Source organism: Theobroma cacao, chromosome 3, assembly GCF_053813885.1.
Source record: "Theobroma cacao isolate CCN51 chromosome 3, ASM5381388v1, whole genome shotgun sequence".
NCBI lineage: Eukaryota > Viridiplantae > Streptophyta > Magnoliopsida > Malvales > Malvaceae > Theobroma > Theobroma cacao.
Window position 1 is genome coordinate 14171272 of NC_142641.1, and position 72089 is coordinate 14243360.

Sequence of the window (72089 nt, forward strand, 5' to 3'; positions counted from 1 at the left end):
GTGTTGATGGTGGAGTTGATTTTATTTCAAGTGATTTGGTTAGAAATTAATGATTTATGGTGTAAAAATCAAGTGGGAAAAACCATAGTGTTCATGCACCCACCATGGTCGAAATTCCCAAGAAGAAATGTGGAGATGATCTTGCTAAATTTTATGTTACTTGACTTGAGTTTGATGATTTGGAGTATTGGGAGGGAAATGGAGTTATTTGGAGTTAAATTGGACATATTGGCCAATTAATCGGGTGATAGATTGAATTAGGCCAAAACTGTTTTATTTAGGTACACAATTAAATTTATGTAGAACACCGTGTTTAGACGATGATCCAAACAATTTGCATTCCATTTCATGCATTCATATAGAGCCTAGATTAGTTTTATAACGGTTTAGCACCAATGTGGTAAATTGCTTGATTATGCATTATGTCTAGGTGGTGAATCCTCCGGTAAGGGCAAAGAAGTTGTACCCGAAGACCTAGACTAGGAGTACTTCCACTCCTAATATTGTGGGTAACCTTATTATCATTTTAATTATCTAAAATATGTTTTTATCTGATTTTGTAATTTTATGGAAAATGTGTTTAAATGAAATGATTTTATAAATTGTTTTGAAATTTAATGATGACTTGGAAATGGAGTAATTCGAGACTACTTGCTGTATTGTAAATTATGTTTTTAATTGAATGGCTTATGATAATGTGGGCATGAATGGCTGGATGGGTATTTGTGTTGAAAATGTATAAACTGTTGTTTGCCTTGATAGGCTGGATAATGATAAAATTGCCATGTCATGCTGTTGAATTTTTATTGAATTGGTGGGTTATGGATTGGTCACTACAATAGTGGGTTCTGTGGGCCAGCGTATTAGAGGGGCACGAAATCCGGTTATATTCTTACCTCAATTAGAGAGGCGCGTAGGGTATCTCCTGGGGTAAAGTTTAGAGTTCAATTCACGTCGAACCACCACGTGAAAGTGAATTCAGCCAACGCCAAGGAACGGTCGTGCTTTTAAATGTAAAAATGTGTTTTGTGCATATATGACTTTTTAACAACCTTGACGAACTCGGTTAGATGCCTCGACCAAGGTATCCCCGAGAATGAGTTTTGGCATGAGCCAAGTTTTTAAGAGATTCATAAGCCTCGTTGTATATTTTGGATGAAATGTAACTGGCTTAGATGATTTGAAATGCGTTTTGATGTTATGAACCATTTCATGATGATCTATTTTAATCGTCTCCATTTACTTGGCTTTAGATATTTTAGATGATATTTGTTTACTCACTGGGATTATATAATCTCATCACCCTCCTTTCCACCCATTTCAGACTCAGGATAGTTTGTAGATAGCTGATATCGTCGAAGGCTACAATTGGCTTTACTTCCTTAAAAATCGTAGGTTCACAACCTTCGTTCACTTTTGTCATTTAGGGGCCCACATGTCATTGTACATTTAATTACATACCTTGACTATCTGTATTATAGTATGTATGAATTTATTTCGCTTTTACACTACAAAAATTCCTTACAGATTACTCTATAAAAATTATTTTATAAGAAAATAGAATATTTTATTAAATATTTTTATTACATTCAAATAGTCATAATTTCACTTTAAATGAATGTTTTAGACATCTAAACTTACTTTTGATTATGAAATATGTGTTTTGCACTCGCATACTACATTATTAGCTGGTTTCAAAATTTTCAAGAAAAATGACCAAAATACCCCCGAGAGACGAAAATTATTTTTTTATTATTTTAGTTTGAAAATAACTTATAATCTTTTAAAAAATGATGTTAGCAACTGTTGCTCACAAGGGAGGTGAGAAAACTGATATTAAAGCCTTGCGAGGTTTCGTTTGGCATTTCGGGTAATGAATGTTTATCAGGACATCGTTGTGGTTGTCACGAGCTCAAGGAAAGTACCGGGTCGTGACACCTCTAGTTCTCAAGGTCAAGATGACTGACAACAGTTTGAGACAATAAGGAGTAGATTGGATATTTCTTTGTCAAATTTCTTGAGGTTGAAACCTTTTTCTTTCATGGAGTATAATGTGTTGGAAAAGCCCTAGGCATTTCTAGATCGTATAGATAAGATTTGTGTTGTGGTATAATGTTTTGGTGCTTGAGCTATGGTGTTTGATGGGATTCGATTAGAGGATACGACCTAGGAGTGGTATGCATCTTTACGTAGGGGTAGGCCAGTTGTGCTACTCCACTTACTTGGGATGAGTTTAGTATTGCATTTCTAAATTATTTTCTACCCCTTAGTGTACGGCATGCTAGAGCTCGAAAGTTTGAGTTGTTAGTGCAAACTTCAGGGATGATAGTGGTAGAGTATGAAGTTAAGTTTACTGAATTGACTCAATATGCATCATATCTTGTCTCCACGAAGGAGATGAAGATTAGGAGATTTGCTGATGCGTTTGATTTTTATGCCTTAGCCATAGACTATGCTTAAAGGATAGAGATGAGGATTGCTAAGACTAGAGTAACTAATATAGATCTAAAAGGGCCAAGATTAAGAGTCACAAGGATTTTAAAGGTAATGGGGGATCCTCTTCCACAAGACAGCCTAGAGATGCTCAATCTTCCCACTAGGGGAATAGTTTTGGTAATGGTGATGGAAGACGTGATAAGAGGGATGGAAGGCCACCCAAACAGCAAAGTTCGGGTTAGGATCATAAGTCTCTTCTATTGTGCTCTACTTATAGTAGAAGGCACCGAGGTCAACGTCGGATGGGTACCTTATCTTGTTATGGTTGTGGTTTGCTTGAACATGTGATAAGGAACTATCTTGAGGGTTGATTGTCAAAGAGATATGCTCAACTAGCTATAGCGCCTGCTCCTATTGTCGCATAGCCAATCAAAGAGGCTGGAGGAGTTAGGGTAGGGGTACTGGTTACACCATTTAGGGTAGAGCATCTGGACCTAGAGCTAAGGGTAAGCCGGTCAAGGATGAGCTAGAGTTTATGCATAGAACCCATAGGATGCATAGGCATCCAGTGCAGCATGGCTTGGATACATGAGACATGGATGCCAAGGATGGCCACCACAAAAGGGTCAAGTTTAAGTAACTTGGAAAAACACTGTTCTATATTTAAGGAGATCGCAACATGGCTTCGAGTAATGTGGTGTCGGCCAGGAGCACCAATAGATTCATGAGACATGGATGCCAAGGATTTTTGGCAACAGTCTTGATACCTAGGTGTATGTGGGTAGTATGGTAGATGTGCCAATTGTATGAGTGTATGTTGATGGGTTCCCAAAGGAGTTACCTGGATTACCTTCAGAAAGAGATAGAATTTTGTATAAATTTGGAGCAAGACACCAATCTGATATTTATACCACCATACTCAATGGCCCAAACAAAGCTTATGGAGCTCAAGGACCAGTTAGAGGACTTGTTGGACAAGGGTTTCATATGCCCTAGTGTTTCACCATGGGGTGCACTAATATTTTTGTAAAGAAAAAAAGATGCATTAATGAAATTTTGTATCGACTATAGGCAATTAAATGAAGTGACCATCAAGAATAAGTACCATTTCCCACGTATTGATGACTTGTTTGATCAGTTGCAAGGGGCCAAGTGTTTTTTAAAAATTATGATCTATTTTAATCAAAAATGAGAAAAAATTCAATTTAAAATCATTTATAAGACTGTAAACCATTTAAAGTGAGTAACTAGACTTTCAAACCAATAAGTAACTATAAATTGACTTTTCTTGTCAATGGGTGGCTTTCGAATCACAATTCCCAATGCAAACATTAAATAACTAGGCTTTCGAAGCTATGAGGGACTATAAATGGATTTTTCTTGTCAATTGTTGGCTTTCGCTTCATGTTTCCCGATGGAAACATGAAATTATGATTTGTTTTAACCAAAACCGAAAACAAAATTCAATTTAAAATCATTAATAAGATTATAAATCCATTCAAAGTGAGTATTTAGGCTTTCGAAGGCATGAATGATTATAAATGGATTTCTTTGTGAAGGGTTGGCTTTTGCTTCACGTTTCCCAATGCAAACATGAAATTAAGATCTGTTTTAACTAAAAATGAAAAGAAAATTCAATTTAAACTCATTTATATGATTACAAAATCATTTAAAATAAGTAACTAGGCTTTCAAAGCTATGAGTGACTGTAAATGGACTTTTCTTGTCAATGGTTGGCTTTTGCTTTACGTTTCCCAATGAAAACATTAAATTATGATATGTTTTAATCTAAAATAAAAAAAATTCAATTTAAAATCATTTATAAGATTACAAAACCATTTAAAAAGAGTAGCTAGCCTTTCGAATGCATGAGTGAATATAAATGGACTTTTCCCGTCAATGGTTGGCTTTCACTTCATGTTTCCAAATGCAAACATTAAATTACGATCTATTTTAACTAAAAATAAGAAAAGAATTCAACTTAAAATTATTTATAAGATTATAAAACCATTTAAAGTGAGTAACTAGGCTTTCGAAGCTATGAGTGACTATAAATGGACTTTTCTTGTCAATGGTTATGTTCCACTTCATGTTTGCCAATCGAAACATGAAATTATGATCTGTTTTAACCAAAAATAAAAAGAAAATTCATTTGAATATCATTTATAACATTATAAAAGCATTTAAAGCGAGTAACTAGGCTTTTGAAGGCTTGAGTGACTGTAAATAGACTTTTTTTGCTAATGGTTGGCTTTCGCTTCATGTTTTCTAGTGAAAACATGAAATTGTGATCTTTTTAACAAAAAAAAAAAAGAAAATTCAATCTAAAATCATTTATAAGCTTATAAAATCATTTAAAGCAAGTGACTAGGCTTTCGAAGGCAAAAGTGACTATAAATGAACTTTTCCTACCAATGGTTAGCTTTCACTTCACGTTTGCCAATGCAAACATTAAATTATGATCTGTTTTAAACAAAAATGAGAGTAAAATTCAATTTAAAATCATTTATAAGATTATAAAACCATTTAAACCAATTAAGGGTTAAAGGTGGTGACATACCGAAAACTACTTTTCGCACGAGGTATGATCATTTGAATGTTTGCTTATGTCATTTGGCTTAACTAATGCCCCTGCAGCTTTTATGGACATGATGAACCTAGTGTTCAAGCCATACCTTGATAAGTTTATGGTGGTATTTATGTAAAACCTGACTCTATAAATACATGTCATGACATACATGCACTGAGTAGCATGTTATTATGCTAGAAAAGTCTTAAGAATAGACGAAACCTGGTATTGTACCCAATGGCACACTTGAGTTGATTTAACCTCGAACTAGTTCAAATAGGAATCGTAGGATGAAATTTAATATTTTACAGTCCAGGAATGACTAAAAATGATTATTCGGAGTTCGAGGGTTCAATTGGGAAAAAATTGGAAATTTTGATGTTTAGGGGCAAAATCGTCATTTTACCACCTAAGATAATAATTTGATCATGGAGTGAAATTTTTGATCAAGATTAACTATTTGGAGTATTATTTAATGATAGGAATTGAAAATTTTCAATTCTGGCAATTTTCGGAACATAAGGGCAAAACGGTAATTTTATCGTCCTAGGGTAAAAATCGTAATTTTCACCACCCAAAACTTGTCAAAATTATAGGATTTATTTATTTTTGGTATGAATAACTATGGTATTTCAAGTGGTGAAAAATAGAAGTTTAATGGATGAAATTTTAAAAACAGGCCAATGGGAAAGTGGCACATGGCACTTTTTAATGATTTAATATTATTTTAATGAAAAGTCAGCCCATTTAAACGCCATATTAAGTGATGGCCGGCCATAAGGAGAGAACAAGAGAGAAAGTAGAGAGGAAAGGAAGAAAAGGGAAAAACTAAAGGAAAACTAGAAAATTCAAAGGGGAAATCGCGTTTTTTGTCCGTTTACGAGTCTAACGGTAAGATTTTTCGACTTTAGCTTGATTTCTACCTTTCTTATGCCTTTGTTTCCAGTTAGCATTCTTGAGGAGAGATATCAAAAAGTGATATCAAGGGCTGGACGAAATTCAAGGGGGAGGAATTTGAAATTTTTATGTTTTGATTTTTGGTTAAATTGATAGTTTTAGTTAGTTAAATGTGTATAGAAATCAAATTGGGCAAGAAAGCATGAAATTTTCACAATACCCACCCTTGGCTGAATGTACAATGATGTACAATGATGATGAACTGATTTTCATTCTAAGAGAAATGAAGAGAAAATGATGAAAAATGGTTAAATGTGATAGAAAAACAAAGTGGAATATTTACCGAATTAATGTCCCATTTTTGGCCGAATTTTCCAAGGAGGAAAGTGAGCTGATTTTTGTGATTTTAGTGAGTTATTGGCTGATATTTAATGGTTAGAAATGTTGGAGAGAAAATGGGACAATTTAGAGGTAAAATGGAGCGCGTTAGCAATTTATCGAGTAAAGTGCCAAAAATAGGTTAATACCGCGTTTAAACCGTTTTAGCTATTGCATTTCATACGATGCATTAGTATAGGATTTTAGTCAATTATATAGTGATTTAGCATCAATGTGGTGAATTGGGTAAATTTTACAATGTGTTTAGAAGGAGAGCCTTCCGATTAAGGCAAGGAAGTCGTACCCGACGAACAATGATCGGGGCACCTAAAAAGTAATTAGTTTGTACAAACGGTGAGTAAACCTATTATTATTGTAAATTATCTAGAGTTTATTTTTAAATGCTCTTCATGGATTTTATGAAATGAAAATGAGATTAAAATGAGATTTTTGATGTTTTAGAAATAAATGTGACAAATAAAAATATATTGTGTTGATTATGAAATTGAGTAATTGGAGGCTGCTAATTATTTTGAAATATATATTTTCCTATGAATGGCTTATGATATATGAGTATATGTGGCTATATGTTATAATTGCCTTGAGAATTTATGTAAGCTGTCTTTTACTATGCAGGTTGGGTAAATAAATGAAAGCCACGTTATACTGTCGAAATTTTATTAAAATTGGTGGGCTTAGTCACTACAGTGACGGGTTTTTGTGGATTGCCTATTAGAGGGGCACGGTAAACCCGGTTACATAGTTACTCTGGTTGTAGAGGCGAGGAGGGTAACTCTTGGGGTAGTGTTAGAGCTCACATCACGTCAAAGCCCCACGTGAATATGTAACTCGGCCAACGCCAAGGAACAACTTGTTTTGAAAATAAAAATGTGTTTCACATGTAAATATCTTAACAACCTTTGCGAACTCGGTTAGATTCCTGGGCCAAGGTATCCCTGAGGATTAGTTTTGGCTTGAGCCTTGTTTTTAATAAAAGTCAGAAGCCTTAACAATTGTTTTGGTAAATTACAAATATTTTATGGTTTAAGAAATAAATTGAAAACCTTATGAAATGGTTTGTAATTGGTTGTTTAAACTTGCCTCTATTTTACTCGCCTTTAGATATTTATGACAATGTCTGTTTACTCATTGGGATTGTAAAATCTCACCCACCTCATTTCCAAATATTTTAGGCCTGTGGTAGCTTGTAGATACTCGATTTTACCGAGGATTCCAGTTGACCCCTCAATCTCATAAACAGTAGGTTACTATCACCAACACTTGGTGTATTTAGGGGCCACTTGTCATTGTAATTATTATTGTACATTATAACTTTGTAAATTATTGTATGTATGAATTTATTTTACTTCTAAGTTACAAAAGATTACTTACACGTGTTTCTATAAATATTGTTTTATATAAAAATGCTATATTTTTGTCTTTGATTTACTTGAGCTAGAAACGACTGAAAATTGTTTAAAACTGATATGTAAGCCTTGTGGGGTTTCGATGGGTATTTCGGGTAATGAGTATCAATCGGGACGTCGTGGCGGTTGTCATGGGCCCGAGGGAGGTTCTGGGTTGTGACAATTTATTTATGATATATTGATATACTTGAGGAATAGAGAAAAACACGAATAACTTTTAAGGATAGTGCTTCAAACTTTTGGAGAGCACGAGTTATCGGCAAAGTTCTCCAAGTGTGAGTTTTGGCTCAATACTATTAGCTTCTTGGGCCACATAGTATCTAAATAAGGTGTGATGGTGGACTTGAAAAAGATTGAGGTCGTAGAGAAATGGTCAAGGCCTACCTCAGTAACTAAGTTATGGAGTTTCCTAGGGTTGGTCGGATATTATAGGAGATTCGTTAAAGATTTCTCTAAGATAGCAACTCTTATGACTAAGTTGATATAAAAAGGTGTCAAGTTTATATGGATAGATGCATCTGAGAAGAGCTTTGGGAAGCTTAAGACTTGTCTTACCACAACTCCAGTGTTGAGTCTACCTTGTGGTACAAGGGGTTATATAGTTTATTGCAAAGCATCACTAGTAAGACTTAGGTGTGTATTAATGCAACATGGTAAGGTGATTGTGTATGCATCGAGACATCTCCAGAGGCATGAGTAAAATTACCCCACTCATTATTTAGAGATGGCTGCTATAGTGTTTGCCTTGAAAATTTTGAGGCACCACTTGTATGGTGAGACTTGTGAGATTTACATGGATCAAAAGAGTCTCAAGTATACATATGAGCAGAGAGATCTCAACCTTAGGTAGCGTCGATGGTTGGAGTTGCTTAAGGATTATGACTGTACTATACTGTACCATCCCAACAAAGCCAATATGGTAGCGGATGCTTTAAGCTAGAAGCCTATGGGGAGTTTAGCCCGTATCTCAATTGAAAGGAGATCGCTAGTACAGTATATGCATGAGTTAGGCGACATGGGCATTCTATTTAAGGTTGATGATACTGATGCATTATTAGCCCATTTTAGAGTGAGACTGAAGTTCATGGATCGCATGAAGGAAGCCTAAGGCAAGGATGATTTTGTGACTAGAGCTTTACAAGATCCTCAATGAAAAAAGGGACAAATGTTTAGTAAAGGCATTGATGGATTACTCTACTATGGATCTAGAGTATATGTGCCAGATATTGAAGATTTGAGGTGAGATATTCTAGAGGAAGCTCATATGGGTGCATATGTAGTTCACCAGGCACCATCAAGATGTACCATGATTTGAAAGAGATGTACTGGTGGGAAGGCCTCAAAAGAGATGTGGTCGAGTTTGTAGCTAAGTCTGTAGTGTGCCAACAAGTTAAGGTAGAGCAAGAAAGGCCTGTCAGATTACTACAGCCATTATCGGTCCTTGAATGGAAGTGGGAGCATATCTTTATGGATTTTGTGATTGGGTTACCCCGCACGAGTAAGAGGTATGATTCCATATCGGTGATTGTGGATGGATTGACTAAGTTTGTTCATTTTTAATGTGAGGAACACCTATGGAGCGGCACGATATGCTAGGTTGTATATTGATCAGATAATGTGCGATTGGACGAAGACCTTGTCACTATAGTGTCAGATAGAGGCACATAGTTTACTAGTTGATTTTAAGGGAAAGTATAGGAGGCTTTGGGAACTAAGTTGAATTTTAGCACTACTTCCCACCCATAGTCAGATGGACAGTTTGAGAGTACCATTCAAACACTAGAGGATATGTTAAGGGCATGTGTTGTGAACTTTAGAGTTTCTTGGGATCAACACTTGCCATTGATTGAGTTTGCCTACAATAACAGCTTTTAGCCTAGCATTCAAATGGCACTTTATGAGGCATTATACAGACAAAGATGTAGATTACCCATAAGCTAGTTTGAGGTCAGTGAAAGGAAATTACTTAGACCGAAGATATTTCAAGAGACCACCAACAAGATTCAGTTGATTAGAGAGAGCATGTTGGCGGCACAAAGTCATCAAAAGCAGATGCAAACAATAGAAGTCGAGAATTGGAGTTTGAGTTTGGTGACCTTGTGTTCTTGAAGGTCTCGCCAACCAAAGGTATTATGAGGTTTGGCAAGAAGGGCAAATTAAGCCCAATATATATTGGATCATTTGAGATTTTGGAAAGGGTTGGCACTGTAGCATATTGGTTAGCACTTCTGCCAGATCTTGCTAGTGTTCATTTCGTATTTCATGTTTCGATACTACGAAAGTACCAACCAAATCAATCATACATGATACAACATGAGTCCCTACAGTTGGGAGACGATTTGAGTTATGAGGAGGTACCAGTAGCCATACTAGATACGTAAGTCAAAAAGTTATGCTCCAAAGATATAGCTTCAGTTACAGTACAATGGCGTAGTCACTTGAGCAAGGAGGTGACTTGAGAAGCTAAGGATGACATACGAACAAAGTATCCACACTTATTCTGTGAAGGTTACTGCATCAATTAAATTCAAGGACGAATTCTCATAAGAGGGAATGAATGTGAAATTCCATCTTGAGTAAGAGGATAAGTTAGGAAAATCCTTAGGTAAGCATATAGAATATCTATTTTCAACATCAAACTTAGTTTTAACCTTCAAAATAATTCATTGACACTTTTGGTGGTCTGTCATTTTTAAATCAAAAAATTTTCTAACTTTGGGAGGAGTAAAAATATGTGATTTTTATAGAATGATCTTTTGAAAAAAAAAATCACAGTAATGATTCCCTTGAATTTTAGATGATCAAAAATGATTTTTTCAGAATTTTTGAAATACATTAGCTATGGTATATGGGAGTCGTAAATTTAAATTTAGTCAAACTTTTTTGATTTCGTTCTTGAAAGCAAAATTTAGATTTTGATTCTTATGGATTTTGATTTTTTTTTTATATTTTTATTGAATCCAAATGGGGGGTTATTTGCTTATTTACATTAAATATCTTAAGTAAATGGAGAGTAAAAAGTAAAGAGGACATTTACCTAAATGGTATTTAATGTAAATAAGTCGGCCAAATCTTATAGGCAATCGGTCTCAGAAACTACATTCTGTCTCAAATGCATCGATACATTTAGCCTAGAAAGGGTTTTCGATGAATATGTATCAATACATGTTCAAAATGTGTCGATATTGTAATACTCCGTACTTTGATATAGTGACTAATAAAGCTTATCGGATGCCAATTAAGGCATAATAAGGTATTTTGGGTACCAAGGAGACAAGAGAAAATTTTTAGAATAAAATAATATTAAAATATTAATATTTTATTCAGTGTCAAAATTTTTCATAAAGAAAGAGTATATGGTCAATCTAAGTGAGGGAGAAGAAGAATGAGAAAATTTCAGAGAAAAATGACGTTAATGGGGCCTTGTGTCTTTATTAAGTAAAGATAGTGTGGGTAAATAAATATTTAAATATTATCGGGACACCGCGTTGAAGTACAAACTTTATAATTCATTTGTACATGTGTAGAAGAAGGTAATAGAAGGAAATTGGAGTTTAAAAAATGTTGGAAGGAACCAATTGTAAAAGATGAAAGTTGGAGGAGTCACATGGTAAAAAGGAAAAGTTTAAGGTCTCAATTGCAATTTAGATATTTGAAGTTAAAAAGGAGAATTTTCTAATTAAGGAAGGCTAGGTTATGAGTAATATGAGGTGTACATGTAGGTTGAATGGGACAAGAAATGAACAAATAAACCATAAAGTAAAAAAATTATTATAAAGAATAAAAATATGAGTGGTTGGTGGAAGGTGATAAAGTCTTTGTCATGTGATTTTGATACATAAAATGAGTGGAGAAAATAAGTCAAAAGTCATGAATTCATGGAGAAGCCGTCCATGAGAAAGAAAATGAGGAGAAAAGAATGAGATAAAGATGAAACATAGAAAAGATAAGAAATAAGAGAAAAAAAAAGAAAAGAAAAGTCAAAGTCGATTAAGTGAAGAAGAAAAAGGAAAGAGAGAAGTCGGTTGTGAGAAAGAGCAAAAGGAAAGCAAAAGAGCAAAGGAAAGAAAAAGGAGAGAAACAATCGAGGGAGAGAAAGAAAAAAAAGAAAGAAAAAAAAAAGAAGAGAAAAGTCGAGCAGTGAGGAAGAGAAAAGAAAGAAAAGGAAGGGAGAATGAGCTAAATTTGAGGGGGCAGTTTTGCTGTCATTTAGGGAGGAAAAGAGATCTATTTTTTTTGCCATTTTAAGGGAAAGAAAGGGCTAATTTTTGTAGGCTGAAAGGAGCAGCTTTGGTTGTTGATTTTTTTGAGGTTTTGGCTATAGGTTTTAAGGGGGAAATGAGCAGCTTTGGTTGCTGATTTTTTAGGCTAAAATGAGTAGTTTTGGCTGTTGATTTTTGAGGTTTTGGTTGACGATTTTAAGAGGGAAATGAGCAACTTTGGCTGCTAATTTTTGAGGCTGAAATGAGCATGTTTGGCTACCGATTTTGAGGGGGAAATGAGCAACTTTGGCTGTTGATTTTTGAGGTTGAAATGAGCAATTTTGGTTGTTGATTTTTAAGGTTGAAAGAAGCAGAAGTTTACTGCTTGCAGTGAGAGAGAGAGGGGAAAATTGTTTGGAAAGGTTGAAGTAGGCACGTGACATCATAAATAAGTTGTCGGAGATATAAAATAAGGAATTATGTAAGCAACTGATATAAGTAATTTAAGTAAAAATGTATTAAGATGTGAATTAATTGAAGATGGTTTCATGGTAGGATGAAAAATATAAATTTGAGTAAGGATTAATTGATTGAAGTGCTGCCCGTATACATATGTAATTAAATATATTGAGCAAAGATAAGGTTAGAGTACCATGGTGGTGTGATGGAGTAAATAACGAGCGACCGACCCGTGAAAATAGTTAGAGACACCTCCGAACAAAGAGCGACTTAATATCTCGTTGTTGCCAGGTGAGTGAACTTGCCTTAAAATGTTTTAGGATATACACGTTTATGTTTGATTGAATCCTCTAAAACATTTTATTGGTTTTTCTTCAACAACTTGCACAGGAACAAGCCTCTATGAAATGTTTTTATGTTATGAAATGGATAGTGTGATGAATTCATATGTTTTTGTATAATGTGGATATATATATATACTATGTCATAAATGGTACCATTGTTTGACAAATGCAACCATGCATGTGCGGGGTGAGGTGCACTTGTCGGTGATGACAGTGGTGAGGGAGATGGATGGTGACATTGCCCGTGTGCACGATGTGGGGGGGATGTACATGATGGCATTATTTTATGCACGATGTGGGGGGATGCACATGAGCTGGATGAGATGTGGTGATATACTAGTTGATATATGCTTAAGTATATGTATATGCAATAGAAAGATTATGATTATAATATGTGATTATATGGCATGATGAATCTTGAAAATTTCCCATTTACTTGTGAATTGATTTTATTGCAGCAAGAAACATTTTGTTTATACTGCCTTGCTTGGATGATTGTTGGAAATTTCTTCTCTTTCTAATTTCATGCTGAATATGGTTCCTTCATCATTAAATGATTTAATAACTAGTGGTTAAATGGAGGGATTTCAATAAGAACTTGAACTAAGTTGTATTGTTTTCGAACTTAAGTGCATCATGATTTCTAAACTTCCTTAATGTTGCTTGTTCCCTTCCTATGTTTACTCACTGAGTATGTACTCACGTTTTTAAAATTCATGTTTTAGGTTTCTTGAGTTAAAGGTGATTAGATCCTAAGATGAGGTGCTTCTCCCTATACATTGCTCGGTAGGTTTAACATAACACTAAGTGTTATCAATTGTGCCCAGAGTCACTCCGCTGACGGTCAAGGTCTAATTATGTGTATATGAATATTTGATGTGAAACATTGAGGTTCATTTGTTAATCTATATATGTATATAATGGTTGATGATGCCATTATGAATGCATGCCTGGGTTTTATGAACTGTTGTTAAAAAGGAACTGTAATTAAGCATTATGAATTTTGGATTTTAAAGAAATATGGATTAATGTATAAGATTATGTAAGTAGGCTTACTTGGGCTTAGTGGGCTGAGTTCATTGGGCCCTTCGCCGGTCATGGCCTAGAAATTGGGGTGTGACAGATGCTTTTTTTTTTCAGAACTAAATGCATCAATACTGAGACCAATGTATCAATACATTTGCTCGATTTTAGAAAAATGAAAAGAGAAAAAATTATTTTCACACCCTAGTTTATAAAATACCACATTTTTGAAGGTTAGCAACCCTCAACTGCATTTTGAAGGTAAAACCCTAACTCTTAAGCTTTCTCAATCCATTTTTGCTCAAAATCACCATTTTTGAAATATTTGAGCTTGGTTTTGGGTTTTAAATGAAAAATGAGATTTTCTCTTACTCTTGAATTTTTAAACCTTGGATTTTTTATTCTAAAAATATGATTTATTGTTCCAGAATTATTGATGCGTAACACCCCGTACCCTCGTAGAGTAGTCAATGTAATTGCATCGGTAAGACGAAGGATTAATTGATGTGAATTTATGCATTAAAAAGCAGTGAAGGGTGTAAGCAATGTTCAAAAGTAAAATATTTCGCACTCGCGAAAATAATAATTAAATAATTATATTTTTGTCGAGGATGAATTAGTGCATTAAAAGGTCATTTGGAAGTGAACCGGGGCATAATAAAATGTTTTGAGACCCGAAAAGACAAGTGCAAAATTTTGGGATAAAATAATATTAAAATATTAATATTTTATTTGATGTTGAGATTAGTCATGAAAGAGGAGTATAAGGTCAATCTAAGTGGGGGAGAAGAAGAACAAGAGAATTTTTGGAGAAGAACGACGTAAGTGGGACCTACGTGTCTTTATTTAATAATGCATGAGCGGGTAAATATATATTTAAATATTATGGTGATATCTTGGTGAAGTGCAAGTTATATATTTTAATTGTATACATATAAAGGAAGAAAGATAGGAAGAAATTGGAATTAAAAGAAATGATCAAGGACTAAATTGTAAAAGATGAAAAGTTTGGTGGGACAAATGGTAAATAAGAAAAAGTCGAGGACTTATGTGCAATTACTACAATTTGGAACTAAGTAGAAATTTACTAACCAAAGAAAGTTAAATTATGTGGAATGATGGAATTTGCATGCAAAAATTCACTATTACATGCAAATGATGGCATGTAAAAAGGAGGAAGTTAGTGGGGAACACCCACCATGCATGGTAAAAAGGAAAAATAGTAAAAGTAATGCTAAATCGATTTTGCATGCAATGGTATTGGTGCATTAGGTGGCCAAATAAGAAAAGGAAGATGCGATGTGTATATGACTTGAATAAATTAATAGAAGACCAAATAAAATATAAGATTAAGTTGTGCATGAAGTATATTTGGTGGAATAAAGAAATAAAGGATAATGAAGGATGGATATTTAACCAATGTGGAAGAAAGGAAATTAGTACATGAAAGCTTATTGGTTGGCAAAATGGCCAAATAAGAATAAAAGGAAATTGGTGCATGTATTTTGATTGGTCTTGGAAGTTGGCCAAATGAAATAAAGAGAAAAAGAATGCATGAAACGTGATTAGTCTAAATGAGTGGCAATGTAATAAACAATTAAAAAGAAAGAGAAAGGAAAAAGAAAATGGCTTGAAGGCTTAGCAAAACTGTGCCTTTGAGTGAGTAAAAGAGGGAGACTTGTGGTTGGCTTGAGAAATTGAGAGAGAAGATCGACCATTTAGAGATGGAAAGAAAGAAAAAAGCTTGACAAAATTCCACCCGAGAGTAAGAAAAAGAGAAAGAAAATAGAGAAAGAGAAAGAAAAGAAATAAAGGAGAAAGGGGAAGGAAGGAAGGAGAAGAAAAACTTGGAGAAGGGCTCAGCCTTGGAGGAGAAAGGAGAAAACTGAGAGGTTTTCCTCCCCACCCACACTACATTGTTGAGATTTGGAAAGATTTTGGTGGTTTGTCTTGAAGATTCCAAGGTAAGGAAGGTAGAAATTGTTGTTTTGTTTGAATGAATGCATTTTGAACCAATTATAATGTGAGGTTTTCTTTGTGGTAGCAAGGATCAACAAAGATCCATGGAACTCGAGGCATGCATGTGGAAGAATCTTGGAATGCATGGTGGTTTTGAGCTAGATTAAGTGGTGGGTAAGTGTTTTAACCTCTAAATCACAAGTAGAAAGGAAAAATGAGATATATGTTGATTGCTTATGCTTGTGGCAGCAAAGATTGGCTAGATTTGGAGACCATTTGGTGACATGCATGGTGGGTTTGGCTATGGATGGCATGCTTAAAATACGCAGTGGAAAGAAAATTAAAACTTTATAACTAAACAACAAAAACATGCCTCCCACCATGGATCACCTCAGTGATATTTAACACATAAAAGCACAAAAAAATTACTGTTTAGAAAGTTACCTTGCCAAGTAATTTAGTAATCACAATGGCACTTTCTGAAGCAATCCCTTGAACGCCACAAAGAGCAAAACCCCTAGCCAATCAAGTGCTTGGCCTCCAATGGTAGTACACATGATTGCACTTGAACCTTCAACAAAGGAGGAAGTTTTTAACTATACTTTATGCTAGCAAAAAGGACAACAATTGTCTTTTTCTTCTTTTTCATAATTTTAGCCGAACCTCTCTTGAAAATTGCTTCATAAGCAATTTTCTCTTTCACACAAAGGGAGTGGTGGCAATGAAAGAAAACTTTTTTATTTTTTTGACAAAATCTACATTTTCTTCAATTGTGAAAAACTATCATATGAAAAATAGTTAAAAGATGACTTATATAGTTAGGTTAAAATAACTTCAATTTTGCAATTAAGCCTTCAATATTATAACACATTATAATATTAGGCCCATTACTTAATTAAACTCTTTTAATTAAGTCCTTGAAAATTAAAATCAAAATTAATTTCCTTTATATTTTGCAATCAAGGCCTTGTAATTATAACTATTTATAATTATGCCAAAAACTTAATTAAACTCTTTTAATTAGGTTTATAGAAGTTAATGACCTAGCATGTGATTTAAGTCTAACTTAAGTCGTCACTCTCCCATGCAATCATTGTATGTGACCCATTTGGTTCTCAACAAGTTGGCAATGGAATTGATTAATGACTTAATTGATTAATATAAATTTCAATCAATTAATTTATAACAAATTCCATAAACCAAGATTGACATCTAGCAATACATCACGGCCACCTGATTGTTGGGAGAGTCAAAGGGTTCTTTGAGAACCTTTCAGTGTACAGTCTATCAGTGTAATTCATTCCCTCATCATATATCCCGGAGATCATAAAAACTTGGTATAGTGTCTACTCTTATTGACCTCCATATTTGTTCCTATAATTATAGGATTAGCTTTATAGAGAGTTATGAAACCTTTTTCATAATCTCCATGTCGCCTTGGCCAAGGACTTCAATAAGCTAAAGTTAACCAAGAACTGATAGGATTTGTCCTCTAAAACACTCGAGGTGATGATTCCTGTCTTGACCACTCATGTGCCTTCACATGCTTTATACTATATCCAAAAGCATCTTGTTTTGGCATCCTTGGTTAGACACCCGTAGGGATGAAATTAAAGCATAGCACTCCACACATAAGACAACTTGGTGTCTCAAGTCTAGGGAGTATTTACACAACTAACACATGAGAAGTGTTGCATAGACATTAGAGTGTATTACCAAATGCACTTCTCATGGCGGGTCATGTTCAGTGAACTTGCTCTCATAGGCAAGCACCTATATTCTAGTTCTAAGTATCTCTATACTTCAATCTATGGGATCGATTGCTTACTTCCAAAGTAAGGAACATAGAATATACTAGTCTCTAAGCATCATATTGCCCGTGTGCAAGACGTTGGGGGATGTACACGACAACATTAAATGTGCACGATGTGGGGGGATGCACACGATGACTCCAGCTATGTGCACGATGTGGAGGGATGCACATGAGCTGGGGAGGCGATGGATGTATATATATACATATATGTTTACATATGTTCACATGTATTAATGCAATAAAGATTTTATGAATAACATGTGTGACTATAATGTATGTGGAATCCTGCTTGCTGAACCTTGAGCATTTTTTTTAGTGTTCCAAATTGATTTGCATTGTAGTGAAATGGTTTATTTGGGATGAAAGGAAATCTTTCTTGTTGCTCTGGTTCTCGCTGCAGCAAGAATGAAACTTTCTGTTCCGCTTACCATTTGGCTGGTTTTTGCCATATTTTCCACTTCTCCAATTACATGTTGAATATGAATTCTCTATCGTCACATGATTTATCAACCAAGGGTTTAATTGAGGGCTTTAATAAGGACTTAAGCTAAAGTGCATCGTTTTCAAATAAGTGCATTATGATTTCAAACTTTTCTTTATTATATTGCTTGTTCCTTTCATATGTTCACTCACTGGGTTTATACTCACCGTTTTCAACTTCATGTTTTCAGATCAAGAGGCAGTTGGTAACTAGTTCGAGGTGTCTTCGTATATTCGATCCTTGGTAGGTGTCTCGACATTCAGTAGCTGTACATTCGTCTAAGTCTCTCCGCTAGAGATCGAGTTTTCTTTTTGATATGTATAGACAAACTTGATGTAAATTGTTAAGACATATATATTTTAGACAATGTATGTATATTTGGATTGGTATGCCACCAAGAGTCGAAAATGGTTAGCATTATTTGGTTCAAAATTACAAAATGTGACTTTAGTAACTTTGATGGAATAATGAGCAAGATAATATAGATAGGCTTGCTTGGGCTTAATGGACTACGTCCATAGAGTCCATGCGCCAATCACGGCTTGGAAATCGGGTCTTGACAAAGTTGGTATTAGAGCCCTAGGTTGTCTAGGTCCTAGGACTTCCTTTTTGTTGGTCTAGAGAGTGTCGGGTCTTTATGTGGGAGCTTCAGTTATGAAGTGTGAACCACGACACACTTTGCAACCAAAGGACCACATAGATTCCCTATCTTAGAAACCACATTTTCCTTTATATATGATTATAAAATGTATTTAATAACAGGTGTTTGCTCTTGTCTAGGTAAGAATGCCACCTAAGACACAAGCCACCTCAAGACAAATGGGGGAGCAAGATGCTCCTGATGAGCTGATAGACAAGCCACGGGCATCCACTTTTAGGGGCCAAGGTAGACGTGGCAGGGCCACTAGGTCGATGAGGGCGGATATGCTTGTGAGTAGACGAGATGAGGGACAGTCTTCAAGCGATGTGGATAGACCACTAGTTGGGGGCATTACCATTGAGGACTTGGCGATAGGCCTACAGGGAGTCAATCAGGGTTGTAGAGATGATGGCGACCCATATGGATGATAATCAGAGGATAGTGGAGGGGAGAGCTACAGTACAAGAATCCCCTAGCTTCTAAGGACAAGTTGATCGCCAACATCATGAGGTCGAAAGGGGTTATTTAGAGATTTCTCTTCCTGATTTTCTCAAGCTTAAGCCTCCATCATTTTTAGGGTCTGATGCATCGGAGAAGCCCTAGGTTTTCTTAGATAAGATAAAAAAGATTTGTAAAGCCTTGGGATGTTCCAATGTCCGATCAGTTGAGCTAGTCTCCTTTTGACTAGAGGACGTGGTGTAGGAGTGGTATAGCTCTTTATGTAAAGGCAGACTAACGGATGCAGCGCCATTGACTTGGAATGAGTTCAGTACAGCTTTCTTAGATCGATTTTTATCACTCAGTCTATGTAATGTCAAAGCCAGAGAGTTTAAGGCATTGGTATAGACCTCAAGTATGATGGTGTTAGAATACGACATAAAGTTCATGCAGTTGGCTCGGTATGCACCCTATCTAGTGTCCACTGAGGAGATGAAAATTCTGAGGTTTGTGGATGGGCTAGTGGAGCCATTATTTAGGGCTGTGGCCTCTTGAGATTTCAATACTTACTCCGCAACAGTGGATTGTGCTCAGCGAATTGAGATGAGGACCATTGAGAGTAGGGTTGCAAGTGATAAAGCAAAAAGGGCCAAGACAAAAGGTTGCCAAGGTCATAGAGATTTCAGTAGTGGGATGTCATCTTCTAGCCGTCAGGGTCCATAAAGGGATTCACGATTGCCCCAAAAGGGGAGTGATGTGGCTAGTGCCAGTGTTGGATCAGGGCAGAAAACCTTTGGTTGGGGAAGATAACAAGATTCTAGACAAGGCAGTCAAGTTATCCACCCTTGTGATACTTGTGGAAGACAACATAGTGGACGATGCTTGCGTGCTGCGAAAGTTTGTTATGGGTGTGGTCAACCCAGACATATTAGGAGGAATTGTCCGATGGCTCATTAATCACAAGATTCTGCTCATGGTTCCACCTAGTCAACTTCGTCTACTCCTTCAGTTGCTGCCTCATCGGGTCAAGAGGCTAGTGGATCCAAAGGTAGAGGTGTTGGTGGTTCCTCTCAAGGCAGGCCTTCTAGGTCTGGACTTCAAAGTTTCGTTGGTAGGGGTCAAGCAAGGGTGTTTGCTTTAACACCACAAGAGGCCCAAACATCCAATGCAATGGTCTCAAGTACTATTTTCGTTTGTAATATGAATGCTCGAGTCTAATTTGATCCTGATGCCACCCACTCTTTTATCTCTCCATCTTTTGTATCTCGTTTGGATAAAGATCATGTTAGGAAGGAACAACAATTAGTAATATCTACTCCTTTAAAGGAGGTATTTATGGCTGAATGGGAATATAAGTCCTGTGTACTTCGAGTTAAGGATAAAGACACCTCGGTGAATCTAGTGGTGTTAGAAACCTTAAACTTTCACGTGATCTTGGAGATGGATTAGCTATAACCCTGCCATACCAGTATGGATTGTTATCACAAATTGGTTAGATTAAATTTTCTCGGTGAACCATCATTTAGTATTTAGGGGGATAGGAGTAATGCTCAAACCAATTTGATATCGGTTATGGCTACTATAGGGTTATTAAGATAGGGTTGTTCAGGTTACTTGGCTGTGGTAAGGGATACTCAGGCGAAGGTTGGAGATATGGGCCAAGTGTCGGTAGTGAATGAGTTCATGGATGTGTTTCCCTAGGAACTACCAGGTTTGCCTCCCGAGCCGGAGATTGAATTTTGCATAGATTTCATTGCCAACACTAGACCTATATCCATACCCCCATACAGAATGGCACCTACGAAGCTTAAGGATCAGTTAAAAGATTTGTTGGATAAAGGATTTATCCATCCTAGGGTCTCCCCATAGGGAGCACTGGTGTTATTTGTAAAGAAGAAAGATGGGTCGCTTAGATTGTGCATTGACTACCGACAGCTTAATGAAGTGATGGTGAAGAATAAATACCCTATTCCAAGAGTAGATGATTTATTTGATCAACTACAAGGACCACAATGTTTCTCTAAGATAGATCTGTGATCTGGGTACCTTCAGTTGAGGATTTGGAATGAAGATATACCGAAGATTGCATTCCGAACAAGATATGGGCATTATGAGTTCTTGGTGATGTCATTCTGGCTTACGAATGCCCCTGCGACATTTATGTATTTGATGAACTGAGTGTTCAAGCCCTATTTTGATAAGTTTGTGGTGGTCTTTATTGATGACATCTTGATCTACTCGAAGAGCCGAGAAGAGCATGAGTAGCATCTTAAGATAGTGCTCCAAACTTTGAGAGAACATCAATTGTATGCCAAGTTCTCCAAGTGTGAGTTTTGGCTTGAAAGATTTGCATTTTTAGGACATGTGGTATCCAAGGATGGGGTACAAGTCGATCCGAAGAAAGTTGAGGCAGTGGAGAAGTGGCCAAGGCCTACCTCAGTTACAGAGATTAGAAGCTTTTGGGGTTTGGCTGGCTATTATCGTCGTTTTGTGAAGGACTTCTCCAAAATAGTCACCCCTCTGACTAAGTTGACACCTAAGGATATAAAGTTTGAGTGGTCAGATGCTTGTGAGAATAGCTTTGAGAAGCTTAAGGCATGTCTCACCATAGCTCCAGTATTAAGCCTACCACAAGGCACCGGGGGTTATACAATATTCTGTGATGCATTGCGAATTGGTTTAAGGTGTGTATTTATGCTGCATTGGAAGGTGATTGCGTATGCATCAAGGCAACTTAAAAGGCATGAGTAGAATTACCCCGCACACGATTTGGAGATGGCAGCAATCGTGTTTGCCTTAAAGATTTGGAGACATTATTTGTATGGTGAGACTTGCGAGATATATATGGACCACAAAAGCTTGAAATATATATTTCAGCAGAAGGATCTTAACTTGCGGCAATGTAGATGGATGGAGTTGCTAAAGGATTATGATTGTACCATTATTTACCATCCCGGTAAGGCAAATGTAGTGGCAGATGCCTTGAGTCAAAAATCGATGGGAAGCTTGGCACATATCTTCGCAGATAGGAGATTCTTGATTAGGGAGATGCATAGTTTGGGAGACATGGGTGTGCATTTGAAAGTTTCAAAGGCAAATGCATTGTTAGCACATTTTAGAGTGAGGCCTATTTTAATGGATCGAATTAAAGAAGCACAAAGCAAAGATGAGTTCTTAGCTAAGGCCTTAGAGGATCCTCAGGGAAGGAAAGGAAAATGTTGACCAAAGGCACAGATGGAGTGTTGACATATGGAACCAGACTTTATATGCCTGATGGTGATGGGTTGAGGAGAGAAATATTCGAGGAAGCTCACATGGCAACCTATGTGGTGCATCCAAGGGCTACAAAGATGTATCAAGATTTGAAAGAGGTATATTGGTGGGAAGGACTTAAGAAAGATGTAGCTGAGTTCGTCTCCAAGTGCCTGGTTTGTCAGCAAGTTAAGACCGAGCATCAAAGGCCTGCAGGGCTACTACAGCCATTACTAGTGCCCAAATGGAAGTGGAAGCATATTACAATGGATTTCGTAATGGGTTTGCCTCGGACTAGTGGGGGATATGACTCGATTTAGATCATAGTGGACCGGTTAACGAAATCAACCCATTTTCTTCCGATTAAGACTACGTATGGTGCTGTTCAGTACGCTTGAATTTATGTGGATGAGATAGTGCGGCTGCATGGTATCCCCATTTCTATAGTATCTAACATAGGAGCTCAGTTTACTAGTAGGTTTTGGGGAAAGTTGTAGGAAGTGTTGGGCACTAAGTTGGACTTCAGCACAACTTTCCACCCTCAAACTAATGGACAGTCTGAACGGATGATACATACATTGAAGGATATGTTGAGGGCCTATGTAATAGACATTGGGGTTAGATGGAATCAATATCTGCCCTTAGTAGAGTTTGCCTACAACAACAATTTCCAAGTTAGCATCCAGATGGCACCATTTGAAGCATTATATGGACGGAGATGTAGATCACCCATTGGATGGCTAAAAGTGGAAGAAAGGAAACTTTTGGGTCTGAATAGGTGTAGGACACCATCGAAAAGATACATATGATTCAGCAGAGGATGTTGTCAGCTCAAAATAGATAGAAATCATATGTTGATAACAGACGAAGAGACTTTGAGTTTCAGGTAGGAGATCATGTATTCTTAAAGGTTTCACCAACGAAAAGAGTAATGAGGTTCGACAAGAAAGGAAAATTGAGCCCTCGGTATATAGGACCCTTCGAGATCTTAGAAAGGGTTGGAGTAGTAGCATATCATTTGGCATTACCGCCAGACCTTTCGAACATTCACCCCTTGTTCCATGTGTCAGTGCTTAGAAAATATCACCTAGATCCATCTCACGTAATACAGTATGAAACCATCCAATTAAGAGATGATTTAACATATGAGGAGGAACTAGTAGCTATCCTTGATAGACAAGTCAAAAAGCTTCGTTCAAAAGAGATAGCCTTAGGAAATGAGTTATGGAGAAACCACACCAGTGAAGAGGTAACATGGGAAGCCGAGGAGGAGATCTGGACAAAGTATCCAAACCTTTTTAATATGTAGAGGTGTGCTACCTTATAGTTCGATTTAAATTCGGGGATCGAATTTCTTTTAGTGAGGGACAATGTGAAACCTCGACCTTCATAGACACGTAACTCGAGGTGGAACTTATGCTTAAAGGTTTAATTTGAGCTAATGATGCTAGTTTTATGTTACTTATAACTATTTTATGTCGTTATAGGACTAGGATCAAAAATAATTTTAATTGGTGAAGAAAGGTGCATAATGAATAGTAGCCTTATTTGCATATGTTTTGGTTTTTCGAGTATATCTCAAACTACAGAAACTCAAATAACATTATTTTTAGACCATTGGAAAGCTAAGAGGCATGGCTACAACTTTGATGTTTACCACTTTTCCTAGTGCTAGCGAGAAGGTGGTCAAAATCTTTGTCAAAGTGAAAAAACTGCACTAGAAGAACAAAAATTGGCAAAATGTTTTAGCACCGCGGCTTTAGAAATTGAGAGCCGCGACCCTCATTGTAAATTCCTCAAATAATAAGATTTTAGGGTTTTTGAAGCTAGGACTTTTGAAGGCTACTTAAGGGACCTCTTTTAGAGGATTTTGGGCCTTTCCCTAGTGTCAAAAGTGTAAAAGATTGTACAAGAACAAGAGGAAGACAAGTGGCATTGCTAAGGGCATTATTGTAATTTCATGAACAATTGGATAAGCTTTAACTATAAATATCTTCATTCTCCAGCACCTTCCTCATATTTCCAATACTTCATCTTCTTCTTTTTCCTCCCATCCCACATTTCTTCACCTTCCATGGGAGTACTCTTCAAGCTTCCATAACTCTCTCAAGTTAGCCTTCATTTCATGCTTTTGTGCATTGTTTTTATAGAACCTCTTATGCTCTTTCACTCTTTCACCTTAAAACCCTTGAAATGTCTTAGATCAATACTTTCTCTCACTAACTAAGATTTTAGAGAGAGAAAGAAAGACCTTCTATAATAGTTTGGGAATTCTTGAGGAGATATTTAATTGCAAATCTAGCAAGGTGAGCATTAAAATTGAGTTGATATTTTAGTTGTTGAGAATGATTAACAGTTAGATTTATGAGTGTTCTGTAGTTGAGGTAGTTTATTCATTTTGGTGTGATTATAATAGTGCAAATAAATAGCCACTTTATGGTAGTTGGAAGCTAGTTAGGAATAATAGTGGAACATGATTTAGGAGATAGCTTTTAGAATTATGGTTATGTGATTGAGTTGATTGTAATGCTAATGTGTGATAGGCTCCATCGAAACCCCACATCACCATTCAGGGCATTAGTGGAAGTTGGAGCTGCTTTAAGAATGAACAAAGACAGGTAAGTGAACTTGCATTTCAAAACTATTTTGGATATGTGAATGTATTTGGACAAATATTTTAAATGATTTATCAAATTCTCTTTCAAAAAAAAAAAGTGTGCTTGGGAACAAGCCCTTATGAAATGTTTTTATGTTGTGAAATGGATAGTGTGATGAATCCATGTGTTTCGGTATAATGTTGATATATATATATATGTATAGTAAATTGGTAGATAATATTGTGCAATGGATAAAACCGTGTGTGTGCACGATTTGGGGGGATGCACATGCCGTTAATGACGGTGGTGAGGTAGGCGGATGATGATATTGCCCGTGTGCACGATGTGGGGGGATGTACACGACGACATTATATGTGCACAATGTGGAGGGATGCACACGATGACTTCAGCTATGTGCACGATGTGGGGGGAATGCACATGAGCTGGGGAGGCGGTGGATATATATATGCATATATGTTTGCATATGTTCACATGTATTAATGCAATAAAGATTATCTTTTCTTTGAATATTACATAGAATCTATCTTTATATATCTTGTAAGAAATGACTCCCCCTCACCCTCTTTTTTAATGCAATTAACTGGGTTATGTCTCATAATGGAGTTCCCTTGAGGATTAAGTGCAGTGAGGTGAAGAGAAAATTTTCTGGTTTTTTTCAGCTTTTAATGGCTCAAATCTCTTCAAAACTTCCAAGAACTCCTTTCTAACTATTGGAAGACCCTTTTATACTTGGAGAAACATCTCTGATGGTAGTTTCACAGTTTTCTAGCCGTCGGAGACAGTTGAGAGTCGGTTCTAGCCGTTACTCTGTCTTTTAGTGCAGTTTTCAAACTTGCAGACAGAACGCTTTTTGTCGACTAACAGATATTTTAATCAACTAAGTCGTCTCTATTTTCTGCTCCAAGTCTCTGGCGGTAAGCACTTAGCTTAGCCCATTTCTTGGTCAACTAAGTTGGTTTTGTTTCTCAATATCCTTCAACCAACATTCTTCCTTATTCAACTAATGAGCTTCTTCTTTGTTAAGCAGTCATGTCTTATTATATTTATCTCCCTTTTTCTTTTGATATACCCTTTGAAAGATTGATTTATTAATTTCATACATTAATTTTCCTACACACTTAAGTAAAGGTATTAGATACAAATGAATGGGAATGTTTTGTTATCATCAAAAACTAATGGAGCCAACAATCTCCCCTTTTTTAATGGTGACAAAAACATTCCTTTATTAATAGCATAGTGTCTTTTTACTCTTTTTAGTTTTTGCAGAAAATGAGGATTGCTGCCCCTAAGCATATGCTCTCCCTTAGTGTGTGCATATTTTGCTTACTTTGTTCCAGCAAATTTTTTTCTTAATATACAGAAAATGAAATTGTATGTTTAGAGTATATATACGTGCAACAATATAGAGTGATTTGTAGCAAGTAAGTATTAATAGATTGTCATTAAACTTTCAGCAGTAAGTTGATAAATTTTCATCAAAGATCTAGCAACTGTTAACAATTAATTTTTATCATATTTTGTCTTCATCATTTATGTTTCTACTGATACATTATAAACAATATCTATATCTATTCACAAACAAAAATTACTCACAAAAATTAATTGTCAGCATATAATTCAATATTAATGCAGCAGTAGATTTTGTCAATAATAGTAAAAATACCAAGGATAGCAAAATATCAACAACCTTCAATTTCAACAGTCAAACATCATAATCACATCAGCATCCATTTGTTACACAACCATATAGATAACAAAATTAAAACTAAGTGTTCGAGTCCCATTATGGCATAACCAGCAGGAAAATAAAAACAACAGTCAATATTCCTAAAATGCCCCTTGTTCATTTCTGATAAGTGCTGGTTCCTCTACCTTAACTTTTTTTTTTAATTTATTCTCTGGTTCCTAAACCCCTGGGTATGCCATTCTACTCTCCTTTTTTGTCAACATCAAATCAAGGGGTTTCTAGTCATCTGAGGTGTTAGAGGGTGAGGATTAAATGCCATAAAAAGGATTCAGAGGAAAAGGAGAGGGTTTTCTTAGAGGTGATGATTTTTTAGGGGAAGGTTTTGGTGAGGATTTGTCAAAGACATTGACTAGATACTGAAAAGAAAAGACTGAAGCTTGTTTGGATTTCTTTGCCAATCGAGAAGACTTCCTTCTCTTGAGAAATATTATCTTTGTGGCCATAGTTTTCTTCCACATCAATGGCACTCTAGTGGCTTCCTTCTCTTGTGATGGTATAGTGACTTTGTGCGTCTCTTTCCCAGATTTTACTTTTACTTTAGAAACTGATGGAGATGTTATTTTCTGTGCTTTTTCCTTAACTACCCCTTTCTCAGCTTGTTCCTCCTAAACTATTTGTTAGAACAAACTCATGATTGAAACCTCTTCAGAGTGTGGAGGAGATGGTTGAGGTTGAGGTTTAGTAAGGGCATTTTCTTGCTCAGATGCAATCACTTCGATACCTTGATCAAATTCATCCTTATCTTGTAACTCAAGTGAAGGTGCTTTTCTTGGCTGTTCCTCTTTTAGGTCATGACCTTTAACTGGAGCACCATAACTTACACCATGAGGATCAGATCCTTCTATTTGCAAGCCTGAACTTCCAGCACCTTGTTGTGCTGGTGAAGCACTTAGTGTTTTAGAGGAATTTGCAGCAGTAGGTTTTGATGGCTTCTCTTTCCCTTTCATCTCATTTTCTAGTGCAGTAACTTTCTCTTCAATTCTCTATAATCTAGCTCCTTGATCAGTAAGCTTTCCATCTATCCTCATCAATAGATTAAAAATCATTTCACTAGAGAATTGGGAGGATGGTGCCTCGGTTGATGCTGGTATAGTAGATACTTTGGGTGTTTTAGTGAATTTCTCTCCATCCAGCTTGTACCCCATTTTGATCAAACTGCCATAGTAAATGGCTTGATCTCTGGTCTTCACCATGTCCATTTCATACATCTTGGCCCAAACTCCCTTTTTCCGTACAAGAGATGTGATGACATTTCCATAAGGTAGGTTGACTTTATCAAGTTTGCAAGATCCTCTCATCTTTTCAATCATGAACCTACCTACATTAAGAGCAACCCCATTGAAAGCATGTTCCATCAGCCAAAGATCCTGAAGGCTGATGTAACTTAAACTTCCACTTCTGCCCTGGCTGATGCTGCTACAAAGTAGTGCAAAATCCTTATCTAGGGGCTGATTATTAGACCGAAATTGCTCTTTGAAGAATACTTTTCCTTCCTCTCGGTGATGATTTCCCATAATGATGAGGGATCCTATTTCTCTGGGAACTCATACTCACCCTTTCCACACTCGATTTTCAGTAAGCTACCTAAACCATCAGCAGTGACAACAAATTCTTTTCCATTCAAATACACATTCATACTATTTTCGACATAGTCATCAGAATCCTCTAATTCTTTTTCTCCTAAAGTAATGTTGAAATAGAACTCCTTTACCAGACTTGCACTGTAAGATCTATTCTTAAAAGTGCTATATCCTTTCAGTTTCAGTTCATCAAAATAGTCGGATAAACTAGTCTAAATTTCTAAATTCTCATCAAAACTCTTCCAGTTAATATATTTGCCACAAGTAATTGGTGCATTCTCAATTTTTCTAAACCTTAGTTCATGCATCTTATTTCTGAACTTAGAAGAAGAAGAGCTAGTACCTCTATTGAGTGTGGATTCTTTGTCTTTCGTCTTTTCTGTTTTCTGCTTCTTTTCTTTCAATTTCTCAAATATCTTTTTCACTGAAGCAGACGCTATTTTCTGTTTCTTCTTCAGTATTTCCACTTCAAACCCTTCTTCTAGTGGCCTTTTTCCTTTCTTCTTTTCAATGATTTCTTTACTCTGTGAGGTTTTTCTCATTTTAAATCAAGAATTTTTTTGACTGGGGTTTTGTCTAAATGGCAAGGGTTTGAATCGATTTTATAGGAAAATGTGAAGAAATGGGTTTTAGTTTCAGAGGCTTGGGTTTTAGGGGAGAGAAAAAGAGAAGTTGTCAGCAATTAATTTCTAGAAGAACCGTCCACCTCCCCCTTAAATATTGCCCTATTCCATTTTCTCAAAATTTCAAAACTCCTTCTAAATTTTGGTTATTCACTTTAGGTGGCTTTTCTTCTTTTCTTTATTACCCGGTACACATTCTTTTATTCTTTCTTCATTTAATTAACTGAGTCTTATTATTTAAGGCTAACAGAGCACTCTTAGTTGACTAAGATTCACCTTAGTTGACTAAATGCAATCTGTTTCAGGTGCATGAATCAGAAAATTTTCTTATAACTCTTGCAGACTAATCATACCTAAATTTCTTCTAATTTCACAGAATCTCTCTTCATTTAGTGGTTTTGTAAAAATATATGCTAATTGATGCCAAGTATTCACAAATTCAATCTTAATGTCATTTTTCAATACATGGTCTCTAATAAAATGATGTCTACTCTCAATGTGCTTTGTCCTTGAATGCTGCACTGGAGTTTTAGATATATTGATTGCACTTGTGTTGTCATAGAAGATTGGTACATTATGAACTTTAATTTCAATATCTCTTAGTTATTGTTTTATCCATAAAATCTGAGCACAACAACTACCTAGAGAAATATACTTTGGTTCAGCTATTGAAAGTGCTACAGAATTTTGTTTCTTACTTGACCAAGATACTAGCATATTTCCTAGAAATTGGCATGTCCCACTAATACTTTTTCTATCAGTTTTGATTCCTGCAAAGTCTGCATTCATGCAAAGTCTGCATCCAAATAGGCTACAAGATCAAATGATGATTCTCTAGAATACCATAATCCTAAATTTTGAGTTTCTAAGAGGTATATAAAAATTCTCTTAATAGCTGTTAGGTGTGATTCTTTAGGTTGTGACTAAAATCTAGCACATAAACACACACTAAACTGAATATCTAGTCTGCTTGCTGTTAAGTAGAGAAGTGATCCGATCATACCTCTATAGAGCTTTTGATCAATACTTTTTCCTTTCTCATCAGAATCAAGTTTAGTGGATGGACTCATTGGTGTGGAGATTGGTTTCAGCTTCAGCATATCGAACTTTTTGAGCATATCTTGAGTGTATCTTTCTTTGTTGATAAAGATTCCTTCCTCACTTTGTTTAATTTGAAGACCAAGAAAGTACGTCAGCTCTCCCATCATGCTCATCTCAAATTCACCCTGCATTTCTTTACAAAGTTCTTGCATAAAGCCTCATTAGTCGCACCAAATACAATGCCATCCACATATATTTGTATAATAATTAAATCATTCAAGTATCTTTTAATGAACAATGTAGTATTAATGCTGCCTTTAACATAACCTTTTTCAACTAGAAATTTTGAAAGCCTTTCATACCAAGCTCTAGGAGCTTGTTTCAATCTATACAAGGCTTTATGGAGTTTGAAAACATGATCTGGTGTTTCAAAATCTTCAAAACTTGGTGGTTGTTCAACATACACTTCCTTTTGAATGAATCCATTTAAAAGAGAACTTTTTATATCCATTTGGTACAATTTCAAATTCATGAAGCATGCAAAAGCTAACAACAACCTTATGGCTTCAATCCTAGCAACGGGTGCAAAGGTTTCATCATAATCTATTCTTTTCTCTTGGTTGTATCCTTGGGCTACTAACTTAGCTTTATTTCTAACTACATTTCCTTACTCATCTACCTTATTTCTAAACACCCATTTTGTGCCAACAATTGGCTGATTTGAAGGTCTAGGTACTTGTCACGACCCAATTTCCCGGGCCATGACCGGCGCATGAGCTCAATAAGCATAGCTCACTAAGCCCAAGCAAGCCTATCCATTTACCTTTGCTTAACAAATCTATCATATCATGCATACACACACACCTTTTCCCGGGTGTGAACATAGCCAAAACACAATGGCATTATCGATAATAATACACATGCACTATACCAGTCATGTATTTAGCAATTTACATTGCATACACATATTCACATTGTTAGATTGTATTCATAACACAAAAGGACCCATGACTTCCAGCGGAGACATTTACAATTAAAAGTGATTACTATCGAATGCCAAACACATACCCAAGAGATGCACTACGGGGACTCCTCGATCTAGGGTCCAACAGTCACCTGATCTAAAAACATGAATTTTTATAAAACGTGACTACAATACTCAGTGAGTGAACAAGGAAGGGAACAAGCAAAAATTAGGGAGAATTTAAAATCATGAAGCACTTGTTTCAAAACAATGCAATTTAGTTCATTCCTATTTAAAACCCCTCCAAACCCGAGAGTTTCTCGCTGCAGCGAAAACGGAGCAACAAGAGAAGCATTTTTCCTCACTCAACAAAAAGCCATCTTGCTAAACTAATAAAATCAACATAAAATTCATGAAAATTCTCAAAGTACAATGTGTCAAATTTCACGTACATTACAACCATAAATCATTGTCCATCAATTTGCTATAGCACACACATTTACATATGTATATATATATACCCATCATCATCATCTCACCAACCCATCATCATCATCACCAGCTCATCATCATCATCATCATCACCAGCTCATGCGCACTCCCTACTCGCACATGGCTGGGTCAACACCGGGTTATGCGCACTCCCTACTCGCACATAATCGGGTCATCACCGGGTTATGCGCACTCCATACTCGCACATAACCGGGTCATCCTCAGCTTATGCCCACTCCCTACTCGCACATAGCCGAGTCAACATAATTACACAACATTATATTCAAGCATATATGTATATCAACATAATGCAGCCACATAGAAATCCATAATAACCACATTTCATAACATAAACCTTTTTTTCAAAAGCTTGTTCCGAAGGCATTCATTTTCATGAAAAATTGCATAAAATCATTCAAACACTTTGTTCAAAATAGTCATATTCCCAAAACAATTTTGATAGGCAGTCCACTCACAGGTGTCGAAAATCCGGATTCCGGGTGAACTCTGACTAATAGTCCTCAGGCGAAATTCCTTTGCCTTTTTCGGACGTCTCACCACCTTGACAAATAACAAAGTCGAGGAATTTACTATGTTGTCCCTAAATTGTTATAAATTAATTTAAACTACTAATGCTTGATATGTAAATGCAAAAATATGTCCGATTATCGCTTAATCACGGTATCGATTAAATTCGACCGATCACCCGATTAATCGGCGATTGTGTCCAAATCACCTCCAAATTAATTCATTTCTCCTCTAATACCTTAATTTACCACATACATTTAAATAAAGCCAAATTCAGCATTAGAACCCTCACAATTCCTTATAGAAAAAATTTGGTCATTTGGTGTACTAGCATCGAATTTTTTTCTACATAACCATTTCACCTTAATTCATCATTTTTCATGCCATTTTCCTTGAAATAAAAACAATCCCCCATTGATATTCAGCCCTCATGGTTCGGCCAACAAGGAACCCTAGAGAAATTGAATATTTCTTTTGTGTTTTTGTTCATAACCATGCTTAACTATCCCTAAACACTAACATAGTCTAAAATCAAATTATTCCAACAACAATTCCTCTTCCATACCCATTTTTCAGAATTGAATTCATCATGATAACTCAATATTCAACCATGGAAAACAAGAACAAAAGCATGGGTAAGCTAGGTATCAAGGAGAATTAAAGAAATTTTAACTTACCTAGCTTGTTTCCTCGATTTCTTCACTTTTTCTTTGAATTTCCACCTAGGTTTTCTTGTTTTTCCTTTTGTTCTTCCTTTTTTCTTGTTGCTGGATGCCTAGGCCGAATATGGTGAGGGAATTGGGGATTTAATGGGCTGATTTCTATAGAAAATAATAAAATAATCAAGCATGCCATGTGTCACATGCTTATTGGCCCAATTTTTAACTTTTTGACTTTTTCTTCTTAATTTTCAACCACAAATATTCTGGTATTTATCCAATCCTACCACAATTAAAATCCCTTGGTCTTGACAAAAGCTGGGGTGAAAAATTTATCGATTTGCCCCTGGGGCGAAAAAATTACTATTTTGCCCTTTTACTCCGAAATGTACCAGAATCTCATTATTTCTTCTTTTCAACCTAAAATAACACTAATATTGATCAATATTAACCAAATGGGGCAAAAATTGTTTAAAAAAATTTTCGTTTAGACCTTTAGTGGCAAAATTACCATTTTGCCCTTGTGCTCCATAAATACCGAGAATCACAATTTTTCATTGCTAAACATCATTTTATACTCCAATAATCATAATTATATTTCATATAATTATTCTTGGTCAAATGTGATCAAATCTTGGCTAAAAATCTCAATTTTATCATCAAATGGTAAAATGACCGTTTTGTCCCTAATTGGTCAATTTTCTGATGAACTCCAAACTGGACCTTGAACTCCAAATCACTATTCTAAGTCATTCTATTGGTTTTAAAATTTTCAAATTCCTCTTAGAATTTCTATTTGAACTAGTTCAAGGCTCTATTTAACTTAGTTGTACCACTTTGTACAATACCGTTTTTTTTTAATCGAGCTTGACAGGGTCTCACATTCTCGCCCACTAATAAAAATTCGGTCCCCGAATTTAAATTCAATGTAGAGTGGCTTACCTTTACATATCGAAGAGGTGTGGATGCTTTGTCCGCATCTCATCCTCAGCTTCCCACGTTACCTCCTCGCTAGTGTGATTCCGCCACAACACTTTCACTGAGGCTACATCCTTTGAACGGAGCTTTTTAACTTGCCTATCAAGGATAGCTACCGGTTGTTCCTCATAGGTTAGATAATTTTGCAACTGAATAGTTTCATACCGTATTACATGTGATGGATATGGGTTGTACTTCCTAAGCATGGACACATGAAACACGGGATGAATATTAGAAAGGTCTGGCGGTAATGCCAAACGATAAGCCACCGCTCCAACCTTTTCTAAGATCTCGAATGGCCCTATATACCGAGGACTTAACTTCCCTTTCTTGCCAAACCTCATTACCCCTTTAGTTGGCGAAACTTTCAAAAATACATGATCTCCTACTTGGAACTCCAAGTCTCTCCGTCGGTTATCAGCATATGATTTCTGTCTACTTTGTGCTGTAAACATCTTCTGACGGATCATGTGTATTTTCTCGGTTGCATCCTGCACCAATTCAGGCCCGAAAAGTTTCCTTTCTCCCACCTCTAGCCATCCAATGGGTGACCTACATCTTCGTCCATATAAGGCCTCAAATGGTGCCATTTGGATGCTAGTTTGGAAACTGTTGTTGTAGGCAAATTCCACTAAGGGTAGATATTGTTCCCACTTGACACCAAGGTCTATCACACAAGCCCTCAACATATCCTCCAATGTCTGTATGGTCCGTTCAGATTGTCCATCAGTCTGAGGGTGGAAAGCTGTGCTGAAATCCAACTTAGTGCCCAATGCTTCTTGCAACTTTCCCCAAAACCTACTAGTAAACTGAGCTCCTCTATCAGATACTATAGAAATGGGAATACCATGTAGTCGCACTATCTCATCCACATAAACTCGAGCATATTGGGCAGCCCCATAAGTAGTCTTAACCGGAAGAAAATGAGCTGACTTTGTTAACCGGTCCACTACTATCCAAATTGAATCATATCCCCCACTGGTTCGAGGCAAACCCGTTACAAAGTCCATAGCAATATGTTCCCACTTCCACTTGGGTACTTGTAATGGCTGTAGTAGCCCTGCAGGCTTTTGATGCTCGGCCTTAACCTGCTGACAAACCAGGCACTTGGAGACAAACTCAGCTACATCTCTCTTAAGTCCTTCCCACCAATACACCTCTTTCAAATCTTAATACATTTTTGTAGCCCCTGGATGTACCACATAAGCTGCGATGTGAGCTTCCTCCAATATTTCTCTCCTCAACCCGTCACCATCAGGCACATAAAGTCGGTTCCATACCTCAGTACTCCATCTGTGCCTTTAGTAAACATTTTTCCTTTCTTACCCCGAGGATCCTCTAAGGCCTTAATCACAAACTCATCTTTACTTTGTGCTTCTTTAATCTTGTCCATTAAAATAGGCCTCACTCTAAAGTGTGCTAGCAAAGCATTTGTCTCCGCAACTTCCAAACGCACACCTATGTCTCCCAAGCTATGGATCTCTCTAACCAAAGATCTCCTATCAATGGAAATATGTGCCAAGCTTCCCATTGATTTTCGACTCAAGGCATCTGCCACTACATTGGCCTTACCGGGATGATAAAGAATAGTACAATCATAATCCTTTAGCAACTCCATCCATCTACGTTGCCGTAAGTTAAGATCCCTCTGCTGAAATATATACTTCAGACTTTTGTGGTCCGTGTATATCTCGCAAGTCTCACCATACAAATAATGTATCCAAATCTTTAAGGCAAACACGATTGCTGCCATTTCCAAATCGTGTATGGGGTAATTCTGCTCATGCCTTTTAAGTTGCCTAGATGCATACGCAATCATCTTCCCATGTTGCATCAATACACATCCTAAACCAACCCCCGATGCATCACAAAACACCGTATAACCCCCTGTGCCTTGCGGCAGGCTTAACACTGGAGCTGTGGTGAGACATGCCTTAAGCTTCTCAAAACTATTCTCACAAGCATCAGACCACTCAAATTTTATATCTTTACATGTCAGCTTAGTCAAAGGGGCAACTATTTTGGAGAAGTCCTTCACAAAGCGATGATAATAGCCAGCTAAACCCACAAAGCTTCTAATCTCCGTAACTGATGTTGGCCTTGGCCATTTTTCCACTGCTTCAATTTTCTTTGTATTAACTCGTATCCCCTCCTTAGATACCACATGCCCCAAGAATGCAACACTTTCGAGCCAAAACTCACACTTGGAGAACTTAGCATACAATCGATGTTCTCTCAAAATTTGGAGCACTATCTTAAGATGCTGCTCATGCTCCTCTCGACTCTTTGAATATATCAAAATGTCATCAATAAACACCACTACAAAATTATCCAAATAAGGTTTGAACACTCGATTCATGGAATCCATAAAGGCTGCAAGAGTATTCGTGAGCCCAAATGACATCACTAAGAACTCATAGTGCCCATATCTTGTGCGAAATGCGGTCTTGGATATATCTTCGTTCCGGATTCTCAACTGATGGTACCCAGATCGCAGATCTATCTTAGAAAAACATTGTGCTCCTTGTAGTTGATCAAATAAATCATCTATCCTTGGGAGAGGATATTTATTCTTCACCATCACTTTATTAAGCTGTCGATAATCAATGCACAGCCTAAGTGACCCATCTTTCTTCTTCACAAATAACACTGGTGCTCCCCATGGGGATACACTAGGTCGTATGAAACCTTTATCCGACAAATCCTCCAACTGATCCTTAAGCTCTTTAAGCTCTGCAGGTGCCATTCTATATGGGGGTATGGATATAGGTCTAGTGTCGGGAATCAAATCTATGCAAAACTCAATCTCCCGTTCAGGAGGCAAACCTGGTAGCTCCTCAGGAAATACATCCACGAACTCCTTCACCATCGACACTTGAGTTACATCTCCAATCTTCGCCTGAGTATCTTTTACAACAGCCAAGTAACCTATACAACCCTGTCGTAATAATCTTCTTACAGATATGACCGATATCAAATTGGTTGGAGCATTACTCCTATCCCCCTGAATACTAAATGATGGTTCACCGGGGAAATCAAATCTAACCAATTTATGATAGCAGTCCACACTAGCATGGCAGGATGATAACCAATCCATCCCCAAGATTACATCAAAGTCTAAGGTGTCTAGCACCACTAGATTCACCGAAGTGTCTTTGTCCTTGACTTACACTACACAAGACTCATATTCCCACTCGGCCACAAATATCTCCTTTAAAGGAGTAGGTACCACCAAGTATTCTTCTCTCCCAACACGATTCTTACTCAATCGATGTGCAAAACATGTAGAATTAAGCAGATGGGTTAAACCAGGCTCAAACAACACCCAAGCATTCATATCACAGATAGGAAAAATACTTGAGACCACTGCATTTGAGGTCCGGGCCTCTTAGGGAGTTATAGCATACACCCTCGCTTGGCCTCCACCAACAAAACTCTGATGTCTGGATCCAGATGACCTGCCTTGAGAGGAAGTACCAGCACCTCGATCTTTGGATCCACTAGCTTTCCTATCAGACGAGGCGGCGACTGAAGGAGCAAACGAAGCTGGCTAGGTGGAACCACGAGCAGAATCTTGTGATTGATGAGCCATCGTACAATCCCTCTTAATATGCCCAAGTTGACCACACCTGAAACAAACTCCCGTAGCACGAAAGCATCTTCCTCTATGTGGTCCCCCACAAGTATGGCAAGGAAGGATAAGTTGACTTCCTTGCCTCATATCTTGCTGTCTTCCAACACTGAAGGTTCTTTGTCCCACCACAATACTAGCACTAGGCGAGTCACTCCCCTGCTGGGGTAATCGTGAGTCCCTTTGTGGACCCTAACGGCAAAAAAATGAACCACCACTACTGAAATCTCTGTGGCCTTGATAACCCTCTGTTTTGACCCTTTTTGCTCTATCCCTCACAACCCTACTCTCACTGGTCCTCATTTCAATTCGTTGAGCACAATCCACGGCCGCAGAGTAAGTGTTGAAATCTCGGGAGGCCACAGCCTGAAACAATGGTTCCACTAATCCATCAACAAACCTTTGGATTTTCATCTCCTTTGTGGAAACCAAGTAAGGTGCATACCGAGACAGCTGCGTAAATTTTATATCATACTCCGACACCGTCATGCCCGGAGTCTGCACCAATGCCTCAAACTCTCTGGCTCGGGCATTTCACCCACTGTGCGATAAAAATTGATCTAGGAAGGTTGTACTAAATTCACTCCAAGTTAGTGGTGTAGCATCTATGGACCTACCCCTTCGCAAGGAGTCATACCATTCTTGTGCTACATCCTTCACTTGAAAAGCTACTAGCTCCACTAACCTAAAGCTAGAACACCCCATAGCATTACAAATCTTCTCCGATACATTTGACCCTGTAAATAAGGGAGGCTTAAGCTTCAGAAAGTCAGTGAGTGAAACCTCCATCTGACCTCTGTCACCCTCGAGAGGTTGGCGGTCTGTCTGACCTGGGGAACTAGAGGACTCTTGCTCCACATGTCTCCCCTCTACTATCTCCTGTATATCCTCCATACGGGCTGCCATGATTTTTACAACCCGATTGACTCCCTACAGACCCATCGCCAAGTCCTCAACAGTAATGCCTCTAGCCGGTGCCCTAACAGTATCACCTAAGGGCTGTCCCTCATCTCTCCTATTCACAGGCGTACTCGCTCTCACCGGCCTAGCAACCTTGCCACGTTTACCTCGCCCCCTACGGGTGGGTGTCCGTGGCCTATTAGTCATCTCAATAGGGGCATCTTGCTCCCTAAATTGTCTTAAGGTGGCCCGTGTCTTAGGTGGCATTCTTACCTAGACAAGAGCAAACACCTGTCATTAACCATAGTTAAAGAGATAAGGTGGTTTCTAAGATTGGGAATCTATGCGGTCCCTTGGTCGTAAAATGTGCCGCGGTTCACACTTCACAACCGAAGTTCCCATATAAAGACCCGACACTCCGCTGGACCAACAAGTGAAAGCCCTAGGACCTAGACAAACCTAGAGCTCTGATACCAACATTGTCACGACCCAATTTCCCGGGCCATGACCGGCGCATGAGCTCAATGAGCATAGCTCACTAAGCCCAAGCAAGCCTATCCATTTACCTTTGCTTAACAAATCTATCATATCATGCATACACACACACCTTTTCCCGGGTGTGAACATAGCCAAAACACAGTGGCATTATCGATAATAATATACATGCACTATACCAGTCATGTATTTAGCAATTTACATTGCATACACATATTCACATTGTTAGATTGTATTCATAACACAAAAGGACCCATGACTTCCAGCGGAGACATTTACAATTAAAAGGGATTACTATCGAATGCCAAACATATACCCAAGAGATGCACTACGGGGACTTCTCGATCTAGGGTCCAACAGTCACCTGATCTGAAAACATGAATTTTTATTAAACGTGAGTACAATACTCAGTGAGTGAACAAGGAAGGGAACAAGCAACAATTAGGGAGAATTTAAAATCATGAAGCACTTGTTTCAAAACAATGCAATTTAGTTCATTCCTATTTAAAACCCCTCCAAACCTGAGAGTTTCTCGCTGCAGCGAAAACGGAGCAACAAGAGAAGCATTTTTCCTCACTCAACAAAAAGCCATCTTGCTAAACTAATAAAATCAACATAAAATTCATGAAAATTCTCAAAGTACAATGTGTCAAATTTCACGTACATTACAACCATAAATCATTGTCCATCAATTTGCTATAGCACACACATTTACATATGTATATATATATACCCATCATCATCATCACCAGCTCATGCGCACTCCCTACTCGCACATGGCTAGGTCAACACCGGGTTATGCGCACTCCCTACTCGCACATAACCGGGTCATCACCGGGTTATGCGCACTCCATACTCGCACATAACCGGGTCATCCTCAGCTTATGCGCACTCCCTATTCGCACATAGCCGAGTCAACATAATTACACAACATTATATTCAAGCATATATGTATATCAACATAATGCAGCCACATAGAAATCCATAATAACCACATTTCATAACATAAACCTTTTTTTCAAAAGCTTGTTCCCAAGGCATTCATTTTCATGAAAAATTGCATAAAATCATTCAAACACTTTGTTCAAAATAGTGATATTCCCAAAAAAATTTTGATAGGCAGTCCACTCACAGGTGTCGAAAATCCGGATTCCGGGTGAACTCTGACTAATAGTCCTCAAGCGAAATTCCTTTGCCTTTTCCGGACGTCTCACCACCTTGACAAATAACAAAGTCGAGGAATTTACTATATTGTCCCTAAATTGATATAAATTAATTTAAACTACTAATGCTTGATATGTAAATGCAAAAATATGTCCGATTATCGCTTAATCACGGTATCGATTAAATTCGACCGATCACCCGATTAATCGACGATTGTGTCCAAATCACCTCCAAATTAATTCATTTCTCCTCTAATACCTTAATTTACCACATACATTTAAATAAAGCCAAATTCAGCATTAGAACCCTCACAATTCCTTATAGAAAAAATTTGGTCATTTGGTGTACTAGCATCGAATTTTTTTCTACATAACCATTTCACCTTAATTCATCATTTTTCATGCCATTTTCCTTGAAATAAAAACAATCCCCCATTGATATTCAGCCCTCATGGTTCGGCCAACAAGGAACCCTAGAGAAATTGAATATTTCTTTTGTGTTTTTGTTCATAACCATGCTTAACTATCCCTAAACACTAACATAGTCTAAAATCAAATTATTCCAACAACAATTCCTCTTCCATACCCATTTTTCAGAATTGAATTCATCATGATAACTCAATATTCAACCATGGAAAACAAGAACAAAAGCATGGGTAAGCTAGGTATCAAGGAGAATTAAAGAAATTTTAACTTACCTAGCTTGTTTCCTTGATTTCTTCACTTTTTCTTTGAATTTCCACCTAGGTTTTCTTGTTTTTCCTTTTGTTCTTCCTTTTTTCTTGTTGCTGGATGCCTAGGCCGAATATGGTGAGGGAATTGGGGATTTAATGGGCTGATTTCTATAGAAAATAATAAAATAATCAAGCATGCCATGTGTCACATGCTTATATGCCCAATTTTTAACTTTTTGACTTTTTCTTCTTAATTTTCCACCACAAATATTCTGGTATTTATCCAATCCTACCACAATTAAAATCCCTTGGTCTTGACAAGTGCTGGGGTGAAAAATTTACCGATTTGCCCCTTGGCGAAAAAATTACTATTTTGCCCTTTTACTCCGAAATGTACCGAAATCTCATTATTTCTTCTTTTCAACCTAAAATAACACTAATATTGATCAATATTAACCAAATGGGGCAAAAATTGTTTAAAAAAATTTTCTTTTAGTCCTTTAGTGGCAAAATTACCATTTTGCCCTTGTGCTCCATAAATATCGAGAATCACAATTTTTCATTGCTAAACATCATTTTATACTCCAATAATCATAATTATATTTCATATAATTATTCTTGGTCAAATGTGATCAAATCTTGGCTAAAAATCTCAATTTTATCATCAAATGGTAAAATGACCGTTTTGTCCCTAATTGGTCAATTTTCTAATGGACTCCAAACTGGACCTTGAACTCCAAATCACTATTCTAAGTCATTCTATTGGTTTTAAAATTTTCAAATTCCTCTTAGAATTTCTATTTGAACTAGTTCAAGGCTCTATTTAACTTAGTTGTACCACTCGGTACAATACCGTTTTTTTTTAATCGAGCTTGACAGGGTCTCACAGTACTAGTGACCATATATGATTTCTTTTGAACTGGTCAAGTTTCTTTTGCATGGCCATTATCCAACTTTCCTCATTTTCAGCTTCTTCAAAGTTTTTAGATTCAATTTGTGATATGAAGGCTGAAAACTCACAAGTCTCCCTAGTTGCTCTCCTAGTTCTAACTACTTGAGAAATATCACCTATTATTTGATCTTGTGGATGATCTCTTACAAATCTCCAACTCCTTGGAAGATCACTATGCTGATTTTCTGTTCTTTGCAAATCTTCTAGAGATTTAGTTTCATCTTCTCTTCTAGGTGAGCTTTCTTCATTATTTTCTTGTTCTCTAAGCTTATTTCTTCCATTTGTTTTTCTAGAATTTCTACATCAACATAAATTTCCTTTTGTAAAGTATTCGACTCATCAAAAACTACGTGGATCAATTCTTCAACATTTAGAGTCTTTTTGTTGAAAACTCTATAAGCCTTGGAGTTTAATGCATATCCTAAGAATATTGCCTCATCACTTATTGCATCAAACTTTCCTAAGGGCTATTTACCATTATTCAATACAAAACATTTATAGCCAAAGCTCTTAAGGTGAGAAATGTTTGGTTTCCTACCCTTGTAAAGTTCATATGGTGTCTTAGATATCATGGGTCTTATTGAGACTCTATTAAGTATATAAGCTGCTGTGTTCACTACCTCAGCCCAAAAATATTTTGGTAAGTTATTTTCACATAGCATAGTCCTAGCCATTTCTTTTGAGGTTCCATTTTTCCTTTCTACAACTCCATTTTGCTAGGGTGTTCAAGGTGCAAAGAAATTGTGATCTAACCCCTTTTCATTGCCAAATTCTTCAAATTCATCATTTTCAAATTCTCCTCCATGATCACTCCTTATGCTAACTATGGCTAGTCCTTTTTCATTCTCCACTTTCCTACAATGACTTATAAAAGTTGATAGTGCATCATTCTTATGAGCAAGAAAATAAACCCAAGTATATCTAGAGTAGTCATCAACTATTACAAAGCCATAAGATTTTCCTCCTAAACTAGTTGTGCTTATTGAACCAAATAGATCAATATGTAATAATTCAAGACGTCTAGATGTTGACACAATCTTGTTAGTCTTGAAGGATGTTCTAACTTGTTTTCCTAGTTGGCAAGCATCACATATTTTCTCATTTTCAAATTTTAAATCTGGCAGCCCAACAACTAAGTTCTTTCTAATCAATTTTGACATAGTATGCAAGCTTACATGTCCTAATCTCCTATGCCATAACCAGCTGTCATTTTCAGCATTTCCAACAAGGCATATTTCACTATTTATTTCGAGATCCTCAAGAAATCAACATACATATTCTTTAATCTTTTTCTTATAAATGAGACCTTATTTGTACCTAAGTCTATTACTTCACACTTATTTGAATCAAAACATACTTTAAATCCTTTGTCACATAATGAACTAATACTCAATAAATTATGCTTTAAGCCCTTTACTAATAACACATGACTAATTTGAGTTTGGGAGTTCTTACCAACCGTACTTATCCCATGAATTCTACCTTTAGAATCATCACCAAAGGATATAGTACCTCTTTTTCTTTTATCCAGCTAAGCAAATAACATTTCATCTCTAGTCATATGTCGTGAGCAGCCACTGTCCATGTACCAAGGCTGCTTCTTCTTGAGTTGAGCTCTTGAACATGTCTCCTTTAAGTGTAGCTCAACCTACAACCAAAGTTACAATTTTTCTTTATAGGTACCCATACTTTGATGGGTCCTTGAGAGTTAGTTGCAATATAGGATCCTTTAGGGACCCAAATTTTTTTAACTTTCTGCAGGTTACTTCTCTTAAAGCAGTCATATGATTTATGTCCATGTTTTCCACAACTATAACATCTAGATGATGCAAAAGCAGAATTCTTCTTATGCTATGCATTTCTTTTTGGAGTTTCATTTTTAAACATTTGAGAGCTGTGTTTTCATCAAGTAATTTTTGCAAAGTTTCAGATTTAGTTTCCAGCTTTAGCTTTAAAGCTTCAAAATCTGTTTTTGAGTATTCTAACTCAACTTGCAGGAAATTTCTTCCCTCAAAAACAGAATTGAACTCTTGTCTCACTTTTTCCAAATCATTTTCGAGAGATGTATCCTTTTTCTTTAGAATCTTATATTTTGAAAAAAAAATTTCAAATTCATCACAAAGACTATCATGCTCATCTTGTAAATCATCAAGCGAGATATCACAAGGGATGAGGATACCTCTGCTTCATCACCTTGTGCCATCAAGCAGAGGTTTGCTCTTTCCTCAAATTTTTCATCTTCAACGTCAGAGCTTGATGTGTCACTGTCCGACCATGCAACAGCCATCATTGCTTTCTTGGATTTCCTATTTTTCTTTGGTGTCCCATCTTTCAGCAATGGACATTAGGACTTGAAGTGACCAGGTTTCTTGCATTCGTAGCAGATCAACTCCTCTTTTTGTTTGGAATCATTTTTGTTTCTGATTTTCCATGAAGCACCTTGATTTTTTCTAAACCCTCTTCTAGCTAGCCTTCAGATTCTTCTTCCCATAAGCTTTTTGAATTTTCTTGCAACCAGAGCTAACTCTTCATCATCATCACATGATAATTCTTCCAACTTTTCTTCAAGGATGTTGGCTTTAAGTGCAATGCTCTTTTTATTTTCCTTTGCATCCCTTCTATCTTCTTCTTCTTCTTCTTCTTTAAGATCCAGCTTATGTGTAAGGAGAGAACCACAAATCTCATCTAAGGTGATAACATTTAGGTCCTTGGCCTCTTGAATTGTAGTCACTTTAGGCTTCCAATTTTTTGGTAGGCTTCTAAGAAGTCTTTTAACTATTTCATGCTCGGGTATTGGTTTGCCTAGCTGACTCAATTTATTTGTGATAGTTGTAAATCCATCTAGCATGCTGGTGATGTCTTCACCAGGCTCCATTTTGAACATTTCATAGTTATGTGTCAAGAGGGCAATTTTGGACTCCTTGACTTGTGAAGTCCCTTTTATGGATTATTCTAAGTTTATCCCATACTTGCTTAGCTGTTGTACAGCTTGAGACTTTGTTGAATTCAGTGGGGGTCAAGGCACAATGCAATGTGTTGATGGCCTTAAAATTTGTTTGGACTTTCTTAGTTTCAGCCTTGGTCCATTCAGACCTTGGTCTAAGCATCATCTCGTTTGTAATTACATTTAAGGTTAAAGGAATAAAAGGTCCATCAGTTATGATGTCCCACATTTCATAATCTATAGCTCTAATGTAAATTGACATCCTAGTGCTCCAATAAGGATAAATAGAGCCATCAAACAGAGGTGGTTGCTTTGTTGATTATCCCTCAATAACTATGGATTTTTGTTGAGCCATTTGGATCCTCCCAAAGGGTGATAAACCTTAATAACAGGGAACTAGCTCTGATACCACGTGTTGGTCCCAATAATATGTGCTAGAGGGGGGTTGAATAGCACAATTTGGCTCTTTCAAAAATTGTCTCTAAGTGTAGACAAAGGTGAGACAAATGAAGGAAAGAAAATAAAATAAAAACAGAGTAAACAAGATAGCACAATTTAGAGTGGTTCAGTCCAAGACCTACATCCACTACCTTGATTATCCAACCAAGGATTTTCCCAACAAATCCACTAAGAACAGGTGAAATTCACAAGCTTTCACCAAGCTTTACAATGACTTTTACTAGGCTCAGCCAAAACCTTTTACACTAGTTTTTCACTAGCTAAACTAAAACCCAACACCTAACTTTTCAAGGCTAAGTTAAAACCGTAACACTTTCAAGCAAACCTTGCTTGAAACAACCACTTAGAGTGACTCCCTCACTCTAAGAATACAAGAAAAGAAGTAAAAGAAAGTACCTATGATCACAAGTTGATCTAACTGGTACACGGTTGAGTGCAGAATACAAGTACAATGAATGGGCGTTTAAGTGCAGTGAGGTGAAGAGAAAATTTTCTGGTTTTTTTCAGCTCTTAATGGCTCAAATCTCTTCAAAACTTCCAAGAACTCCTTTCTAGCTGTTGGAAGACACTTTTATACTTGGAGAAACATCTTTGATGACACTTTGTCAGTTTTCTAGCCGTTGGAGACAGTTGAGAGTCAATTCTAGCCGTTACTCTGTCTTTTAGTGTAATTTTTAAACTTGCAGACAAAATGCTTTTAGTCAACTAACAGATATTTTAGTCGACTAAGTCATCTCTGTTTTCTGCTCCTTATCTCTAGCAGTTATGGCAATAAGCACTTAGTCAACTAGCCCATTTCTTGTTCGACTAAGTTGGTTCTGTTTCTCAATATCCTTCAGCTCGCCATTTCTCCAATTTGAATCTATGCCAACCAACATTCTTCCTTGTTCAACTAATGAGCTTTTTCCTTGTTAAACAGTCATGTCTTATTATTTTTATCTCCCTTTTTCTTTTTATATACCCTTTGAAAGATTGATTTATTAATTTTATACATTAATTTTCCCGCACACTCAAGTAAAGGTATTAGACACAAATGAATGGGGATGTTTTATTATCATCAAAAACTAATGGAGCCAACACGTACCGTAAGTGGAACATGGAGAGAGAGGAGGATGACTCTGTCTAGTATCTCGCTGACCTTGAGGTGAAATCACTCGATGATCTCTACTAACCTTGTCTCTTTCAATATCTCTCCTTTGATGAAATCCCTATGAACCTCCATGGTAGCCCTGTTTGCTTGAGGAATCTCTACGGCTCTGACAGTCTCTAGTCTTGGACAATTGGGCTTAGGTCCATCTAAACTACCTTCTATAACCTTAAATTCCTATCTTTGAGCCTAATTCACCACTTTAGAGTAAATGGTGAACTCATGTGATGTGACAACCCTATATATTGGGTGTAATAATCCATTCACGAACCTTTAGGTCCGCATATTTTCTGTAACAGTAAAGTATGGGATATACCTAGCCAACTCAATGAATCTCACACTATACTCCGCCACTAACATGCCAGGTGTTTGCACCAAAGTCTCAAACTCAAGTGTTATAGCCTTTTTGCACGCTATCTGGTGGAAAATGCTCTAAGAACGCTAGGCTAAACTGCTCTTAAGTCATTAGAGTAACATCTACAGCTCATCACTATGCAACATCTCATACCACTGTCGGGCTACCTTGCCTAGCCTAAAAAGGGCAAACTAGATTGTTCTGGTGTTAGTGCATCTAAAAGCATTACATATTACTAAAATCTCATCTAAGAACTCATGAGTATCCTCAGTCGTATCAGATCTCAAAAATCGTGGAAGTCATAGCCTCAAAAACTTTGATAGTGGGACCTCAGATGCAACCCTAGCGATCCCAGACTCTTGATGGTCTTCATGACTCTTTACTTTAATAGAGGCCTAAGTAGTAGAATGGCCCTCGCCTTGTCTCCTCTAATCTAATATCTCCTAAGCTAGTAACTCCATAGTCTGACTAACTCCTTGTAAATCGATAGCTAAGTCCTCTAAGGTCACTTCTTGTGCAAGTGGTACTACATCATCGAAAGATCTTGTCCCTCAAATACTATATTGGGACTCTGTCCCTCTGGTTGTGCACTAGTGGTGGTATTAGTCCTCCCCAAACTAGCGACCCTGCTGCACCTACCATGACCTTTGGTAATAGGCGTGTGTGGTTTAAAGGCAGTGTCACAACCCAATCCAGGGCCATGTTTGGTGCAAGGACCCAATAGGCACAGCCCACTAGGCCAAAGCAAACCTTATTATATGAATCTGTACATTAGTCCATTTATCATTCATACTTCTTTAAGATCTATACTTAATAGTGTTCGAATGCTGATTTCTTCGAAGATAATTCATAGAACCCAAGTAAATACTTGCACTGCATTATAAATTAAAATATACATAGGTAGTTTGTCAAATGTATCTTAACAGTTCACATTAAACATATATGTGCATATACAAAGACCTTGACCGTCAGCAGAGTGACTATGGGTGACCTACCGAAAAAAACATAAGAGGAAACACCTCGGCCTAGGAATCCAGCTACCTTCGAACCTGAAAATTAAAACATGAAGTTGTAATTCATAATACTCATTATACAATTAAGGAACTTCTCAACTTAATTGTATAAGCTCAAGTATTTGATATATATATATATATATATATATCAACAAGTGCCATTTTCACAGTGCACAAAATCATTGTCATCAACAACACCCTTGAGTGTTTATATAGGCTCTCTAGCCATCATCATAATATCATACATAATGTTATCTATGTAAAATGCCAAAAATAGGCTACATTAACATAACATGTTCATAATCCACAAACATAATCAAATTAGTAAATATAAACATATAACCGACTCATCAGCGAAACATGACCGACCCTCTAGGCGTCAAATGGCTGCTAGACACCAACCAAAGATGTCACAACCCAAGTTCTGGGTCATGACCGGTGCATGGACTCATTGGACATAGCCCACTAAGTCTAACCAAGCCTATCTATGTGATTCTATTCATCGATTTCATCATTCTTTCCTACAATCGTATTTTGTAATTCTTAACAACAAGTATTTCAATACTATACTATAGAAACCATATATTCACATTTATATGATTCAAAATAATGTCATCCGTGTCATCTCTTAGTGGCAACATTAATCAACATAAACATCTAGTGCTTAAGATATATATATATATATATATCTTAACAATTTACATCAGGGTACGTATGTTCAAACAAAAGGACTTTCGACTTCTAGTGGAGTGACCTTGGCGAGTGTACAACTATTGAATGCTGAGATACCTACCAAGGAAACGAACTACGTGGACACCTCAACTTAAGTTCCAACTACTTCCTGATCTGAAAACATGAAGTTGAAAACAATGAGTATAGACCTTGTCAGTGAACATAGGAAGAGAATAAGAAAATGATAAGGAAAGTTTAAAAATTATAATGCGGTTACATTAAAAAATAATGCAATTTAGTTTAATTCTTATTAAAACCCTTCATTTAAACCCTTAGTTTTTTAGTCACTTGATGATGAAGGATCCATGAACAATAAAGAATTTGGAGAGTGAAAACTTTAGTAGCATTCAAGCAAGTCAAGCAAAATAGATTGATCCTCGACACAACGAAAAGGTATTATCGCTGCAGCAAAATTCAGGCACAAATCATCAGCTACCCGAAGGTTTCTCTCTCTAGCGAAATTCTGGCGAGGGTTTGGAATGCAACCACCTGAGACTTTCTCACAGCAATGAGATTGAATTTTCATTGTAGCGAAAACTAGAGCTGGTGTAAACCCTCATCACCCAAGAGTTTCCTGTTGTAGTGGAATTGTGAGATCTCAACCTTTATAGGCTCGTAACTAGGTGTAGACTCTATAACACTGGCCAAGGGTAATTTCATCATTTCCTTAGTGAGCCCCTAGAAGTAGGCTTTCAGACAATATTAAGGCCTAAGTAGGCCTAAGGCATAAATGAATGATGAAAATAAGGGTAAAATGACGAAGAAAATAAAAATAATGATGATTTCCAAGGTAGAGGCAAAATGGTCATTTTTCATCTTGAGTTGAAATTTTATGTTTTCTTGAACCTGAGTATTTCTAGACTATTATGGACTTTGTCCTAGTGTCAAAAGAGTAAAAAGATTGCACCAAGGATTGGAGGAGAACAAGCCAACTTGTTAAGGGCTTTTTCGTAATTTGAGTAGAGATCGGATAAGCTTTAGCTATAAATATCATTTTTCCAACAGCTTCTTCTTTTTCTTCCTCCCATCTCATGTTTCTTTTGTCCTCCATATAAGCTTGTTTTGAAACCTCCATAACTTCTCTTAAGCTAGCTTCAATTTTCATGCTTTTGTGCACCCTTTCATAGAACCCTTTGTACTCTTTCACTCTCTCACTTTAAAACCCTTGAAAAGTCTTGCTTCCATACTTCCTCTCACTAGCTAGGTGTTTTAGAGAGAGTAAAAGAGGGAGCTTTTATAATAGCTTGGAAGAATTTTGAAAAGAAATTCAATTACAAACACACCAAGGTGACTGAACTTGCATTAAAATGATTTGGGATTAGGGCATATGTGTTTGATTAAATCCATTGAAATATTTTATCTGTTTTTCTCTAAAATATGCATGGGAACAAGCTATTAATGTAACGTTGTGCGTTGTGGAATGCGACTGTGATGAATCCATGTGCCATGTGTTATGTTGATATATATATATATATATATATATATATATATCTAAATATATATGATATCTATTGATAGTAATATTGTGTGCAATTATAACTGAGCATGTGCGCGATGTGGGGGAGCACATGCCGGTGATGTCGGTTGCAGGAGTGTGGATGATGATACTACTTGTGTGAGATGTGGGGGATGCACACGGTGGTATTAGTTGTGCATGATGTGGGGGATGCACATGATGACTCTAGCTATGTGCGCGATGTGGGGGTTGCACATGAGCTGGTTGAGGCGTTGGTGGTACTGGTGGTTATGTATGTATATATATATATATATGTATATTTATGCAATAGAAAGTTCATGAATATGGTAAATGGTTGTAATGTATGTGAAATCTTGCATGTTGACCCTTCGAAAATGTTGAGTCTTTTCAAGTTGATTTTGTCATTGTAGCAGAAAGGCCTTTGCTTTACATAATGAGAATTTTTCTTGGTGTTATGTTTCTTACTACAGCGAGGAACTCTCGGGTTGAGAAGCTCGCTGCAACCCTATAACTCGCTGCAGTGAGAATACATTTTCTCTCTGCAACGAAATGTCTATAGGGAATATCGCTGTAGTGAGAAACCTTCTGTCATGCTGGTTACCTTATTTGGTTGCTGCCCTATTTTCAACTTCTTTAGCACCATAGTTGATCATGGACTTCCAACATCAAGGAATTAATTAATTAAGTTTGAAATGAGGAGTTTTAGTGAGAAACCCTCGGCCAACTGAGAAACCCTAGGCCAGCGAGAATGAATTTTCGCTGCAGCGAGGACTCGTCATTTCACTTGACTTACTTGAATGCTACTAAAGTTTTCACTCTTCAAATTCTTTGTTACGTATGCATCCTTCATCATCAAGTGATTAACCAATTAAGGGTTTAATGAGAGGTTTTAATAAGAATTAAACTAAATTGCATTGATTTTGAAAATAAGTGCATCATGATTTCTTAAACTTTTTCTTATCGTTTGCTTGGTCTCTTTCTTTGTTCACACACTGGGTTTATACTCACTATTTTCAACTTCATGTTTTTAGATCAGGAGGTAGTCGGTAACTAGGTCAAGGTGTCCTCGTAGATTCATCTCCTTGGTAGGTATCTCGGCATTCAATAGCTGTACTTTCACCCGAGTCTCTTCGCTGGAAGTCGAGTATCCCTTTTGTTGTATATAGACAAACCCGATGTAAATTATTAAGATGTATGTTTTAGACAATATATGTATATTTTGATTGGTAATGCCACTATGAGTTGGCAATGGTTAGCATTGTTTTGAATTAGAATTATGAAATGTGACTTTAGGAACTTTTGATGGAATGATGAACAGGTTATATAAGTAGGCTTGCTTGGGCTTAGTGGGCTATGCCCATTGGGCCCATGCACCGATCATGGCCTGGAATTTGGGTCGTGACAGGGATGCATTCTCGCTGCAGCTAGAAACAGGGCACTTCAGTAAAAAGGATCTTTCTGCAATAAAAATCCATTTTTGTGCTGCAATAAAATCCATTTGCAAGTAATTAGCAATTTTCAAGATTCATCATGCGGGATTCAACATACAATACAATCACATATTATAATCATAAACTTTCTATCACATATACATACATAAACATATACAGACACATACACCACCCCGCCTGACTAAGCTCATGTACACTCCCTACACGCACAAGGCAATATCATTATCATTTGCTCTCCCTACTCGCACATTTCCATATCATCATCATGTGCTCTCCCTACTCGCACATTTCAATATCATTATCATCATCATGTGTACTCCCTACTAACACATTTCAATCTCATCACACAATGATACCATCCAAGGCATAACATATTTATATCAACATAACATCGAACACATGGATTCATCACATCACATTACATATTTCACAACGTAAAATCGTTCCATTAAGGGCTTGTTCCCATGCATTTTTAAAGAAAGTCAAATACCATGTTTCATTTGTTTCCATCAAACTCATAAACCTTAACCCCAAAACATTTAATGCAAGTTCACTCACTAGTTCTCGTTGATTCTTAAATCAACTCCAACTTCCACTAATGGTCCAAATGGGGGTGTGGAGTCTCGTTGGAACCTTGGTAGCTTTGTAATTGAATTCTTTCTCAAAAGTCGTCAAGCTAGTATAGGAAGTCTCTCTTTCTTTCTCTAAAACACCTAGTTAGTGAGGGAAAGTATCAAAATAAGACTTTTGAGGGTTTTAAGGTGAAAGAGTAAAAAAGCACAAAGAACTTTGTGAAAAGGTGCACAAAAGCATGAAAATTGGGGTTGACTTGAGAAAATTTATGGAGGTTTCAAAGCAAGCTTCTATGGAAGGTGAGAAAACGTGAGAAGGATGAAAGGAAGAAGAAGAGCTACTGGAAAAATGAGAAGAAGCTACTGGAGACTTAGATATTTATGCCTAAAGTTTATCCAATTCCCATATAAATTACCAAAATGCCGTTGACAAGGTCACTTTGTCTTCCCCTTACCTTTATACTATCTTTTTACTTCTTTGACACTAAGACAAAGTCCATAGTAGTCTTGAAATACTCAAGTTCACAAAAACTTAAAAATTTTGACTCGAGATGAAAAATGACCATTTTTCCCCTACTATGAAAACTATCATTATTTCTATCTTCTTCATTCATTTTACCATCATTCTTCTATTCCTTAGGCCTACTTAGACTTTAATAACATTAGAAAGCTACTTCCAAGAGCTTACCATGAGAAATGACGAAATTACCCCTGGTTTGTGTTATCACGTTTACTTCTAGTTATGGGTTTATAGTGGTCGAGGTCTCACATTCTCCCCCATTAAAAGAAATTTAGCCCTCGAATTTAAATTCAACTATAAGGTAGCGTACCTCTACATATTACAGAGGTGCGGGTTCTTTGTCTGCATCTCATCCTTAGCTTCCTATGTTACCTATTCACTGGTGTGATTTCGCCATAATACTTTCACTAAAGCTACATCCTTTGAACGGAGCTTTTTGACTTGCTTATTAAGGATAGCCTCTAGTTGCTCCTCATAGGTTAAATCATCTTGCAACTGGATGGTTTCGTACCATATTAAATTAGATGGATCCAAGTTATACTTCTTAAGCATTGACACATGGAATACGGGGTGAATATTAGAGAAGCTTAGGGGTAGCGCCAAACGAAATGCCATTGCTCCAACCCTTTCTAAGATCTCGAAGGGTCCTATATACTGAGGACTTAATTTTCCTTTCTTGCCGAACCTCATTACCCCTTTTGTTCGTGAGACCTTTAAAAATACATGATCCCCCACTTGAAACTCTAAGTCTCTCCACTTGTTATCAGCAAATGACTTTTGTCTACTTTGTGCTGATAACATCCTCTGACGAATCATGTGTATTTTCTTGGTGGCATCCTGTACCAATTCTAGCCCCAAGAGTTTCCTTTCTCCCACCTCTAGCCATTCAATGGGTGACCTGCACCTCCGTCCATATAATGTTTCAAATGGTGCCATCTGGATGCTAGCTTGGAAACTATTGTTGTAAGCAAATTCCACTAAAGGTAGATACCGATCCCACCTAACCCCAAGGTCTATTACACATGCCCTTAGCATATCTTCCAATGTCTATATCGTTCGTTCAGATTGCCCATCAGTCGGAGGGTGGAAAGTCGTGTTGAAATCCAACTTACTGCCCAACGCTTCTTGTAACTTTCCCCAGAACCTACTAGTGAACTATGCTCCTCTGTTAGATACTATAGAAATGAGGATACCATGCAAATGTACTAGCTCATCGACATAAACTCGAGTGTATTGGACAGCCCCGTATGTCACCACCCGAAACTCCCATCGAGCTCGTGACAATCGTAGTGACGTCCCGATAAACATTCATTACCCGGAATGTTAATCGAAACCTCTCAAGGCTAAACATCAGTTTTTTTCGCTTCCCCTATGAGTATTAGTCACAAAAATTATGTTTTGAGAGATTATAAACTATTTCGAAATAAAAACAATAAAAAAATAATTTTTTTTCTCACAAGGGCATTTTGGTCATTTTTCCTCAAAAATCTCGAAATTCACTAAAAACGTAGTATGCGAGTACAAAACACATAATTCATAATCAAAAATAAGTTTAAACATCTAAAACCTTCATTTAAAATGAAAATTATGATTATTTGGATATAATAATAAAAAAATAAAAGAAATATTCAATAAAATATTATATTTTCTTATAAAACAATATTTTTAGAGTTATACGTATATAATTTTTTTTTGTAGCAGTGTAAAAGCAAAATAAATTCATACATACTGTAATACAGTAAGCCAGAGTATTTAATTTAATTTACAATAATCAATGGGCCCCCGAATAACTAAAAGTAAGGAAGATTGTGAACCTACAATTTGGAGGATGCAAATCCAATGGTAACCTCGATGAAATCAGCTATCTACAGCCTATTCTGAGCCTGAAATAGGTGGAAATGAGGGTGGTGAGATTATATAATTCCAGTGAGTAAACAAATACCATCTAAAATATCTAAAGCTAAGTAAATGGAGACAAATAAAATAGTTTAACATACTGTAATTCATCACCTTTCCACTTATTGCAACCAAATAAAATCAATTCATATAAATTGAGTAATCAACATGGCTTATGAGTATCTTAAAACTTTGGCTCGTGCCAAAATCATTCTCATACCCAGTTATCAAGGATACCTTGATCGAGGGCTATCCCAACCGAGTTCGCCAAGGCTGTTAAAAAGTTATGTATGCATAAATCATTTTTTTATTTTGAAAACATAACCGTTCCTTGGCGTTGGCTGAGTTCACCCTCACGTGGTGGTTTTGCGTGAAGTGAAACTCTAAAGTTATACCTCGGGAGTTACCCTACTTGCCTCTCCAACTGAGGTAAAATATAACAGGATTTTATGCCCCTCTAATAAGCTGGTCCACAGAAAACCCGCCCACTGCAGCAAATTAAACCCACCATATAATAAAATTTACAATAACATGACATGGTAATTATTTTATTTTATTTTACAGCCTTTCAAGGCAAATCAACAATTTATACATTTTCAACACATTTATCAAATCAACCATTCATGCCAATATTGCCATAAGCCAATCAATTAGAATCATGAAATTACAACACAGAATAACAGTTTCCAATTACTCTATTTTCAAACCATCATTCAATTTTAAAACAATTTTATGAAATCATTTCATTAAATCACATTTTGTTTATAAAATCAAAAAATTAATCAGTTAATTCATTTTTCATAAAATTCACAAAATCGAATAAAACATACTTTAGATAATTAAGATGATGATAAGGTTACTCACTATTTCGGGAGTCGAATTCCAAGTACTCTGATTCTTGATCCTCGGGTACTATCTTTTTACTTTTGCCAGAATGCTCACCACCTAGACATAATGCACAATAAGCCATTTACTACATTGTGCTAAATTGTTATAAAACCAATTCAGGCTTTATACTAATGTATGAAATGGGATGCAAATTGTTCAGATTATTGTCTTAACACGGTGTTCTACACAAATTCAATTGTGTACCTAAATTAAATAGTATTGGCCTAATTTGATCTATCACTCTATTAATTGGCCAATACGTCTAATTCAACTCCAAATAATTTCATTTTTCTCTCCCAATACTCCAAATCATCAAACACAAATTAAATAACTTGAAATATGGCAAAATCATCCTCACATTTTCTCTTGGAAAATTCGACCATGGTAGGTGCATCAACACTATAATTTTTCCTACTTGATTCTCACACCATAAATCACTAAATCCTAACCAAATCACTTGAAATAAAATCAAAATCATCATCAATATTCTACATGGAGAATTCATCCAATGATGGGTGATGGGAGAACATGAATTTTTCTTGCTTGATTTTCATGCTACACATCACCAATCAACTAAAAACACTAAAATACATTGAAATCTAACCAAATCAAGCATCAAAACCTTTCTCCTAGGGTTTGATCAGCACACTATCCTTCATGATATCTTGTGATTCAATCACGAAAAATGCAAAATAATGCATGGGAAAGGTAGATCACAAGTCAAAATCAAGAAATTTTACCTTTGATTGCTTGATTACTTGAAATCCACCAATTTTCTCTTGAATTTTCACCCTAGGGTTCTTGTTCTTCCTTTTTCTTCCTTTGTTCTTGCTTTGGCCAGCCATATGAAGAGGAATAGGCTGATTTTGTGCTAATTTATGAGGAAAATAATAAATGGATGAGATTTTGACACATGTCATCATTCCATTGGTCCATGTGTCATACTTACCCATTAAGCAATTTCTCTCCACCACTTAAATTTCCTCAATTATCCATGATAATATTGGATAATATCCATGTGCTGGACAAGTGTTGGGTGATCTAAAATTACAATTTTGCCCTTGGGTGACAAAATGACTATTTTACCCCTATGCTCAGAAAAATGTCAAAATTAAAATTTTTCACTTCTCAAACTCAAATTATGTTCTAACTAGTCAATCTTGATCAACAAATTCTTCCAACATTCTAATTTTTAACCTCGGATGGCAAAATGACCATTTTGCCCCTAGGTCATGAAAATTTCAATTTGACTCCAAATCGGTCATCGAACTCCGAATCACCATTTTAAGTCATTCTAGGGTTTTAAAATTCTCAATTTCATTTTAAAATCTCTATTTGGTCTAGTTCGAGGCTTAATTCAACTTAATTGTACCATTTAGTACATTGTCGTCCTTTAGCGATTTTCGAGGTACCCAAGTAAGCAAACATGCATTCTTATGTAAGAATGGTATAATAAACATATTGTAGAGTTGGGCTTGACACTGTAAGTAGTCTTAATCGAAAGAAAATGAGCTGACTTCGTTAACCGGTCTACTATGATCCAAATCAAGTAGTAGCCCCCACTAGTTCGAGGCAAGCCCGTTACAAAGTCCATTGCAACATCCTCCCACTTCCATTCGAGCACTAGTAATGGTTGTAATAGCCTTGTAGGCCTTTGATGCTCGTCCTTAACCTGCTAACAAACCAGGCACTTCGAGACAAACTCAGCTACATCTTTCTTAAGTCTTTCCCACCAATAGACCATTTTCAAATCTTGATACATCTTTGTAGCCCGTAGATGTACCGTATAGGCTGCCATGTGTGCCTCCTCCAATATTTCTCTCATCAGTCCATCACTATCAGGCACATAAAGTCTGGTTCCATACCTCAATACTCCACTCCATCTGTAGCTTTAGTAAACATTTTTCCTTTCCTTCCTTGAGGGTCCTCTGAGGCCTTAACTACGAACTCATATTTACTTCGTACTTTTTTAATCTAGTCCATTAAGATAGGCCTCACTCTAAAATGTGCTAGCAATGTATTTGCCTTAGAAACTTCAAAATGCACACCCATGTCTCCTAAGCTATGCATCTCTCTAATCAAGGATCTCCTATCTGTAAAGATATGTGCCAGGCTCCCCATTGATTTTTCACTCAAGGCATCCGCCACTACATTTGCCTTACCAGGATGGTAAAGAATAGTACAATCATAATCCTTTAGCAATTTTATCCACCTACGTTGCAGCAAGTTAAGATCCCTCTACTAAAATATATACTTTAAGCTCTTATGGTCTGTATATATCTCGCAAGTTTCACCATACAAATAATAGCTCCAAATCTTTAAGGCAAACACGATTGTCGCCATCTCCAAATTGTGTGCAGAGTAATTTTGCTCATGCCTTTTAAGTTGCCTTGATGCATATGCAATCACCTTCCCATGCTACATTAATACACACCCTAAACCAACCCGTGATGCATCACAAAATACCATATAACCCTCTGTGCCTTACAGTAGGCTTAATATTGGAGTTATGGGGAGACAAGCCTTAAGCTACTCAAAGCTATCTTCACAAGCATTTGACCACTCGAATTTTGTATCCTTATGTGTCAGCCTAGTTAGAGGAGCAGCTATTTTGGAAAAATCCTTCACAAAACAACAATAATAGCCTGCCAAACCTAAAATGCTTCTACTTTCTGTAACTAAGGTTGACCTTGGCACTTTTCTACTACCTCCACTTTCTTTGGGTCAACTTGTACCCCACCTTTAGAGACCACGTGTCCCAAGAATGCAACACTTTCGAGCCAAAACTCACACTTGGAGAACTTGGCATACAATTGATGTTCTCTTAAAGTTTGGAGCACTATCTTAAGGTGTTGCTCATGCTCTGCCCGACTCCTCGAGTAGATCAAGATGTCATCAATAAATACAACCACAAACTTGTCCAAATAAGGCTTGAACACTCGATTCATCAAATCCATAAATGCTGCAGGGCCATTTGTAAGCCCAAAGGACATCACCAAAAACTCATAATGCTCATATCTTGTTCGAGATGCGGTCTTTGGCATGTCCTCATTCCTGATCCTTAATTGATGGTACCCAGACCGTAAATCTATTTTTCAGAAACATTGTACTCCTTGTAGTTGGTCAAATAAATCATCTATCCTCAGAATGGGGTACTTATTCTTCACCGTCACTTTATTAAGCTGTCGGTAGTTAATGCATAATCTAAGCGACCCATTTTTCTTCTTTACGAATAGCACCGGTGCTCCTTATGGTGAGATGTTAGGACGGATGAAGCCTTTGTCCAACAAATCTTCTAACTGATCCTTAAGCTCTGTAAGCTCCGCAGGTGCCATTCAATATAGGGGTATGGATAGAGGTCTAGTGTCGGGAATTAAATCTATGCAAAATTCGATCTCTCGCTCGGGAGGCAAACTTGGTAGTTCTTTAGGAAATACATCCATAAACTCATTCACTACCAGCACTTGCTTTATATCCCTAACCTCCGCTTGGGTATCTCTCATAATAGCCAGATAACTTGGACAACCCTGTTTTAACAGCCTTTTTGTAGATATGACGGATATCAAATTGGTTGGAGGATTGCTTCTATCCCCCTAAATACTAAATGATGGTTCACCAGGAAAATTAAATCTAACCAATTTATGATAACAGTCCACGCTGGCATGGTAGGGAGATAGCCAATCCATTCCCAAGATCACATCAAAATTTAAGGTGTCTAATACCACTAGATTTGCCAAAGTGTCTTTGTCCTTGACTCTAACTACATAGGACTTAAATTCCCATTCTGCCACAAATATCTCTTTTAGAGGGGTAGACACCACTAGTTGTTCTTATCGCCTAACACGATCCTTACCCAGTTGAGGTGCTAAACATGGTGAAACAAAACAATGGGTTGAACAAGGATCAAACAATACTCGAGCATCCATATTACAAACAAAAAGGGTACCGAGACCACTACATTGGATGTCTGTGCCTCATGCGGTGTTAAAGTAAATACCCTTGCATGACCCATACCGGTGAAACTCTAATGTCCATACCCAAAAAGCCTTCTCTGAGAGGAAGTAACAGCACCTCTACCTCTTGATTCGTAAGCTTCCCGATCAGATGAGGCACTATTGAAGGAGCAAATGAAGCTAGCTGGGTGGAGCCGCGAGTAAAACCTTGCGATTGATGAGCCTTCGTGCAATTCTTCTTGATATGTCTAGGTTGGCCACACAAGAAACAAACTATTGTGGCAAGAAAACATCATCCACTATGCCGTACTCCACAATTATTGCAATGATTGATAACTTGACTACCCTACCTTGAATCTTGCTGCTTTCTCTGACTAAAGGTTTTTTGCCTTGATCCAACGCTGGCACTAGTCAAGTCACTCCCCTGTTGGGGTAATCGTGAGTCCCTCTATGGGCCCCGATGGCTAAAAGATGAAATACCACTACTGAAGTCTTTGTGACCTTCATAGCCTTCTATCTTGGCCTTTTTTGCTCAATCCCTTGCAACCCTACTTTCACTGGTCTTCATCTCAATTCTCTGAGCTCAATCCACTACTGCAGAGTAGGTATCAAAATCTCAGGATGCCATAGCCCTAATCAATGGCTCTACTAGCCCATCCATAAATCTTTAAATCTTCATTTCTTCAATGGAAACTAGATAGGGCGCATACAGAGCCAACTGCATGAATTTGATGTTGAACTAAAAAGGCTATATTGAACTCACTCTAAGTCAATGACACTGCATTCGTCGCTCTACCTTTACACAAGAAACTATTCCACTCTTGTGCCACGTCCTCTAATCGGAAAGCAGCTAGCTCAACTGATCAAGCACTAGAACATCCCAAGGTGTTACAAATTTTCTCCATACTATCCAAGAATGCCTGGGGTTTCTCCGATGCATCAGACATTGTAAATGACAAGGGCTTAAGTTTCAGGAAGTCAAGAAGTGAAATCTTTACATGACCCTTTTCAACCTCTAGAGGTTGGTGATCGACCTGCCCTTGAGAACTAGAGGATTCTTGTACTGCAGGTCTCCCCTCCATTATCCTTTGTATATCATCCATATGGGTTGCCATCATCTCTACAACCCGATTAACTCCCTATAGGCCTACCGCCAAGTTCTCGATGGTGATGCCCCTAGTTAGTTGTCTATCTGCATCGCCTGAAAACTGTCTCTCCTCAAGTCTACTCACAAGCATATCCGCCTTCATCGACGTAGTGGCCTCGCCACGTCTGCCTCGCCTCCTAAGGGTGGATGCTTGTGGCCTATCTATCATCTCATTAGGAGCATCTTGCTCCCCCGTCCTCCTCGAGGTGTATCGTGTCTTAGGCGGGATTCTTACCAAGACAAGAGCAAATACCTGTTATTAAACACATTTTTATAATCATACCTAATGGAAAAGGTGGTTACTAAGATAGGGAATCTATACGGTCCTTTGATTACAAAATGTGCCGCGGTTCACAATTTACAACTGAAGTTTCCACATAAAGACCTAATACTCCGCTGGACAAACAAGAAGATCCTAAGATCTAGACAGCCTAGGGCTCTGATACCAAGTCTGTCATAGCCCAAATGTTGGGCTATGACTAGTGCATGGACTCAATGGACATAGCCCATTAAGCCTAAGCAAGCCTATCTATGTGATTATATTCATCGATTTCATCATTCGTTCCTACAACCGTATTTCGTAATTCTTAACAACAAGTATTTTAATACTATACAATAGAAATCATATATTCACATTTATACGATTCAAAATAATGTCATCCGTGCCATCTTTTAGTGGCAACATTAATCAATATAAACATCTATTGCTTAAGATATATATATATATATCTTAACAATTTACATCAGGGTACATATGTTCAAACAAAAGGACTCTCGACTTCCAACGGAGTGACCTTAGCAAGGGTATAGCTATTGAATGCTGAGATACCTACCAAGGAAACGAACTACGTGGACACCTTGACCTAGGTTCCAACTACTTCCTGATCTGAAAACATGAAGTTGAAAACAGTGAGTATAAACCCAATGAGTGAACATAAGAAGGGAACAAGCAAACGATAAGAAAAGTTTAAAAATCATGATGCAGTTACATTCAAAAACAATGCAATTTAGTTTAATTCTTATTAAAACCCTTCTTTTAAACCCTTAGTTGTTTAATCACTTGATGATGAAGGATCCATGAACAACAAAGAATTTGGAGAGTGAAAACTTTGGTAGCATTCAAGCAAGTCAAGCAAAATAGGTTAATCCTCGACATAGTGGAAAGGATTCTCACTGCAACGAAATTTGAGCGCAAATCATTAGTTGCTCGAGGGTTTCTCACTGCAGCAAGAATGCTTTCTCGCTCTAGCGAAATTCTGGCGAGAGTTTGGAATGCAACCACCTGAGAGTTTCTCATTGCGGTGAAATTTCTAGCTGCAACAAGATTGCATTTTCGCTGCAGCGAAAACCAAGGCTAGTGTAAACCCTCACTACCCGAGAGCTTCTCGCTGTAGTGGAATGCATTCTCGCTGTAGCGAGAAATAGGGCACTTGAGTAAAAAGGATCTTTTTGCAATAAAAATCCATTTTTGTGCTATAATAAAATCAATTTGCAAGTAATTAGCAATTTTTAAGATTCATCATGCAGGATTCAACATACAATATAATCACATATTATAATTGTAAACTTTCTATCACATGTACATACATAAACATATACAAACATGTACACCGCTCCTGATTCAGCTCATGTGCACTCTCTGAACGCATAGAGCAAAATCATCATCATGTGCTCTCCCTACTCGCACATTTCCATATCATTATCATGTGCTCTCCTTACTCACACATTTCATGATCATCATGTGTACTCCCTACTAACACATTTCAATCTCATCACACAATGATACCTTCCAAGCCATAACATATATATATATATGTGTCAACATAACATAGAACACATGGATTCATCACATCACATTACATATTTGACAACGTAAAATCATTCCATTAAGGGCTTGTTCCCATGCATTTTTAAAGAAAGTCAAATAACATGTTTCATTTGTTTCCATCAAACTCAGAAACCCTAACCCCAAAACATTTAATGGTAGTTTACTCACCAGTCCTAGTTGATTCTTAAATCAACTCCAACTTCCACTAATGGTCCAAATGAGGGTTTGGAGTCTCGTTGGAACCTTGGTAGCTTTGTAATTGAATTCCTTCTCAAATGTCATCAAGCTAGTATAAAAGGTCTTTCTTTCTCTCTCTAAAACACCTAGCTAGTGAGGGAAAGTATCAAAATAAGACTTTTGAGGGTTTTAAGGTGAAAGAGTAAAAAAGCACAAAGGACTTTGTGAAAAGGTGCACAAAAGCATGAAAATTGGGGTTGACTTGAGAAAATTTATGGAGGTTTCAAAGCAAGCTTTTATGGAAGGTGAGAAAACGTGGGAGGGATGGAAGGAAGAAGAAGAGCTGCTAGAAAAATGAGAAAAACCTGCTGGAGAGTTAGATATTTATGCCTAAAGTTTATCCAATTCTCACATAAATTACCAAAATGCCCTTAACAAGGTCACTTTGTCTTCCCCTTACCTTTATGCAATCTTTTTACTTCTTTGACACTGAGACAAAGTCCATAGTAGTCTAGAAATACTCGGGTTCACGAAAACTTAAAAATTTTGACTCGAGATTAAAAATTACTATTTTGCCCCTATTATGAAAATTATAATTATTTCTATCTTCTTCATTCATTTTACCATCATTTATCTATTCCTTAGGCCTACTTAGACCTTAATAACATTAGAAAGCTACTTCTAGGAGCTCACCATGAGAAATGATGAAATTACCCTTAGTCCATGTTATGGCGTCTGTTTCTAGTTACTGGTCTATAAAGGTAAAGGTCTCACAAAAGAATGAAGACCAGACACTGGTATTTGTGACACTAGCTGTTACCAAAATGCTATCACTGATCTATAACAAAATAAATGGGGAAAATCACATGTGAGTCACAAAGACTCCATGAGCGACTACGGGAAAGGGACAAGCTAGGGCATAAGAGTATTTCGTAAACATACACTTATAATCTCATGCCAATTATGATCAATTTAAACTTAATTTCATGAAGCATGGTGTTTAAACATGTTTGAAATAGCATATATGATGTAAACAAATGTGAATAACCATTAGAAAACCTTTTTAGCTTTGAAAAGCTTTCAAGGAAGCCAATACATACAATTCTAGAACTCCTCTATTGACAGATGATGAACATCTATCGATAGATTCGAAGTGGAATTCTTCCTTGTCATGACCCAAATTCTAGGCCATGACCGACGTATGGGCCCAATGGACATAGCTCACTAAGCCCAAGCAAGCCTATTTATATAACCTGTCCATCATTCCATCATAAGTTATTACAATCATATTGCATAATTTCAATTGAAAATAATGCTAACCATTGCCATCTCATAATGGCATTTCCGATCAAATATACATACATTGTCTAAAACATATATCTTAATAATTTACATCGGGTTTGTCTATACACAACAAAAATGACTCTAGGCTTCCAATCGAGTGACCAAGGTGAAGGTGCGACTACAGAATGCCAAGATACCTACCAAGGATACGAATCTATGAGGACACCTCAACCTAGTTACCGGCTGCCTCTTGATCTGAAAACATGAAGTTGAAAATGGTGAGTATAAACCTAGTGAGTGAACAAAGGAAGGGAGCAAGCAAATGGTAAAGAAAATTAAAAGAAATCATGATGCATTATTTTCAAAAACAATGAAATTTAGTTTAGTTCTTATTAAATCCCCTCATTAAACCCTTAATGAGTTAATCACTTGACGAAAAGGTCCATGCACAACAAAGGATTTGAAGAGTGAAAACTTTGATAGTATTCAAGCAAGTCAAGTAAAGTAAAACGATTGGTCCTCGCTACAGCAGAAAGGCATTCTCGCTGCAGCAACATTTGGCTCAAATTGTCAACTGGTCGAGGGTTTCTCACAAAACCCCCTCGTTTCAAACTTAATTAATTAATTCCTTGATGTTGGAAGTCCATGCTCAACCATGATGTGAAAGAAATGGAAAATGTGGCAAAAACCAACAAGGTAGCATGTTGGACAGAAAGTTTCTCGTAGCAGCGAGAAAGCATTCCCGCTGCAGCTAGATTCAAGCAGCCAAAATAGAAAGCTTCTTGCTGCAGTGAGAATATATTCTCGCTGCAACGAGATACAGGCAGCAAAAACAGAATTTTTTTACTGCAGCGAGGAGCTTCAACAACTTTCTCGCTGCAGCGAGAATCAAACCAATGTAACCCTCCAAACCCGAGAGTTTTTCACTGCAGCGAGAAACAGGACATCAACAACAAATTCTCATTCTCTCAAGGAAAGGCCATTTAGCTGCAAAGGTAAAATCAACTTGAACATGCTTAGAATTTCTCAAGGTTTAACATGAAAGAATCACATGTATTACAACCATATATCATACTCATGAACTTTCTATAACACACATATTTATATATATATATATATATATATACACATCATCATGTCTGCCATCCCACCATCATCAGCTCATGTGCACTTCTCATTCACACATAGCTAGGTCATCATCAGCTCATGTGCACTACACACCGCACATAGCTGGGTCATCATCAGCTCATGTGCCCTCCCACACACACATAGCTCGGTCATCATTATCACATAAAAAAAAAGAACATCCAATGCATATTATACATATCAACATATTGTGATAACGCATGAACCATTATATGGCACACTTTCACAATATAGAAACATTCACCAAAGGCTTCTTCCCTAGGTAGATTTTTAAGGAAAAGTTGGATAAAATCATTCAAATGTTTTGTGTAAAGACATTCACATTCCCAAAACAATTTTGAAATGCAAGTTCACTCATCGATATTCGTTAAATCTTTACTTAACTCCAACTTCCTCTAATGGTCCAAATGGGGTGGTGGGGCTCCGTTGGAACCTATCATCACATTAGCATCATCACCATAACCCAACTTGGCATTAATACTATTCCAAAGCTATTTTCTAAATTGAGTTCTATTAGTCATTCCTACTAGCTTCCAACTACCATTAAATGGCTATTATTTGCACTACTCTAGTCACACTAAAAATGATTAAACAATCTCAATAATAAAACACTCACAAATCAAATTACTAGACATTATCAACAACTAAAAATAAATTTTAATTCACTACTCACCTTGGTAGCTTTGTAAATTTGAAATTCTTTCCAATAATTTTCAAGCTATTATAGAAACTCGCTCTTTTTCTCTCTAAAACACCTAGCTAGTGAGAGAGAATATGCAAGTAAGACTTTTTAAGGGTTTTAAAGTGAGAGAGTGTAAGAGCACAAAGGTTCTATGAAAAGGTACACAAAAGCATGAAAAATGGAGCTAGCTTGAGAGAGTTATGGAAGCTTGAAGAGAACTCCCATGGAGGATGAAGAAACGTGAAAGGGAAGAAGGAAGAAGAAGAATAAGCTGTTGAAAATGTGAGAAGAAGCTGTTGGAAGATGATATTTATAGCTCAAGCTTATCTAACTTTACTTAAATTACGAAAATGCCCTTAACAAGTTAGCTTGGTCTTCTCCAATCTTTTGTGCTATCTTTTTACTCTTTTGACATTGGGACAAGGTCCATAATAGTCTAGAAATACTCGAGTTCATGAAAACTTAAAAATTTTGACCTGAGATGAAAAATGACCATTTTGCCCCTACCTTGGAAATCATCATTATTTTTATTTTCTCCGTCATTTACCCTTATTTTCATCATTCATTTATGCCTTAGGCCTACTTAGGCTTTAATATTGTTTGAAAGCATACTTCTAGGGGCTCACTAAGGAAGTGACAAAATTACCTCTAGTTCAGGTTATAGTGTCTACACCTAGTTACGGGCCTATAGGGGTTGAAGTCTCACATTCCTGTTGTATTCTATATGCTATCTATCATTAGATAGTCAACATGTATCGATAGTTAACCTCTGAACCTTCATTTCATGGGCAAAATTGTGTTTTTTTTCTATTTTTTAAGTCCCCTTACCTCTTGGGACTATCCTTACGGCTTATTTCATTCCTCTAATCACATACTCATGCCAACATCAAGCATAGATCATAAATATTATTCAAGATGAACTTAACATGCAACATATCATAAAGATAACAATCATAATCATTCTATTAACATTAAACTCACACATTATGATGGTACAACCCCCATCAACCTTAGGCCCCATTTTGCCTTGGGTGCTTATGATGCATCATAGGAGTGAAGTCATTACTACACCTCGTGTGAGTGGAATTAATCGTACTCGTTAAACTTTTATACTCATAGCATTTAGTATGTGGAATGTCCATCACATACATACGTACTCATCCCATAAGGTATATGGGATTTCACATCATATACACATGTCATGGCATTTCCTCATGCCTGCTTTTTCATCATATCGTACGTAAAACATGCATTACATAAATAAACTTATAGCATTCATCATGTTTCCTCAAACATCTCATGCAGTGTATGGAAAAACACATCATATACATAAACGTAAAATCTTAGATACAAATCATCATACAAGCCATCACACATTTCATGCCTCAACATATCTAGCATACACCTCATATATTCATGCATTAATCATAAATCATATCTCGTACCCACACTAGTCCAAAGACTGGAGTAATCGATTGGACTGAAACACAAGGTCCCTATTTTCGCTTGTTGAAAACTAATACATAATATCATATTTACGTACATAGTATGTTGAAAATGGATTTTAAAATATTTTTCTCCTTCACAAATAAATTTTCAGTTCATAAATATTTACAAAAATCATTTTCACCAATAATCCTCAAATCATGATTCAACTTTACATAACAAAATAGTTTTGAAAGTGGTGTATCCACTCACTTTATAAGAGCTTTATTACGACTTTGATTCCATGTAATTCGGTGTGTTTTCAAGCATTCCTATCACAAAATATTCATAACAGTCAATTTTTAAACTAATAAACTCAGAATAATTGATCTAGCAACTTTCAAAATCTATTCACTTTGACTATAGTCTTTCTCTTTTTAACTTAAGCTAGAATTGCATAAATCCTCTAAACTTACCTTAAGTGATCTTAGATGTTGAAGGAAATCACAAAATTCTTAGCTTTAATCCTTAAAAAAATTTCTAGGCAAAAATAATAAATTTCCAGCGTCAAAAGTGTGAGCTTTAAAGGTTTTATAGCATAAAAATGTCATTTTTAGCATTAAACTTCAATACTAAGATCAAAATCATCAAAAATAATGATTTTTCATTAAAAATGGGTTGAAAGGGTTTTAAAGATATTTTACCTTTCAAAACAATGGCTGAGGGTTGAGAAACCCTTGGGTTTTGGGTCATATTTATGGTTTGAGAAGTGAAACCCAAAGTAAACCCTTTCAAAAAAGTAAGTTTTTTGGGTCATCTATCAAAACTTACTTTTTAACATTCCAAACACTAAAACCATCTTACGACATTACACCATGAAATTTTCCATTCACAAAACTAAATTTCAAGTTTTCAAAAAACAATTTAACTTGATCATCTAAAGATTTCTAACTTAGCAAATCTCATATTAGGGTGGGGTTTCACACAAGCTTGACTCCCTTCTGAGTCAGTCTTGTCAAAGGAGATGCAATCTTACAAAAGTCTTGTACAAAATGTTTGTAACACCTAGCTAAACCTAAAAAGCTTCTAATGTCTATTACAAAGGTCGACCTTGGCCAATTTGCCATAGCTTTCACTTTGCTGGGATTCAGCTGTACTCTTTTTTTAGACACAACGTGCCTTAAGAAATTGACATTATTCAACCAAAACTCACATTTCAAAAAATGGCATATAATCTATGCTCTCTCAAAGTCTGAAGTACAATCCTCAGATGTTGTGCATGTTCCTCTAGGCTCTTAAAGTACAACAAAATAGTATCGATAAATATGACCATAAATTTATCTAAATATGCCTAGAAGACCCTGCTCATTAAATTCATAAATGCTGCAGGTGCCTTGGTGAGTCCAAACTGCTGGGATTCGATCTCATGCTCAAACATGAAAATAATAAAGAAATTAAAAATATAACGCAACGAAAAATAAGAAACTAGATTTTAATCTAAAAAAAAGCTGAATCCTATAGGATCAATGTTTGCGTTTTTCATGTAATTTTCAAATAAATTATGAATATTTATAATTTTAAGAGTCACATACCTTTCTCTATATATTGTAATAAAGAGCCAATGAAATAAAAAACATTTGTGTTGAAGCAAGAAATCTCAAAAAGAGAAAAGACAATCTAAAATTCTGTAGTCAAAATCTTTGCTTCTTCACCTTTAGGATTTGTCAAATCTTTAGCCACCTAAGTATTTGGCTTCTAATAGTAATTCACATAGTGATCGAATAAGATCTTCTCAAAGGTAGGATTTTACTTGTGCTAGCAAGTTTTGTTTCTAAAACCAGAAGGACCAAAAATTCTTACCGAATCTTGTTTCTGTCAAACAAAGAAAATTATTTTTCTTTTCTTATATTTATGAAATAGCTAAATGCTTAGAGTTTTACGTGCTAACATAACATATTTATATAGCCAAACTAAGTTGTAACCCTAGATACGATAGTTGCATTTTAATTCAATTAAGTCCTTGTGAACTTAATTAATTTTCCACTTTATTTTTGTCTATTCCAATTAAGTCCAACTTAATTGATTATCCTTATTTAATCTTAATCATGTCACTTAATATGTGTAACTTATTAGGCTTCTAACATGTTGGCAATAAATATAAGCCCTAATCAAATATCAATTGATAATTGATATATATTTATAGATTATGAGTGGCAGCCAGTAATACATCTTGACCACCCAAATGTTAAAGAGTCAATTAAAGAATTTGACAAAGCCTTTCATTGATAAACCTCTCAGTGCAATACTGTGCATGAGATTATGGCACTCTGATGATATATGAGATGTTCACACTTATACTATTTAAATTGAGAAGTTCTATAACTGTGTAATGTTGTCTATGGTTGCATGCATGTGATTACAATGTATGTGTTTGGATTATTGAATGTATGTTTCCTCACACAATTATGAATGTTAATGAATGAATGGAATGATGCTTGCTTGGGCCAAGAGAGCTATGCCTCTAGGTCCATGCGCCGATCATATCCCACCATAAAACAGGATGTGATAAACCACTCACAAATCCACTACCTTTCTAGGCTAAGGTATAACTTCTCACACTACCTTTCTAGGTTAAGGAATAACATTTACAATGGATTACAAGGAAGATGAAATGAAAGCTTAAATGCCTTTAAATAGGCTAAACAAAATAGTGAATACAATGAAAGAATGAAGACTTGACAAAAAAGTATAAGAACTTAAAACTCAAGTAAGCAAAGATGATGAACACTTCATTTAGAGAGTGATTCTTGAGGAATTTGCTATTTGATCTTTCACTCTCACTGAAAAATTCTTCTTTAGGTGTTTTCTCTTTTGAAAGTCATGTTGGCTCCATTAGTTTTTGATGATAATAAAACATTTACATTTATTTGTGTCTAGTACTTTTACTTAAGTGTATAAGAAAATTAATATATGAAATTAATTAATTAACTCTTCAAAGAGTATATCAAAAGAAAAAGAGGGATAAAAATAACAAGATGCAACTGTCTAACAAGGAGAAAGCTTATTGGTGAAATAAGGAAGAATGTTGGTTGACCAAGTTTCGAATTGGAGGAATGGCAGGCTGAAGAGTTTGAGAAATAGAATCAACTTAGTCGACCAAGTCAGTCAACTAACTGCTCTCTACAAGAATCTGTAAGTTGAAAGAGAACCAACTTAGTCGACCAAGTCAGTCGACTAAGAGCTCTCTGTCTGTAATTTGAACTAGAGCAGCACAAGACAGATTAACGGCTACAACTCATCCTCAATTGTTTCCAATGGACATAAAACTGCTAAACTGCCATCAGAGTAGCATCTCCAAGTATAACAGGGTCTTCCAACAATTAGAAACAAGTTTTTTAGAAGCATTGAATGAGATTTGAGCTATAGAGAGTTGAAAAACTAGAAAATCTTCACTGCATTTGTTTGCACTTAAACGCCTACTCTTTGAATTTGTATTTTGCTCTTAATCTTGTACCAATCAGATCAACTAGTGATCATAGGTACTTTATTTTATTACTTTTCTTGTACTCTTAGAGTGAGGAAGTCACTCTAAGGGGTTGTTCAAGCTTGGGATAGCTTGATTGTTGTAGGTTGTGGTTGAGCCTTGGAAAATCACTTTGGGTTTTAGTTGAGCTCATGAAAAACTAGTGTAAAAGGTTTTTGCTGAGCCTTCAAAAGTCACTGTAAAGCTTGGTGAAAGCTTGTGAATTTCACCGAATCTTAATGGATTTGTTGGGAAAATCCTTGGTTAGATAATCAAGGTAATGGATGTAGGTCTTGGACCGAACCACTCTAAATTGCTGTGCATCTTGTACTTTGTTTTTATTTTCTTAAGTTCTGAAAATTAGTTTCCAATATTGTTAAGAGCCAAATTGTGCTATTCACCCCCCTCTAGCACATATTGTAGGGACCATCAAGTGGTATCAGAGTTAGTTCCTTGTTATTAAGGCTTAACATCCTTAGGGAGGATTCAAATGACTCTCCAAAAATCAGTAGTAGCTGAGGGACAATCAACAAACAGACCACCTCTATTTGATGGCTCTAATTACCCTTATTGAAGCACTAGAATGTCAATTTACATTAGAGTTATAGACTATGAAATGTGGGACATCATAACTGATGGACCCTTTATGCCTTCAACTGTGAATGTGGTGACAAATGAGTTAATGCCCAAGCCAAGGTCTGAATGGATCGAGGCTGAAACTAAGAAAGTTGAAATAAAGTTTTAAAGCCATCAACACATTGCATTGTGCATTAACCCCCATTGAGTTTAACAAAGTCTCAAGCTGTACAACAACTAAACAAGTGTGGGAAAAACTTAGAATAATCCATGAAGGGACTTCTCAAGTAAAGGAGTCCAAAATTGCTCTTTTAACACATAGTTATGAGATGTTCAAAATGGAGCCTGGTGAAGACATCACTAGCATGTTTGATAGGTTTACAAACATCACAAATAAATTGAGTCAGCTAGGCAAGCCTATCCCTAAACATGAATTAGTAAAGAGACTGCTTAGAAGCCTACCAAAATCTTGGAAGCAAAAAGTCACTGCCATTAGAGAGGCTAAAAATCTGAACATCATCACACTCGATGAGATTTGTGGTTCTTTTCTTACTCATGAGTTGGAGCTTAAGGAAGAATAAGAAGAAGACCGAAGGGAAGCAAAGGAAAAGAAAAAGAGTATTGCACTTAAAGCCAACACCCTTGAAAAAGAGTTGGAAGAGCTTTCCTGTGATAATGATGAAAAATTAGCTCTAGTTGGAAGAAACTTTAGAAAGCTAATGAGCAGAAGAAACCGAAGGCTAGCTATAAGAGGTTTCAGGAAAGACCAAGGTGGCTCATGAAAAAGAGAAACAAAATTGACTCAAACAAAAAGGAGGAGCTCATCTGCTACAAGTGCAAGAAACCTGGTCATTTCAAGTCTGATTGCCCATTGTTGAAAAATGAAACTCCTAAGAAAAATAAGAAATCCAAGAAAGCAATGGTGCCTGTTGCATGGTTAGACAGTGACACTTCAAGCTCTAAAGCTGAAGATGAAAAATTTGAGGAAAGAGCCAATTTTTCTTTGATGGCACAAGACGATGAAACAAAGGTATCCTCATCCCCCTGCAATAATTCTTTTGATGGCTTACAAGATGAGTATGAATGCCTTTACGATGAATTTGAAAGGCTTTTTTCAAAATACAAATCATTAAAAAAAAAGGTTGCATTACTTGAAAATGATTTGGAACAAATCAAACAAGAGTTTACTTCTGTTTTTGAGCAAAGAAATATTTTGCAAGTTGAGTTAGAACACTCAAAATCGAACTTTGAGATTTTAAAACATGAGGTGGAAAATAAGTCTGAAGCTTTGCAAATAACTCTTGATGAAAACAGAGCTCTTAAAAGTTTGAATAATGAATTTCCAAAAAGAGATGTGTACAAAAAGAAAAATTATGCTAATGCATCACTAAAATGCTACATTTGTAGTAAAATTAGTCATTTATCATATGATTGTTTTAAGGAATGAAAAATACAAAAAGTTAAGAAAATTTGGGTTCTTAAGGATCCTTTGTTGCAACTAACACCCAAGGACCCATCAAAGTATGGGTAC